The sequence below is a fragment of the Helicoverpa armigera genome, chromosome 23 (genome assembly GCF_030705265.1).
Source record: "Helicoverpa armigera isolate CAAS_96S chromosome 23, ASM3070526v1, whole genome shotgun sequence".
Classification (NCBI taxonomy): Eukaryota; Metazoa; Arthropoda; class Insecta; order Lepidoptera; family Noctuidae; genus Helicoverpa; species Helicoverpa armigera.
In genome coordinates, this window is record NC_087142.1 from 3,071,594 (window position 1) to 3,132,541 (window position 60,948).

At 34.4% G+C, this 60,948-nt stretch overlaps 2 protein-coding genes across 3 annotated transcripts; both read right to left on the reverse strand.

The window, feature by feature from the left end:
- Positions 1-30,429: 30,429 nt before the first annotated feature.
- LOC110371405 (apyrase) lies at positions 30,430-37,951 on the reverse strand. 2 transcript variants are annotated; one of them, XM_049837602.2, is made up of 11 exons: positions 37,754-37,951; positions 36,611-36,833; positions 36,336-36,533; positions 36,030-36,160; positions 35,786-35,933; positions 35,587-35,713; positions 35,303-35,457; positions 35,004-35,094; positions 33,961-34,107; positions 30,977-31,143; positions 30,430-30,666 (listed from the first exon to the last, which is right to left on the reverse strand). In XM_049837602.2, the coding sequence occupies exons 1-11, from the start codon at positions 37,855-37,857 to the stop codon at positions 30,526-30,528; spliced, it is 1,632 nt and encodes a 543-aa protein (XP_049693559.2). In that variant the 5' UTR covers positions 37,858-37,951; the 3' UTR covers positions 30,430-30,525. The 2 variants fall into 2 exon arrangements, with proteins under 2 accessions (XP_049693559.2, XP_049693558.2); XM_049837601.2 differs by lacking the exon at positions 30,977-31,143 and adding an exon at positions 32,245-32,411 and having other exon boundaries at positions 37,754-37,946.
- A 232-nt stretch (positions 37,952-38,183) lies between these two features.
- LOC110371335 (apyrase) lies at positions 38,184-43,289 on the reverse strand. The gene is made up of 11 exons (XM_064040860.1): positions 43,115-43,289; positions 41,717-41,939; positions 41,057-41,254; positions 40,793-40,923; positions 40,409-40,556; positions 40,130-40,256; positions 39,869-40,023; positions 39,530-39,620; positions 39,131-39,277; positions 38,751-38,917; positions 38,184-38,477 (listed from the first exon to the last, which is right to left on the reverse strand). The coding sequence occupies exons 1-11, from the start codon at positions 43,216-43,218 to the stop codon at positions 38,340-38,342; spliced, it is 1,629 nt and encodes a 542-aa protein (XP_063896930.1). The 5' UTR covers positions 43,219-43,289; the 3' UTR covers positions 38,184-38,339.
- Between the last annotated feature and the right edge of the window lie 17,659 nt (positions 43,290-60,948).

Genomic DNA, 60,948 nt, shown 5'->3' on the forward strand with positions numbered 1-60,948 from the left:
AGAAGAAGAACAAAAATTTACAAATTATACATTACATGGTATGTCCAAGCCTCCCTACCATAGGGACCATTGGACACTTTTGACTTAGTTTATAAAAAAAAAATCGGTAAAAAAACTTAAGTAAAACGGTTTTATCTTATGTGCACTGAAAACTAGAAAATAAAAAATAGTTACTTACCTGTCAACCTAGGTAGGTGGTCCCGGTCATATTAGACTAAAATAAAAACGTGGGGCCCATAAACTATTGCTGTAGTACCTCTTCTAGAGGTATAATAGGTGTGGATTGCATCGACTTACTATAATCGTAACTGGAGATTTTGACAATCAATCATTAATAATAGAAAATACACATACCTTTCATTAGTTTTCTTTATAACGATCCGAAACCGCAACAAAATATTTAAGTACTTTTACGAGTGTTTGTTCTTGACAACTCACAGAAATGACAGATAGTCTATGGATGAACACCGTTACCAGTCGGTAACGTAAACTACCCAATAAAAACTATGATCAAATCAGAATAAAAGGACCCCCCTTTTATTCTGATTTGATCATGTCTCCCAACTGCCCATCTCTCCCCTACCTCCCCTATAGATAGACAGATTTTGGCAGATCTGTCAAAATCTCGACTTTAATTTAGTTCAACTTGTCAACACGCTCGATAGTGTAGCGCTAGTGTAGTTTGACAATGTCAATCACGAAACTTTAAGGTAGAATTCCGTGGGTCGCGATTGTCGCAGCCGCGCGCGACAAAAGTCAACCTATGAAAATGTATGGCACCGCTGCCGAGGGCCGCGACAGTCGCGCGCGGACGACGAATTTCGTGAGCCGCTCGCGGCCGTACGCTTCTCAACATGGTCTAGCGCTTAATAACATCTATAGAATTTTAGTAAAACCAGAATTAAATTGTTGACAATGCCGCGAGCAGCTTACGAAATTCGTCGGCCGCGCGCGACTGTCACGGGCCTCGGCAACGGTGCCATACATTTTCATAGGTTGACTATTGTCGCGTCCATGGAATTCTACCTTTAGATCGAAGTCGAAGTGAGAGTGATGTCGAAGTGAGTTGTGATATTTTATAGAATCGACATGCTGAAAATCCCTTCATTATTAAACTAACTAAATATAATATTCACTAAAACGGGCATCCAAATAAACTACGAAAATTGCCAACACTTTGACTACATTTAAAATAATATGATATTCCAGTAAACCATTTTTACAGCACTTGCCTCAAAATCCTTTAATCTTTTTTAGCTCACATTATTTCATCTAGCGGTAAGCCGTGGCCGGGCTAAGCTCAGGATCTAAAAAATGTACGCTGACTGAATCGGATTTGTAACTGTTCATACTGCAACGAGGATATGTTTATTTTACAGCCTTTTAAATTGATGTGTTGCACTGGTGTGGGAAGTTGAGAAGATCTTCAGACACATTATAGTTATCGGCACGAATCTTGAGCTCTGACCTTCAGCTGCGCAGAAGTCATTTATTGGATCCCTTTTGTGGTATGAAGTGAGGCGCGAGGGCGGGCTAAAGCGGTGATTGGCCCGCAGTGGATCGCGTCATAGTCGTCACTCGGGTTTGGTTCTTTGCTAATAAATCACTTCTGCGCAGATGTAGGTCAGAGCTCAAGATTCGTGCCGATAACTATAAAGTAACATAATGCCTAAGGAGCAATTTAACTATCTGCGCTATTTAATTTGACTTAAATTGACTATCTTGTTATGCCAAGTTCCTTTGCAGTTTGGATAGTATGTAAAATTAGTGGGTTCTAGTTGTTATTAGTACATATATTTGGCAGTCAGAAGCCAGAAATTCTATGTAACTCGGTTGAGAAAGTGAGATGATGAGTTACTTGATAATGATTCTGGGCTGTTGTTGCTTTGCTTCATAAGAAATAAGATTTCTGATTCTCATTACCTTTTCCTAATACAACTAGATAGAGTAAATTGAGAACTTCTACAAAGACCACTTAAAGTTGGTCTTCATGTTTCAAATATCAAGTATTACGTCTATAAATTTATTGCAGCATAAATGTACCATTAGAAATGTAAGTCCAAGTACAAGCCACAGTAGGAAGCCATAAAAATAAGATGTCCGACTCACATTTTAAATGAAAAATAATGGTCCCACAGGTGAGAGTCAGAGGTGAATTAAACCCCAAGCGTTGGGAGTATGCACTTTGTCTACCTACGTTATTTAGACGAGATGCTTCTTCGAAACTGTTCCTTGTATCACTCACTTTCTTTTTTTCCAACCTGTGTAATGGGCTAGTACTGACTGTGAAAAAATGCGCTGTGCCAGGATATCGAAACATAGGAAATTGAAGGGTGTTCACTAGGGTCTCGACCAAATAATGTTGGTTATGTACATTTTTTTTATTGCTTATTTACTTTTTCTATGATATGAAATTACGCCAGGGACCGTGACTGACTGAAATATATTTATAATTTTCTGAAATAAATCTTTCTTTAATTTTTATTAGAGCATAAATCATCCGTCAGTCACTTTTTAATATTGTCGCCAGTTTAGATTGTGAACCTAAAGCAATTTAATTACAATCTTGCAATATAATGAAATTAAAAATGCAAGCATCATAGCAAAAAAATTAAAAGCATTCCAAAGCTTAAACCGTTCAACTAGGCAATAAACAATGATAGTACTTTTTAGCAATCCAAAATCGGTCGACAGTTGGTCCGATGACAGAAATTTTTTTTTTTTAAGAAAATCCTGAATTCATTCAAAGTTTTTAATCGGTCCGATACCGGCTAAATACCTGATCTTTGGCCGACTAAAAGTACAGGCTCGGTATGAGTGTGCGAGCACTCTTAATGTGCAAAAAACAGCTTAACCGACAATTTTGGGGCGACTTTTATTCGAGGCCGTTTAGACTATTATTCCAGTTAAACAAGTCGGAAATATTTTAACTCTCAGGCTTTGTTAGCGTGAAATGTTGTCGTCTTGGGTGTTTCGAATCTAAAGCTAATGTACGCTTCCTATTCCTTCAGCTTATCTGCCACCTTCGTTTCGGCTCCAAATTCGAGAAAATTTATAAGACAGCTTGTGTAATCAGTTTTGTTTTATGTGTGTAAATCTTGATTGTATTGGAGTATGCTGAAAGTTCTGAGAGAATTTATGATTTTGTTTTCGAATATGGTCCATAGAGAGAACCTGTAATTTAGGTGAGATTTTCATCGATATGCTCATGTTTTGCGCGGCACACGGGTATAATTTATTCATAATTTAGCATGTCTTCAATAAAGTCTTAAAAGTCCATACTTTACATCTTCACATCGATTTAGAAACCAATCAGACTATAACCGAAGCCGACTAAAAGTCTAAAGTCTGCGGTAATCTTAGAACACAGACACAAAGGACGTTTGCGGTAAAAGGGGACAATAAACTATAAAGCCAAGAATAGACTAAGATCATAGCTATCCAAAATAATCCCTTAAACCGAAATCGTTAAATACGTTGCCACATCACCTTTAACTATTCCTAGGAGATTAACAGCAATGGTTGGTAATTTAGTAGCGACCGCAATACGTCCCACACTCGTAAATTTTATACGTCAAATTGATAGATAGTATAAAACCATGTTACGACGACAATCGAGCCTTAACGGCCGTCTCGGGATCACTAGTCGAACGGAATGGGGACAAAAATCATTTTGAAATCCATTGCTGGTTTACTGCAGAGTAATTAGGGGGAAAGGCAGAAAAAATGAGGATAACAAGCAATGTTATGGCACACATTTGGCTGTGTTTAGTTTTCGTAGAGCGAAGATTTAGAAACAGCTTTGGACTCGGTAGATGTGGAAGTATGTTTTGAAAAGTTGATAATATTTTCTACATACATCATTACCTAATTTGTATAAAACATGTACAGAAACTGATTGAAATAAGACTTCTTTAAACACCATTTTTTTTTCTGGAGATTCTTTAGCTTAGTTTGAAATTGTAATTCAGAAACTGACGACAGCAATTTTAAAATAAAGTCACTACACCAGTCAAATCCAGTCCAATCTGTCTGCACACAATCGTTAGTTCTTCCACTAACGCAAACGCCACATTACGAACAATCATAGTTAATTGCTCCAAAAACAAACCTAGGAACACCTTAATTTTATCGTCGGGAACATTGTTTAGACAACAGCGAAGTCTAGCTCAGCTCATACACATTAAACTAGAAGGGAAATGAGGTCGTGAGTTTGAACCCGTTGGGTAATATTACTAGACTGAACTTTGTACAGGGGGAAACTTGTTTGACTCCTAAAATATCTCGTAAAGTAAGAAACTGCGGAAGCAACTTGCGAAGGATCTAATTTCAGTAAAAGGAAAATATAGTTTGTTAAGAGCAATAAAACGGGGGATATGTTCGAGGGATGTATTGAAATATCTGGTCTGGGTGAACTTGCCAGTGCAGCTGTGTTTCGTCCCACACAAGTTGTAAAAGTCGACGGGAAATTATCTGAGGATAGCTTGCAGCCGACAGGCCAGAGCGTAGGTAGACTTTCATATCCACTTCTGATTATAATTGGCAGCATATAAATTAAATTAAATTTTGTGTTTTATCGCATTTTAAGGAAGGTGATCCATAACAATGTTCTCAAATATTTCATGTCATTTAAGTAAGTAGAAAAGTACATGTAATACATGCCGGTTGGTCTGCAGTGAAGCCGACATTTCATCAGTTGTAAACAATGCATATGTAGGTACATACAAATTGCATGCCACGTCCCTAGACATTGTCCAGATACACTGAGTATTGAACACATGGAGGAACAATGTAACAACAATGTTGAGGTTACATTTTCTGAACAAGAAACTTGACCAAATGTATTAAATCTAGACACACGGCAGTGTGTCCGCCAAGTTCGAGCAAAAAAAGCGACACACCGGCCGTGGGTTATATTACACGAACCATTTCGGGCCAAATTCGACCCCCCTGTAACTCAAAATCTATTTTATTCACGCATATCAAATTTCTAGTATCTGTTGAGACCCCCTCACTTATCTAAAATACAAAATTTCACTAATATACCTATTGTAGGTCTTGAGATATTGACGTCAGAAAATCTCTATTTTTACTATACACTCACTGATTGACTGACTGACTGACTGACTGACTGACTCACTCATCAAAAACCTAGACCACTTCCAATGGTCGTATTGACTTGAAATTTGGCATGGAGGTAGGTCTTTATGTCAAGGTAAAGGGAAAAATCTGAAAATGGCCAAGTGTGAGTCGGTTTCAAAATAATGAAGGTGTTTTATACCCGGTGTAAATTTATACCACTAAGGAACTAAAACGAACTAAATTTATCTATATTTATATAATATATCTTCGAATGGTACAAAGGTTTGTATTTAGTCAAAGTAAAGTAAAAATCTGAAAACGGCCAAGTGTGAATCTCTTTCGAAAATAACGAATGTGTAACTTTGATCCACGAACATAATATGTGATAACATGTCATGTCAGTCAGTTGGTAAATCTAGTCCATTTAGTTAATCTACTTCATTTCTTTGTAAGAAACATAGTGCATATAAAAAAATCTAAAAGATAGTATAAATGAGACATTTCTTTAACTAACTTCATCATAAAAAAAAAAACAACCTTACAAAATAAATGAAATCCCACCCAAAACAAAATGTGAAAGACTGCCAAGTTCGATAATATGGGAATGCTTCGCCTATAAAAGAAGTGAGATCTGAATAAGTACCAAGTTCCATACACATACCTCAGTTAAAAATAGTTAATTTTTAATGATGTTACTTGGCAAGTTTTAATAGAAAATTAAATATATTGCGTTTAGTAGGTTTATAACAAGATGTATGAAAACTTGCCATGTAACATCATTAAAAAGTAACTATTTTTAAATGAGGTATGTGTATGGAACTTGGTACTTATTCAGATCTCACTTCTTTTATAGGCGAAGCATTCCCATATTATCGAACTTGGCAGTCTTTCACATTTTTGTTTTGGGTGGGATTTTTACAATTTTTCTTCGATATGCTGGTGATATTTAGACAAAATTGAAAAAAAGGTTTATGTAGTAACTGGTATTTTTTTTTTGTTATTCAGCTGTTTAGTAAATACATATGAAAATCGGATCACGTGCTGTGAAATATCAAAATACAAAATGTAAAGATGAGCTTATGATTGCTATGAAATCTATGAAAAAGAACAACTAAATATTAACAACGAATACTCCATTTGTTTTTCATTCCGTGACCACTTAACTATACAACTTTGTGCCGTCATAATTTAGTCACCAAGATTTTTATTCAATTACTTAGACACTCTGCATTCTGTTGACTGCAGAGTTAATATTTCATAGTTTGTGACACTTTGTGTTGGGAACAGAATTTATTTTACGTTTTAGAGATCCTTTGCCAGAAGACAAAAAGGAACCTCATATTTTTATCACGTTCTTAATGTTAATTTTTGCATTCAGATTTAAAAAAGCTTATAATCGTCTCCAATGTAGTAGTAGTTCGTTACCTTTGAAAGCGCGGCAAACAAACAACTACTTCATTCATAGATGTATTTAAGTATAGTTTGTAACTCAGACTATTTTAAATGACATTAAGGAAAATACAATTATGTTTTTGGAAAATAGCTAAGAAGAGTAAAAACAAACTACGGAACCCGAAACACAGATCCAAATAGCACTTGACCGGTGACATTTTCCCAGAGTGGTCACAGTAGCATTCCAATTTTTATGAATTTCAAAACGAAGTTTATCAAATATTTCGTTAGTTCCTGTACTTTTGTATTTATTTTTTCAGAATATAGAACTGGATTCTTGTCTTGCATAATAGTAGAACACTATGAGGCATGAAATCGAGCGCAGATAAAACCGCGGTAACAGTATATAGTGTCACAATTTACTGTAAATCCTTGGACTTCATATTATCTAAATAATAACGCGTACATTACGAGTGCTCACGGCTTTTACACTAAGTACTCCAGGTACTTAAACAGTACTGTACGACTAAAAGTATCCATAATTTTGCAAACAAAATGAACGCCTGTAAAAGCCTTCTAAAAACTAAAACAACTCTAGTATGGAGTTTGTCGAAATATTTTAAAACCATGGCTTTAAAGCTGTACTACTTTTGATAGAAGTATTCATATACCTACATAGACTTTACGAAATCATCTCTGCGACCTGGAAGTTATTTTTTCTACAGAAAAGGCATGCAAATTAATAAATATCGTTCGGCGTTTATCATAGGTATCCAAAATATTTTAACCGCACTTTAAAATTCACATGAAGTAGCTTTTAACTAAACCAAATTCAACTATTGGAAAAACGTGTTCTGCTATTTTTGATAGCTACAAAATTTTATTTAAACTAAAAATTGGACGTTAAAAAACCATTGTAATAATATAATGGACACAGAATAAAACACCGAAGTGTTTTCCATATTTCCAGCATCTGGCTACTTGCAATTTAAATGGCTTGTACTGAAAATACTTTGTACAACTAATCCAATACAGAACAGGGAAAGTTTTTGAATAAATCGCACACCTGTCCACTAGGGTTCAGCTGCACTTGCAAAACAATTATTTGTTGACCAAGTATAATTTGTTCTGTTTTCCTTTAAGAAAATAAGGAGTTACGGATGTAGTTTTTATGTATATCTTTTTTTCCAAACGTCTTAGAATATTATTTTGCATTTTTGACAGTTACGAGCTAAGGCTCGAACTGATAAAAATCTTAGTTGCTTTTATGCTCTAAAATACTTACGAGAGATGTTTACTACAGACAGAAGTTATTGGTATAATAAATTTTCCAATATCTATTAAAATAAATAATTATGTAAGATTGTAGGTAAATGTAAGCAATCTGCAATCAGTTTCCCTCGTGATATTACTGTTGTACGTATGTTACTTATTATTTTTAAAAATGCAAGATCTTTATGACCTACCTATTACCAACTATATATTTTTATGCCTATTTATCTTTCCGGTACTTAGTTTAAGTACACAACGAGCCACAAAACTTTTTATATTCAGCCTCATTGCTAGAAGTCATTGCAATTCCTTTTATTGGCCATTTTTCGCTCATTTAACAAATTAAAAAGTATTTCTCACCGACCAGCCCGACATACTGTGACAGCACTTAAGAAAAATTATAGCGGCAATTCCGACTCCGGTGGAGCCTGAATACACGGGAAATGTACCACTTATGTAAGAATAATAAAATGTCTATTATTATTGCCTTCTTTTACTGTTTAAGAATGTAATATGGGCTAAATCTAAAATGGTTATGGCTAAAAAAATCTCTCGTAGAACAAGGGTGAAAACAAAACACTTCTACTTCTTATTTGCAAACGAATGCTATTTTCAAAACTCACGCAGCCTATTTTTACATTACAATCACAAAACACGCAAACATTTCATACGAGACAACCCTATCCCAAAAACAAATGATGTACACAATATTTGCAAAAAGCCTAGTAAATGTCGACCGTAAATCTAAGGCTTAGAGTGCATTTGGCAAAAGAAGTAACAATTAATCTAGCCTGTACTATGTGTCCTTCTGGACTCGAGCCAACGTAAGCGGCCAGCTTCCACGAGAAGTTGCCACAACATGCATTATATTGGGGAAATTTGAATAAGTATCTGTCTGCCGCACAATTTTTGGAATAAAGTATCATCGATTTTGGAGACAGGCAATTTTCATGAAGTTAAATTATTGCTGGCACAGGTTGATAGTGAAAATATTTTTGGGGCTCTAAGTATTTTTGAAAGTTTGGTTACTGGCCAAATTATTATTTTACTTGAGGCATTAAACACATATTTTTATATTTAACTAGCTTTTGCCCGCGGCCTCTCTCCCGTCAACTGACTTCTCTACTTTACCCTATTTTTAAACGGTTTTATTTAGCTCACCCCGTTTGTTTTATTATTTATTCATTCTTGGGTCAAATTTAGAAATTGAAATTTCAGTACCTTCCTGTTGTCAGATTGATCTGAAATTTGGTACACACCTTTATTTCCGATGACAATACAATATAGTAATATCAATAACATTGCAAATCCAAGATGGCCGCCGGTACAAAATGGCGGATAACGTAGGTTTTATCAATCCCGTCAATGTGGGTATCAAATGAAAGTGCTCAACCAGTAGAATACAATGTATTATATAAAATTAAAATCCAAGATGGCGGCCTCTACAAAATGGCGGATAACTTAGGTTTTATCAATCCCATCAACATGGGTATCAAATGAAAGGTCTCAACAAGTAGAATACAATTTACTATGCAAAATTGAAATCTAAGATGGCCGCCGCTACCAAATGGCTGATAACAATTTTTAAACGGTTTTATTTAGCTCATCCCGTTTGTTTTATTCTTGGGTCAAATTTAGTAATTCAAATTTCACCCTCTTCCTGTCAACCGATTAATCTGAATTTTTGTATACACCTTTTATTCCGATGACAATACAATATAGAAATATCAATAACATTGTAAATCTAATATGGCCGCCGGCACAAAATGGCGGATTACATATTTTTCCACAACCCCCTCAATATGGGTATCAAATGAAAGGGCTACACAAGTAGAATACTGTCAACAACCCCAGCGGGGCCCAATAGGGCCAAGGCCTGCCTGGGCTGCGGGATTGTTTGAAAGAGTTACCGTGGCCCTGGTACATAAAAGGCCTACGACGAAACATAACTATTTTTAGTCAGTAAGAGTCTGGCACTCCCTTACCGCTGCTGACCCAGGGAGGGGTCACTTGATGATTTTTGGCGTCGTTAAAAAAAATTACTTAAAAAAAAATTAGATTGTAATAAATTATCAGATGAGAGACCGTGTAATAATGATGCACTAAATGAATTAGATAGAATGAGGAATATTCGGTAGGCATTTTCATTAAATACTAAAAACTAGAAAATAAAAAATCGGTAAAAAATCTTTTAAGTCAAACGGTTTTATCTTATGTGCACTGAAAACTAGAAAATAAAAAATATTTACTTACCTGTCAACCTACGTAGGTGGTCTTGAAGAAAGTACTACAGCAACAGTTAATGGGCCCCACGTTTTTATTTTAGTCTAATATGACCAAGACCACCTACGTAGGTTGACAGGTAAGTAACTATTTTTTATTTTCTAGTTTTCAGTGCACATAAGATAAAACCGTTTGACTTAAAAGATTTTTTACCGATTTTTTATTTTTCATAAGAACCTTCTCCTGACAATAACAAACACAGCAAAAAAAGAATTAGCCAAATTGGTCCAGGCGTTGTTGAGTTATGCGCTTACCAACACATTTTGCGATTCATTTTTATATTATAGATAAACAATTAGTACATATATTATTTAATCGGTGCTATCATTACCTGTGTCTCATAATGATATTATATCGATTCATAGAGTACCACATGGGCAACAACATGATAGAAAACCTAAAAATATTATTATAAAATTTAGAACACGTATAATACGTGATAACCTTCTTAGTGCCTATCGTCAGAAGAAGGGCCTAATGTCTGATCAGCTAGGAATATCCGGTGCCTCGGTACGCGTTTACTGTAATGAACATTTGACCTTACATAATAAGGCGTTATTTCGAGAAGCCAAGCGGATTGCTAAAGAAGTCGGCTTTAAATACGTTTGGGTCAGAAACGGGACTGTACTTGTACGTGAGCGGGACGGACTTTCATCAATTGCTATTCGATCTGGGGATGATCTTAAAAGGATTGCTATTAGTGGGAAGAACTGCACTGAAAAATCAGATTGATAGCTACACTTATGATCACTCAGCTTGTTCACGTATCTTTAATAAGCTTTCTGTTTATTGTTTTTATATATGTTTATTTGAAAGGTTTATATGTATAATTTATGAGTACATCAATTTTAAATGTTATATTTATCTATTACCCACTTGCTTGTGCCATTGCTTGTCATTGCTTAAACTCCAAATATTCTTACATTTTCTATTTCACGTGATACTGGATATTTATAGGTCGATTAAACATTTGTGTATAATATTAGAAACTATATTAAAGTACAAACATTGTAGTAAACTTAAACTAATTTGTAATTCTAGCTTATCTGCAACTTATTATATAATTACGATAGTTATCGGGTTCAAATATTATCTTCTGGGCAGAACTAGATATGCTATACTGATCTGTAATATTACGGTTATTTATGGCTACTAACAACATTACGTTTTACTATCAGAACTGTAGAGGTACCCGTACAAAGTTGCAAATGCTCTATATGAATATATTGAGTAACTCCTATGACGTTATTGTCCTGACTGAAACTTGGCTTATTCCTGACATTAGTGATAATGAATTTATTGATGATCGATATGTTGTCTTTAGATGTGATCGGGACCGTGTCGTGACGAACAAAAAGGACGGTGGCGGTGTTTTGATTGCTGTGCTTCGTGAATTGCGTGCAACAATTTTGACAGCTCAATTACTTAACTCTGAAATCGAACATGTATTGGTACAGATTCCTGCCGCCCAGCGAAATACACGCCATATTATTGGTGTCGTGTATATACCCCCAGCGTCTAGTATAGAAATATATGAACAGTACTTAGACATGCTGCAAGGCCTAGCTAATAATCCTAATTGTAATTCATATCATTTCTTTGGTGACTATAACTTGCCTAATATTGACTGGGTGCAGCTGGGCAATCATGCCACTGCCCGACACACAGACTCTACGGGACGTGTATTACTTAATTTTATAAATATAATAAATGGTCTACAGTTCAACTACACAAAAAATAGTTTGGGTCGTGTGCTAGACTTGATTATCTCTAATGCAGACCCTCAAACGGTGCCTTGTAGTTTCCTGGTAAATCCCGATAGTCACCACCCTCCATTCTGTATATTAACTCAACTAAATGTGCAGTTCAAGCCGATGAAATGTAATCAGGTTCGCAGGTATAATTTTTACAAAGCAAACTATGATTGCATCATTCGGGACTTAGGGAACGTGGATTGGGACGAGTTACTCTCTCATCATTCATCTGAGTTGGCTGTTGATTGTTTTTATGAAACTATATACGGAGTTATTAGATCACATATTCCATTAACTTATTCTAAAAAATCTAAATTTCCGATTTGGTTTTCACCCTCTTTAATAAAAATATTTAAAACTAAGGAACATGCTTGGATTAAGTGGAAGAATTATGGTAATTACTCTGATTATGTGCGTTATTCAAACTATCGTAAACTGTGTCACAATGAGACCACAAAATGTTATAAGCGATATATGACATCGGTCGAGGATAGCATTCCCAAATCTATAAAGTACTTTTGGTCGTATGTCTCTTCCCAGAAAGGCAAAGCTAAGTATCCTGATAATATGCATTACAAAAACATTTCTTCTGATAACCCCAAGGAAATATGCAATCTGTTTTTAACTTTCTTTTCATCTGTGTACGAACCCTCTACTTTCGACCCAGACCAATGGCAACCGTCTAATTGCTATGAAGACAATTCGCCGTGCATCTCTGACATTTACTTGTCAAAGGAATCTATTTGTAAAGCATTAAAGTCGCTGGATTCTTCTAAAGGGGCTGGACCTGACGGCATACCACCATCTTTCTTCATAAAAACATCCGACCAGTTATCCTCCGCGTTACATATAATTTTTAATAAATGTTTGAAGGAAGGGGTCTTCCCTACTGTTTGGAAACAAGCCTCTATCACCCCTGTATACAAGAGTGGCGATAAAAATAATGTAGAAAATTACCGACCCATTTCCATTCTTTCCACTTTGTCAAAGGTCTTTGAACGACTTGTACACAGTGCGCTATATCCTCATATCCGTCATCTTATTATACCTGAACAACATGGTTTCGTCAAACGTCGCTCTACTACCACTAATCTCATGAGTTTTGTGAACTATCTTTTTGAAAAAATGGATGGTCGGGTACAGGTTGACGCTGTTTACACAGATTTTCAGAAGGCCTTTGACAAGGTGGATCATGCTCTACTTATGGAAAAAATTGCATTTAATGGTATACGTGGCAATTTGCTTAGATGGTTTGCTTCATATATTTTCAATAGGACTCAAAAAATCGTTATTAATGGGCATGAATCAGACTCTATAGTAGTAAAATCCGGGGTTCCGCAGGGATCAGTATTAGGGCCTTTTCTCTTTGTATTGTTTATTAATGACATTAAACATTGCTTTGTTAACTCACATTTTTTGATGTATGCAGACGATATGAAAATATATAACACTTGCAAAAATATTCGTGACTGCTATGATTTGCAACAGGACCTTGATAGATTTTATGAATACTGCCTCAAAAATAAACTATTCCTTAGCCTTCCTAAATGTTTCAAAATTACATTTACAAAAAAAATTAATAAAATCAATTTTAATTATTCAATAAATAACATAAGTCTAAATGAAGTCCAATCCGTCCGCGACTTAGGTGTTACTCTTGACTGTCGTCTACATTTTGATACTCATATTGATAATATAGTGAAAAAAGCCTTTCGGATGTATGGACTGGTGATGAGATTTTCTTGTAACTTTGTACGACCCTCTACATTCTTATTATTATATAAAACCCTGGTTCGCTCGCAATTGGAATACGCCGTTCAAATCTGGAATCCTTTATATGATAAGTACAAGGATAGGCTAGAAATTGTCCAAAAAAAGTATTTACGTACTATGAATTTTAAATGTTATCGTCCTAGAGCCTCCTATGAACAATTACTGACACGTTATAAAGTTCTTAGTTTGGAATCTAGACGGCTTCTTCTAGGTGTAATGATGCTATATGGCATATGCAACAATAGATTCGACTGTATTGATTTATCAAATAGTTTAAATTATACAGTACCTAGGTCCGTCATGCTTCGTGGGGTACGTGTGCCTCGACTATTCCACACAAATTCGTGCAGAACTAACGCTGGTGTACGCATGCCTCTCCGTCGCCTCGTTGACGCGTACAATACTCATTTTATGGAGCTTGACATTTTTACTCTTTCCAAGAATAGTTTTAAGGCAAAAGCAGTAGAGTTATTAACTACATAAGATATTTTAGTTTTTTTTTTACCTTTCTGTATCTAATCTTCATAACAGTCTTCAATTTTTTATTTTGCGATGCACACTGTATGTTTGTTTTTTTCTACTGAATTTCTTTATTAATTCGTGGACAATAGTGTGGGTTACATGTATAATAACACTGTTTTGCATGCAATTATGTGTATTTTTGTAGAATAATATGTAAACATAAGGATCTGTTTGTATTAAGCTAAGCATGTAACTGTTTTTTGTCCCAAATAAATAAAATAAAATAAAATTTGCATTTTTAAATGTTGTTCAGAAGAATTTGTTTTTACTATTTTCACTTTAGGCTATATCGGCAAATTCTGTCTCAAAAATTACTTAATTTCAGTATTTGAAACTTTATCAAGCTTATCTTACCGGCAAGGCTAGGCAGAGACACACTTACCTATAATAAATCTACATTTTCAAATTAAATCAACATTTCGTTGAGCCTAAGCTAAATCTTAGTGGCTAAAATAATTTGTAATCAATCTTAAAAACAAATTACGTTTATTTAAACTCAATTTAGTTACATTTTATGGCCCACTAATCTGTATAATCTGGAATATCTAGAATATTTTAGACCCAAAACTTTAAGCTATGCTAATAGGCTTAAATCTAATTTCAAAATAGTTTCGAACATAGTTTAGGAAGTAAAATTTGATTATCTTACGTGTTTTGAGTGCAAGATAGCCTTAATTTGTTTAAGTACTAAATATTGAACTTAGAAAAATGAATTTATGTCTAGATTCTTATAAAGTATACAAGCCAATTAAATACACGTTGGAGAAATATCGAAGATTTATATAGGTATGTTATCTGAATGTTCGTGATGTCTAAGGCACTCAATTGCAAGTCTTAAGAAATTACATCAACTTAACATCTATACCAAATAATACAGGAGCCCGTCAGTATTTTTAAGTAGGTATAAAAAAACCTTACAATAGTTTTTTTTGTTCGACCACAATCTACCGTATCTTCCAAAACACGCCACTTATCAGAATTTTACTGTCAAAACAACGTCCTTGAATAAAGCGACATCTACAACATAAGCCCACAAACACACATTCAAGAAGTCTAGACTCTAGAATATTCCAATAAAAGTGAGCATTTACTAGAAAGCTTCGTATATCACATTCTGTCGGGTTACCATGCGGTACGCGGCAAAACGCGTGTGCGCCAGATTTATAGCAGCGACCAATGCACGTGGCTTTTAGTCACAGCCGGCGATTTTGTATGTAATTCTGCTTTATAACTGCGTAACACATAATTTGTGAGTGTTGAAAAAGTTACCGTATGTATTTTGATGCGTTTGTGTGTTGATTAAGTTAAATGAAGATTCGTCTCTAGCTTCTTTTAGCGGACATTTGTTTTCCCTGCTTGTCAAGTTTATACTTCTTGAAGTTAGTAAAAAGGCTCAGTCATTCTAATCCATACTAATTTTCACATATTTGAAAGCATTTTTCTTGCTGGACTAAAAGTCTGTTATGAATTAACTTACGTATTCTATTATGTAGGTACCTGATTCATCATAAAATTGATACGTATACATATATTGGTAATCGACGAAATTCCAGAGTCTTGATAAAGGACTAATCCCAAATAATCGAAATCCTTATTCTATAATGTTCGAAGTAAGGTCTGTCATTAATATTACTTTTCTATAATAAAGCCTTCATTTTTATCTGAGTAGACATAAACAGTAAGAGATATTACGTCGAAATGAATAGAAAACTCCATTTTGAAGATATTAAACATTCGTTGCGAAATTAAGATGGAAATCTGAAGAGTCGTATTGTTCTTATGAAGGCAAAAACTGGATAAGAATTATATTAATATCGGTCTCAATCCTTCAAACCATTGAAAGACATTTTGTGTACATTCATTACATATAAATTGAAAAGCATTTTGAATCGATGGTTAAGGTATATGATTGTTCATTTTTGGGTTTTGAGATTAGTTGGTTATTTTTATTTGGGACTCAATTCTGCGTTCATTATACACTAAAAAACTCATTCAAATATGATGACCTGTGTCTGGCAAAGCCGTAAAATACTATGATATTACTATATTTACGAAAAAAAAACTGGATTATTATTTAAAACACGTTTATAAGTACAAACTATTCGGTTATAATTATAATAGGCAACTTATCATATTCTAGTGCTGATATCACTTGTATTAATTTTATTCAAACTAACCACGTTAGTTTGAAACGTAAAATAAAAAAATCCCATTACAATATTGCACGTGACGGGATTTGCAACAAACGACTTTTTAGTCTCCATTTAATCTGGCTCTAAATGACATGCATGCATAGCATTCGATATTCATTGTTTTACAAGCAGGTGCTCCATAAAACCCGTTACAAATCATAAAATCCGCCGAAACTAGAAATAAATCTCCATTCAATGACAAATTGTTCCCAGTTTTTTGACAAAATAATTGATGTATGTAGAACATGTTGATTAACTAATCTTTCAATTTGGTGTGAATGACAAAATTCATTGATGAATTTATATAGCTAGCACAGTTCACCACGGTTTTAGCCACATACCAAGGGAAAGCTCTTGCATTCTAATAAAAGATGCTTATTATCATCTTCTGATAACTGTTTAACGGTTGACAGTACAGACCAATTTACATGTTTTAATTCCTCACAGCACCTATATCCAAAATCCTGCAAAAAACCTGAATGTCATTTTGGTGTAAGCAATATAATTGTTTCAACAAAATATGTTAAGTATTTTTTGCGTGAAAGACCAACAAGCATCCATAGCTATCCATAATAAGCTATCCACCCAACTTTAAAATATGAAGTGATAATAGTGAGATAAATAATACTTAATTGCCAATTGCTACAAGCCTGCCATACGATAGTTCTCGCAAGGTTAAACATTCTCCAGGCTACGTGTGGATTGCATAGTCTGATAGATTAAGAGCTTCCAATCGCCACCAATTATTTGTTTCAATCAATGCAAGCGTGACTCAGAGCCGATTCCAGCTGTGGACATTATATGGATAAGTATATTAATTATTCAGTTTTATAGGTTTAAAGGGATTAAGTTTAAAATTATAGAAATATGTGATTTATCGTATGTTAAACGTAAAATAGGTCTGCTTTTGGTTACGTTAAAAAATAAATTGCCTAGATAGTTTTACATTAGGTTTAAAATAATAAATAAAAAATACAAACAAATTGACTACTCATTTTACTACATACCTTTACCATTTCACTAAACAAAACAAAGCCTGTCAAAATCCATGACATGTTATCATAGTTAAAAAAAAAACAATATTATTCGACATCACTATTTAAAGTACAGAACAAACAAAACAAATTGTTCGTACACAATTTACGTAGATTTTTAACAAAAACATTATTTTTCAGCAATAAATTTACATCAATGACCCATTTCCAAATTTTATAACCGTCAAAAAAATGCAATTTACGTCCAAAAATGTCCATATAAAACCAGAAGAAAAATATGAGAACATTACCAAAAGTATAGTACGCTATTAAAATGACCAACCCATTCGCCATCAAAATGCAATGAAGCATGATTACATTCAGTTAGTGTTCCCAGAACTAGACTAGATGCATAATTCATAGTCCAACTGGCGTTCAATAATTCAGGCCGAGAGCCGAAAGCCGAATGCCGAAAGCCGGCCACTCGATGGGTTCAGATGTTTTATTTTAGTTATCACTTATTCAGTTGTTCGCGACTTGAATGATGATAAACCTTATTTGTATGAAGTTATGAAGGGTAAGAGTAAGCAAACTGCAAACTTTTAGTCGGCCGATTATTTGTTTGGGCTCATAAATCAGTGTGCAGATGAATGGTAGTACGAATATATCCAAAATCAGGTATCACAATAACAAAAAAATAATGTCGGCCGACTAAAAGTTTGCAGTGTGTGCCTACTCTAAGGGTTTATTATTATGATTTATGGATGTGGTTTTGTGCGGAATAACTATATAATGCTGTTCAGAATGGTTGATTTTTGATTGACAGGACATTAAAAATTACTTATTTATCATCTCAGATGATAATTATGCAGACCTAATCTTTGGACTCCCATAAGGTTAAAAAAAGTATAATATTTTTAAACTCTTCATAACACTTTTTAAATTAAGTGGCCATGCAGACAAGCTTAGCTCCAGAGCATACTTAAATTTCAATTTTACATTCGATTCTCTTTAAAGAAAGATCTCATATTTTTTTAAACTTCTGACAACTATTCTAAAACCAGATAACCAAGTAATAGTCTAAAAAAATATTCCTTTTTATGATATCATTACAATTACGATGTATTTTTTACACAAAACGTCTCGTAAAGGCGACAATCGCTTTTTGTTTAACAACCCTTATTTACGATTGCATTGTAAAATATATATTTTGGTTGTAAACTTGAGCTCTAAAGTGGGTGTAAATGGATATTTTAACCCCTTATGTGCATCGTAAAATTGCAGGCACACTCGCGAGGTAACTTCCTTTGCGAAGCAATTCGGGATATGCGGGTATGAAACTGATAAAACAAATTCTTTAGGAATGATGTGGAAACCGAACAAAAATATAGTTTTAATAACCAAAATAATAAAACTGTATAATAATACCTTAAACCTTCTCCTTAGTCTGACAAATATTAGGTATAGGTACTGAAAGCCGCATAAAAATGTGTTGAGCAAAACGTGAAATAAACACTTGCAAATAAATATATTTCTCTAAAGATACATACGGGTCAAATACTCGGTCATAAAATGGCACATAACACACTCCATTTCCATTGAACTAATATGTACTATTGGCTACCAAGTTAAAATCTTAAACTACATGTCGAATTCATTTTGAAAATTCCATCTACTACCTACATCCATACACGTATATCCATACTACCTAAGTGGTATTAAAGACCAGCGCAAGAACATATGACATTCTCACACAATGTACATACTGTAATAATGACGAGGACACACTTAATGAATACTCCTTGGACCATCAAAGAGTCTTTAGTGAAGTCCGAGTATTAAGTATAGTATGCACTAAGCTTTAATGAAGTCCGTGAGCATCTTATCTAAGATGGCTTTATTATAGTTCTGGAACTCAGTGGCGGATTTACAAACTTGCCGCTAGTAGGCCATTAAATTTTTGCCGCCTCTAGTGATTGTGAACTTAATGATATTTTTGTCAGTTACTAGATTATTTTTGCAAGCCTCTATGTACCGAAGAGTTTAATGTTTAAACGGCTCAATCGATTTTCATCAAACACTAAAAAAAACTAAATTGAAATTGGTTCATTCGTTCGGGTGCTATGACGCAGTGGCGACGTAGCATCGGGTGGCTCCCGGGGCGGACTACCTATTGTGCAGCCCCCCCAAAAAAAAACGACAAATGTAAAAAGTTTTCTGTTCCAAAACTTAATAATTTTGTACCAAAACGAGTAAAAAAACCGGCGTAAAGTGAAAAAGTCGCGAGCGAAGCGAGCGCGAATTTTTTTATAGTTTTGGTACACAAAAATATCTATCAAACAAGAGTGGAAAAAGGCACTGCTAAGAGAAGAAGCCGCGAGCGTAGCGAGCGAAATTTTGATGTTTGGGACGCAATAATACCTAAAGAAATCAGAAAATAGCCACTGTCAAGTGAAAGGCGCGAGCGCAGCGAGCGCGAAATTTTTTGAGTCTTGGAACACAAAAATACTCAAAGAAGTTTGAAAAAAACCAGTGTAAAGTGAAAAAGCTGAGAGCGCAGCGAGCGCGAAATTTTTCGAGTTTTGGGACACAAAAGTCCTCCACTCTCACAAACAGCTTAGAAATCGTCAGTTTAGAGCGTCAGTTGTTTTTGCTACTTCGGTGCTTTAACTTTTTGTTAGATTGAGGACTCGAAAGAGCGCAGAACAAACCAGGAATTACGAAAGAAGCCGCGAAACCGCGAGCGAAGCGAGCGGATTTTTTATTTTATTTTTATTGAAACGCTATTAGAATATTTTAAAATTCATGATCACGTAAGTAGGTACCTAAGTATATATTACAGTTTATTAATTTTGCGTTTATTAATCGTCTATTTATATATGGATTGTGTACTCATATACTCAATTATAAAAAAAAACCTGTAAAAAAAATTGCTAAATTTGCCGCCCCTCTAAATCTGCCGCTCTAGGCACTGGCCTACTTGGCCTATTGGTAAATCCGCCACTGCTGGAACTGTGGAATGTGTTTCAGTAAACAACATTGTTATTAAACTGGTTTTAATAAAGTTTCATTTAGGTTTTAAATAGATTGGAGAAGGTATTTATGATGCAAGGCTGATTTTATACTGCGACAATTTAGGTTTTAAATACTCGTCTATTCTACAACAATACTCTTTGTCGTGTTTATGCCTTTTGGGTACGGTCTGCGTTGACAGCAATGAAGACAAAAATTTTGGTGATGTTTATCTGTTTCATTCATGTGTTTTTTTTATATTTAAAAAATAAATCATTATGTTTATTGTAGTTTCTTAATATACGCAGGCATTTCTTTGTACAAACATATGTACCCACGATGATGGTGTAATGAAAATAATGTGACCTTTGCTTGGTAGATACGCCCCCAAGACAAATGGTCATGATGCGATAACAAAAGTCTTAGTGGCTTTTCTATTCAGCAAATAGCCTTTAGGGTCAATTCCCACTGGAAGAGCAGCGGCCGGCAGCGGCCGTAAGAGCACGGACAAATGAGAGCGCGGCGCGGCGCGGCCCAGCGCGGCGCCGCGCGCCCCGCCGCGCTCGCGCTCAATCCCTTGCATTTACGGCCGCTGCCGGCCGCTGCTCTTTCAGTGGGAATTGACCCTTATCAGCAAGAAAATCACAGCACAAAATAATCTTTAATATTCCAATATTACCACTAACGAACCACTATTACGAATAACTACATATTATGTGAATCATAATACTATTACCTACCTCAGTATCAATCATGATATTGTTCGACCTTCTTTCCTAATAGCTAGCTTATATGCTAGCTTGGTGGCTTTTAGGAGAACCATATTATTACTAGGTGATTGAAAGTTTAGCATAGATTGAATAATTAATCCTGATTTTTATGGGTAATGAAAATTATCGTAATGGTTTTCAGATAATAAATAAGGAGACAAATAATATTTGTTCTTCTCTTGAACTGCTGCACCGACTGCTGCAAAAACACATAGTCTTTTGTAAAGACGTTCAAAAAGTGCTGATTTTCCGCCTACTTTGAATAAATGACTTTTGATTTAGATTTGACCTAGGCATCTCACACGATTAATCGATGATAAAGTTCTAAGTTGTTGAAAGCAACAACATGTTACGTACGTAGGTAACTATATTTTTATTCTAGAAAAATCTCAAAATTCATTATTTGATACGACCATAACTTTGAATACTAATTGCCTTCGAGCTCTCCATGTTTCCCCGGTTTACAAACAAAATTAATATTTTATTTGTCCACACTTTATCTGAAACGTAAAAGTCGAAGCTTCAAAGTTTTCTGTCGCAAATTTCCCTTGAGAACAAATGGTTAATATCTGAGACCAAACTAATCTATGAAACATAATTATATTTTGTGTTCATTAAGTTTAGATAGTAGCAAAATATTTTTATAATGGCAAAATACCGTCGTATCTTGCTAATAATGCCGGGATAAATCAAAAATATTGCCAACTAATGGCTTCGTTCTTTTTTATTATTTCTCAAGGGTAACAACTATACTTACAATACATTCAAATAAGTACGTAAATTCGAGGAATAATTTAGCGACACCAAAGTATGTTGAGAAAGCTTGAGGGTTGTATTCTTCTTCTTGGTGAGTCGATGGCATTGATTGTGATATTTTAATGGCCCACCAGTATTTCGCCACGCACATACTCAGTGTAGAATTGGCATGTCAAAATTTGAAGATTCAACAGCGCTTTGAAGACCTTTAAAGTGGCTACCGAAACGTGAGTCCACTGTGAGGTAAAATCGAGAGCTAGGGAACACTTAATAAATTTTACTCTTTTGCCGTAATTTCACAAACCTCGTATTGCAAAAGCTTTATCAGTGTCAAGTAAAATGTCGTTGCAATTCAATATCTTCAGACTCACGGCTTTTACTATAAAATTTCAAAGGGATCCTCTTTTGAGTCTTTTCAGTTCTTTACAATCAATTTGCGAACTAAGTACTGTATAAGAAAAACCTCACTATTTCTTTTAGGAGTTATATTTGAGCACTTAAATGCCGATTATTGTTTTTTCAATAATGTTATTTTAGATTTATTTCAATACTTATTCAGTGGCTGGTATTATTGCCTAAAATAATATAAAGCTAAGCACATACGCTACGATTCTGCATTTTATTACGTTTCATAGCTTTTATTACATTTTTTGTTTGCATTGCCAATAAAATTACTAGACCTGAATAATAATTTCATGACTTACTACAGCTTAATTTTTGTTATATTTTCGACTTTTGAAGAACATTTTAATCCTGTTTCTCTGTGTTCTTATTTACAAAAAAAAACTATTGTTAAGAAGCTCAAAGACTATATTTTATTTGGGTATTCGCTGTAGTTTTAATTTGACGTGGGTTGAACAGCTATTTTAAAACAAACCCTTCTTGGAAGTTCGGTAATAACATCAGTATATTATATATTATAACCATCAAATGTGAATAGAAATAACAACAATTTCACTAATAAAACTTTGTGGGAAGCAATCAAACAACCGCAAAATACCCAAACTGTACTTTATATTGTGTTGGCCAAACCTGTGGTATGTGTCCGAGTATTTCGGAATCTTTCCTACAGGTAAATTAGAAAACAAATGTATTTATTTGCGTATACTTACGATTTTGTTCATAAACTAGGTGTTTAATAAATGTAACCAAAACAATTTTTTTTGATACATTCATAATTAATTTATTGAGCTAGAGGGCACTATTTTTGATCAGTTGGCTCATACATCATCATCTTCCGAGCCTTTTCCAAACTATGTTGGGCTTCCAGTCTAACCAGATGCAGCCAAGTACCAGTGTTTTACAAGGAGCGACTGAATATCTGACCTCCGCAGCCAGTGACCCGGGCAACTAAATACCCTTCGGTTAGACTGGTGTCAGACTTACTGGCTAATATAATATTCGCTATTACACAATATAATATAAGCTATCAATTCGTCCAGAATTTCTCTTATATACCTACTCATTTCTAATTGTACTACATTCTCATAACGAACTCATGTAACGAACAGAATAATCTTATTATTATATTTTGTTGTACGAAGCATTTTCTAACATAAACAAGAGAAACAGCCTCTAAGTATGTAACAGGCGCTATATGTATACTTATTACAAGTAGGTACTACATAAACTGATTTAATTAGTACATAATATTAAATTATTATGAAACATGTAACAGAAAACAGTCGAGTGTATATCATATTGTATCGAACTATATGCTTTAGAAATTACAAATAATTGATGCTGGATTACCCAGCTGTCATTTTCCTCATTATATTCTAATTTGTAAATTCATAATCTTAAGTATATTTTACACAATTCCGTACGCACTTCATGTTTCTACAATTCTTGTGCCTAAAAAGATCAAACAGTTGTGTAGGACATTGTAATACTAATACTTAAAATATTAGCTACGGTAGTAATTACATCCAGGTCCTTTGTCGAACCGTATCTTTTATACATATATCGGCTCATGTATGGACGTAAAATTTCTTGGGTAAAACTTTCAATCCCAGTAAAATTATATAAGTAAAGTGAATGAGTCACATAAAATAAATTGTGAAGTTGTAGCCTGTTATTTGTTTCAAGAGCCTGTTTGGCATATTTCAGATTTACTGAGTTTTTGTAAGGTCTGCTGCAAGCTATAAAATATAACTTAAATCTTAACTAAGACCTTAGAATTCTTATCTTTCAAGGACGATAATGATCGTGTATGAAGTAAAGGCCGAGATTTTATCGCTTCTAATAAAGGGGGTGTTAAGATATCTCGTTATCAACGCTATGAAGGCCCAGTCGTATTTGTCAGACGAGTTTACGACCCCATCCTGTATAAGGCTCAGTTCTATTTGGGCTCTACGTTCTTATAGTAAGTTGTATTTCCAATTTCTGAAATATTGTTTTGTTTTTCTGTTTGCTAGATTCTTCTTTCGCCTCTGAAGATTAAAAGTTCATATGGCACTAGGTGTGACATTAAAGTACTTTTATTTATTCACAAATTACCTGTGAGAGTTTTATGCTGTCAGAACTGTTGGTCAAACCAAACATCAGCTATCCATTACATATTATCATGGCTATAAATAGGGGTAGATAGATAGTAGTAAAACTATTAAAAAAAATACGGGTAGATTTTAAGATTATATGGTAAACTGGTCACTTACCATTATATAAGGTAAAACACATCTTATCCAAATGAAATAATTATAGTGCGTAGGGCGTCAAACTTTAGATATGCCAACTTTAACTGGCAAACACAGCAGAGCAAATTAATGCTAAAATTCTCACATAACATACAAAATATTACACGGCAACAACTGAAGTTCTAAAAGACCTAAAACCTTTAACTCTATTAAATTCAAATCAAACCAATACCTAATATTTCAAGGGTCCAAGAAGTCCAACATAAACGACGGTCACTTATCTACCCAACAGACAGTTTCAATCCAACTTTTTCACCTCCCCACGTTTGATTTCGCAATGAAAACATTGACATAGGTTTCCTCGCTGTTAAACTTTCTAGTAAAGTACGCGAAACAGATAACAGGGAAATTTTAACCGCGGTTGAATATGCTAAGAGTACTTCCACGAGGAATGTGGATACAACTTTCCGACGGATAACCAACTATCAGTGATGGATTGTAGCTAGATACGGCACAAGTTTTGACGGTGAGGCAGGAAGTTTTTGTGAAAAGTTTAGTGTAGAAGTGTTGGTAATATGGTCATTGTTGGGTGGGAAAGTTGAGGTAAGTTTGGTTGTATAAAAAGCTATTTTTAAACGGTTTTATTTAGCTTACCCTGTTTGTTTTATTATTTATTCTTTCTTGGGTCAAATTTAGTAATTCAAATTTAAGTACCTTGCTGTTGTCAGATTGATCTGAAATTTGGTACACACCTTTAATTCCGATGACAATACAATATACTAATATCAATAACATTGTAAATTCAAGATGGCCGCCGGTACAAAATGGCGGATTACATATTTTTTCCACAACCCCCTCAATATGGGTATCAAATGAAAGGGGAACTCAAGTAGAATACTGTCAGCAACCCCAGCGGGGCCCAACAGGGCCAAGGCCTGCCTGGGCTGCGGGATTGTCCTGGTACATAAAAGGCCTACGACGAAACACAACGGTTTTTAGTCAGTAAGAGTCTGGCACTCCCTCACCGCTGCTGACCCAAATATAGAATGAGGAATATTCGGTAGGCATTTTCATTAAATACTAAAAACTAGAAAATAAAAAATCAGTAAAAAAACTTTTAAGTTAAACGGTTTTATCTTATGTGCACTGAAAACTAGAAAATAAAAAAATCTGTTACTTACCTATAAACCTACATAGGTGGTCCCGGTCATATTAGACTAAAATAAAAACGTGGGGGCCCTCTGAAATCCTACCTATGGCAAAGCATATCTTTATATTTTGGTAGATCGTGAGTTTGGCGTTCGCTGGTGAAGCCGCTACGGCTGATTATATTATTGATTGTCAAAATCTCCAGTTACGATTATAGTACCTAAGTAGAAATCCACACCTATTATACCTCTAGAAGAAAGTATTACAGCAATAGTTAGGTGATGGGCCCCACGTTTTTATTTTAGTCTAATATGACCGGGACCACCTATGTAGGTTTATAGGTAAGTAACAGATTTTTTTATTTTCTAGTTTTGTTATAGACATAACTGGGCAGTTAATGTCTAACATCCACGAGTAAGTAGCAGGCCTGCCTAGGCCATGTATAAAACCTAGTTGACGTTACCTACATTCACTTTTCTGTACGCCAACCTTGTCACCAAAACAAGGCATATTTTATCGGAATTAGAGTTAACATTAAGCTATACTTGCTACGGATTGTTCGAAAGAGATACCGCGGCCCTGGCATATAAAAAGGCCTACGACGGAACACGACGGTTTTTATTCAGTAAGAGTCTGACACTCCCTCACCGCTGCTAACCCACAGCGGGAGACGTCATTTGAAGATTTTTGAGGTCGTTAAAAAAAAGAAGCTGTACTTTCCAGACGACATTTAAATCTGTGAACGATTAAGTAAATAATTTCACATTTAAGTGCTATGTAGTAGATAACGTATCCAGTTTCCGACGAGTATCAGCAATACATCTTTGTATAGCCGTTAAAGCATAATGTTGCTACTGAATTGAAAACATACCGCTCTGTGCGATCCCTCGTTGATCGCTTCGGAAAGAACCGATTTTCTACTCAAACCAAATGTATGCTGAATTTTGTAGTAACACGTAGGTAAATCTAAGTTACTTACAGAGGAATAAAATATGTTGTTTCACCTTAACATTGAGTATAAGTCGATACGATTGCAGCGGTAATTTTTTGTGCAAAGTGCGTCTACCTGTAATTACATTAAATTAAATACGCTTATATATTCTGGCTAATATATGTCGATTAACACAAGGAAAAAAATAAAAATACGCTAAAATAAAACAATGAATTTTTAGAACAAAGTAAATATAATAAAAATGTGTGAGAATTAGAACAAACAATAAGTACATTGCATAATTCACTGGTATGTATTGTAGGAGCGGCAACGTCGCATCGCAACAATATGTCGGCGAATCAAACGCGGCAAACTTAGCATCTCAATAGTCTTACAATCACGTCACATCACTTTTATTTTGATTATTCATTATGATTCACTTAATCAATATTCACTTTTAAATCTACTTTTACGGATTTTATCGCGGTTATATCAATAATAAATGTGATTAGGTATGACACACCCTATATAACTGAATGAATAAGTTTTAGATACTTCGCCATAGTACCAATACAATTTTTAGCTAACTTTTGATGCACTGTATTTTTCAATGTAAAAAAATAAACATTCGAATAATAAATAACAAGGTTTTTATTCTCGTAAGTATTGCTCGAACTGCTGGCTTCATTGACACAATTTTAATAACGCTTTCTGAAATTGACAGCTGATTTTAAACCCATTAAAGTATCTGATAAAAATCTCAGATACACTACAGTTTAAACAAAAATAAACGGTAGGTACCTTTATTTACCATACAGACGAAAAACAACGTATAAGGCTGAGTACACACACAGAGTTTTCAAAGTGCAGCTTGTTGCAATTTCACGGGCCATTGCTTCCGGTAACTAGTGCAAAGCCTTTTTACTTGCTACAGTTTAATGGTTAGCTACTTTAGTTTACATGTCTATGAAGATTTCAATGAGATTGTTCACTAAATACTTGTGAATTCCGACGTTCAAATTTTTCTGCACTGCATTGTATTTTCCACCTAATATTGATTGTTCTATATATGATAGGTTTGAGGTTAGCCAATAAACATCTTCAAGGATCACAATCATCATCATCGCATCAGCCTATTGCACTGATGAATGTCGGTAAATCCGAAAGGTTCAATAGGTACATTCGTAGGTACATTCATATTCAGCAATAATAAAAATTATATAAAATCTGAGGGCACGGCAGTGCCCCAGCCAAGACTCGAGCAAAGCGGGCACGGCCGTACCATCTTTTCTCGAAGCGTTTCGCGGCTATTTCAGCCCTCTGTATCTTCCATATGAACAAAGCTAGGAGTTTAAGTTTTCGACGACCAAGAGTAAGTATTAGAACAAGCTCAGTCTCAAAATTACAAGACATTTGAATAAATAGTTTACGAGTTATGAGCGATCAAAGTTACACCATTTTGTCACTGACTCACTCACTGACCGATCATCAAAAGTCTAAGGTACTTCTAGCAAACTTAGAATCTTCAAATTTGGCACCAAGATAGGTTATTAGCTACATATAAAGGGAAAATTATAAAAACCTTAAAACTTAATAAAAAAATAGGTAACAAATTTATATTTGCGGTTTTTCAAGAACATTGTGTATGAATTTTGACTGCATTGATAACTTTGTTATTTATTTATGTACAAAATGTTACTATTTGTTTTATTGTTACGTAGTGTGGTGTATTGTTATTATGTACTAGCCGTTTTCACGCGGTTTCACCCGCATCCCGTGGTAACTACTGCCCGTACCGGGATAAAATATAGCCTATGTTACTCGTGGATAATGTAGCTTTCGAATGGTGAAAGAATTTTAAAAAACGGTCCAGTAGTTTTTGAGCCTATTCATTACAACCAAACAAACAAACAAAGTTTTCCTCCTTATAATATTAGTTTAGATTAAATATACATACGTGTGAATAAAAAAGCTAGGTTAAAATGAAATGAATAATGATAAAATCATATTAGTGTGCGATAAATACTGCATGCTCGCTCGATAGATGACGTTGTCCTGGTCTAAATCGCGCTATGGTTTCGTGACATAGCTTAGTATAAGTAGGACTTAAAAAAATAAAAAATAATTTCATGTGATAGCGCCATCTACCTCTGAAATAAATCTCTTTCGAGATATTCGATTAAAAAATTCGACAATTTCGAAATTGTTTAGTTTATTTTAAAATAATGTTGTTTACGTGCTACATTAGGTCTACATATTTAGTTTGTTATATACTTAGAGAAGAAAGAGACCTACAAAAAATAAATTAGATCCCACCAAAAACATTAAATGTAAAAAAAGCCAAGCCTCTACGCAATTCCTACACCGTAAAAAGTTTTGAGATCGCATAGAAGCCAAGTCCTGTTCAACTTTATTTGTAATAATAAATCAATATTTTGTGACTATATCAATAGTTTTGTTCACATTAAAATAATATTGTCTTGGCCATGAGCACAAGTTAAAAGTCGCTCCTTGAAATAATGTGTAAATACCATTGAATTGATAAATTCTATATGGACATAATTTTACGATTGGACTGATTATGGACTGATTGGAATTTGAGATCACCATAGACTAAACATGCGCCATAGTACATGCAGTTCATTGATGTTGGATGATACTGACTGTCGGTCATTTAGTAACAATTGAATAAATTAAAAGTATTTAATTCTGCGATATTAAACTTCATGTTTGACTTTCACCTCTCCAAGATATGCTGTATTATATTTGTAGTTTATTGTGCTCATGGCCAAGTCAATATTATTGTAAAGTGAACAAAACTATTGATATAGTCACAAAATATTGATTTATTATTACAAATAAAGTTGAACAGGACTTGGCTTCTATGCGATCTCAAAACTTTTTACGGTGTAGGAATTGCGTAGAGGCTTGGCTTTTTTTACATTTAATGTTTTTGGTGGGATTTACTTTACCTCGCTTCAGAAAAAGAAGCAAAAGCAAGAAGTTTAAAACAAAGTTTCTCTGCCATTAATAAAAGTACAATATTTACTCCGACAGAGGTCGCTTTTACTTATAAATTCCAGTTTAATTCGAAGAAACTGGCCAAAGAAAAATACTTCCCGGCACCAGTGTTGAAAAGAAAACTGTTTTTAATTGTCTTTCAGTCCGCGAAACTTGCCTTCTCAAATATTTTTCATTAAAACTGCGACGACTTTTAAAATGAATGCAAAAGCTGCATCCTAACTTGATAAGTTTTCTGTTTACGTTTGACAATTTGATAGATGTACCTATTTATATATATTTGTATTTGATTTTACTGTTAGAATAGGTACTCGTCAATTTTGACAATGAAGCATGAGTGCCTAAAACTGATTTCAAAAACTATAAATAGTAATATAGTAACTCAAAGATAAGCAAAAGTCGACGTGTCATTTTTCGAGAAGCACATAAAAGGAACCTATAATCTCCAATATCATGTAAAAATCTTTTCTACATTAGGTACTGAAAAGCTTCCTCAATAAATCCATTCATTTTACAGATAGATACCCGAGAATATAAGAATCATTCATACTCCATTAAAATAAGTTTTTCAATAAGATGAATAACGATTCTGGGTCCGTGACTAACTAGATTTTTTCAGGACCAATTCGTGCTCGTGATCATTTCTCTGAATAATTTATTATGGCAATTAATTTGTGAAACTTTTTATATTCTCGACAATTCGCTTTTGCAGTATATAAATCTTGTGAAAGCGAATATTTTTAATGCTTGCAACATTTCTTTGATTCTTTTTTAGATTGAGATAAAAGTTATATCTTTCGAACTTAATCTACTTGAATTTATTATGATAAGTTTGTTTTCTCATTTGAATAATATTTCAAGTACGTATAAGGTATTCTTAAAATATTTTCAGTAAATGAAATCAGTAAACTTTTCTTTCTAATATCATGTTTAATAATATCACTTCGTATGCCGTTGTACAAAAACGTACACATCGTGTCACAAAAAATGACCACCTATTTTTCAGTTAGTTCTCAGTACAAGGATTGCTAATCGTCATTCGGCCATCAGTTTCGGCGAAAACGGGCGATTGATGACGTATGTAGTTCATTAGCACCTCGTAGTCGACTCCCAGAACTGTTACATTATCACGATTTTCACTTATCATCTGCGAAACAAAAATATAGAAGTATTATTTACTGTATCATGAAATCAATAGCTTTTAAATAAACTGTGCGCTTAAAAAAGGCAGATATGTTTAAAAAATCACATCACATCAAACGCATTACAAGTTAGATTAATCTTTGCAGTCATCAAAAAGAACTTTAAAACATATTATATCTTTATTCAAATATATTCTGTATGTGACACATCAAAATTGTATCATTGTAATTGTTAAAATTGTCACGTAGGCAATTTTAAAACGCAAAAATTATATTGAGATTAAAATATATTTTTGGTCATTTTTTTGGACTCACATTGTAATTGCCCCCGCCATTGCCTATGAAGTCAGTTGACACAACTTTGTAATATTTTTCGAGTGACAAAGGCTCGTATTTTGGTACATCACATTCTATGCATCGAATGGTTACATTTAGCACTCGATTCCCTACTGGTCGAGCTCCATCGAAAACTGCCCTCATTCCTGTAAGATAGTTTGACTGTTTGTATGCCGCTAACTATAAAACGATAGAAAATCAATTTTGTCTGCTCTCAATATAATGAATACAAAGGGTTATCAATAGAGAACAAAATTACTGTCTTTCCATTCTCCGTGGCTAAAAATAGTGAGAGGCATTATTTAATTTTCGAACAGACCACAACGTCTTCTAAAGTTTTTTTTTTTTTTATCTTCAAACAAAGAGTCGATGGGTTAGCAACCTTCTAAGTCGGTTTTATGTATCACGCATCATGTCGATGAAAAATAATATGTTTTTGTTATATCATATTTTAGTAAAAAATACTTTTGCTTTTTATTACAAAAATAGATACTGAATTTGGCAATTTTATTTTATCCAAAGATAGTTTTCTTTAAATGAATGTTGTTCTTGAATTATGAAGGTATAAAGAAAAAACTTGGCCGACCCGTTTAAAGTGCCTACCACATTTTCTTCATAAAACAAGCTCTTATGAAAATATTCCAATTTCCCGGCAGATTAAACTTCGATATACATTATGTAGGCAATATTATGCTAATGCTAACTTGTAGGTGAGAGTTGTAGCCTATTGATATTAGACTGAAAATCTTGTATAGTGAAGATACTATATTTGATAACTTTTTTTAAATTGGTAGGTTAAACAATGGGGTATCTCTTTGACGAGTTACGATAGCCTAATACTCGATTAAGATCAGTTTATTTACAAACTCGCGATCATAATATGAAGTCTTTTTTGAATAAATGTTGCAATACATTTTCTTACAAATTATGGCTGTACTTTTGTTTTAGTTTAATTATCAGCTTATATAAACATATCTGCCTTTTTTAATTCTAGAATATATCGCTATATTTTGGATGGGCTATAGGAGATTAAAAACATTTTTTTTTGTAATAATTATTGCCTTTACTGACCCTTTGCTGGGCAAAGACCTGCTCTAGTTAATTATACAGGGTGAACATTAAATATTTCTTTCCCTTAAGAGTCTAGTCAATAACTCCAAGCATAACAACATCCCACATTATTAAAACTTTAAGAACCTTCCTTCCCAATTAAAAGCCTATTTTACTTAATTAATCTGAGCACTCACGCTGAAGCCATCGCCGCCGTTCCCAATGAAAGACTGCGAGACGACCTTGTAGTATTTGTCGAGCTGTAGCGGTTCATATCTGGGCACATCGCACTCTATACACCTGACGGTAGCGTTGAGCACCCTCGAGTTTACTGGCCGCAAGCCGTCAAACGTTGCTTGCAAACCTGTGGTTATTTCAATAATTACTACATTATTTATTTATTTATAGGTACTTCATGTCCAAAACTGGTATTACCAGACTTAATGCCACCCACAAGGCATTCTCTGCCAGTCAACCAAAGTTTTTAAGAAACTTATTAATGTTAAAAATAGAGAAGAAATAAGAAAACCTTTTTTGAAGTCTGTTTAATATTTTTTTTTGTATTTAATCACTTTTTCCATTTTTAATTGCACCTAATATTGTTAAAATGCCATTGATTTCTTTGCAAGTCCGTTCATGAACAAATACCTTTAAAATCACAGCTCATACATTCAAATCAAACTTTTTGCTTGCTCAATAAATCAAATATCTGATTGTTAAGATAAAATGGTCCTAAAAGCCTAATATAAATTCAATATTGGGCACAGTCTTGAATTAATTACAGCGAATCCTCTCAATACTGATTGGGCAATTTGAGGTCAATTTATCTCAATAATTTACTGAACATATATATTTTCTATGACTCAGCATTCTTGAAAACATATTAAAATTTGGAATACGTTTCAGCAAAATAATTAATATTTACTTGAATTCATAAATGATTAATATGAACAAATATTGGCCCAGTTTTCAAAGTTTATTTGCGTACGAATTACACAGAACGTTTCAGACCTATTTAAATTGTTTCGTACAACAGTAATTGTTTACAATCCTTAAAAGCGTAAATTAAACTTTCAGTTCGATAAAGTTTTTCGTTTTCGGAATAATATTGGTCCACGATTTAAAACGGCTGATTAATAACTGTCCAAATATTTGAAAACTTTATAGAAGCAGTTATTGTACTAACGTTTATATCTTTTTTTTTATTAAAGTACTGACGCTTATAAATATATTTTTCTATTTTAATTAAAGTGATAAATCTTGAAAATTTCAGATATTTCAAAACGTTTACTTATCGAAAGATGATTGCTAACCCATCTCTTCTGCGTAATTTTTTTTTTTCAAGTATTAAAAAAACTGTTTTGAGTAGGTTCATTTGTTTGAAACTTGCAGTAACAACAGAATTACCTTCGCCACAAAAGAAAATGAGAACATTCTAAAGATGCATTACAGTGGCAGAACTTTCATTCCAATTTAATGTAAAAACGCCCAAAGTTTCAAACTAGTTTTCTGTTCTTTCTATTTTAAATAAAGCGTCATTTCACTTAATAGACTGCGAAGGAGCTATAAATTTCAGAAATGTTCTAATAATGATAATATTACTAGCTCCTTCCCACGGTTTCACCCGCGCTCTGCTAAGCTACCTTGAATGTTATTCTGATGCATATAACTATTACTATACTATTTATACGGTCAAGTTTAATAAAAAAATATGCAAAATGACTGCTCCAATCCTTTACGCTGCATGATTACCTAGGCATGTAAAACTGATCCTATATCATCATGATTATCATCTCAGCCATAGGACGTCCACTGCTGAACATAGGCCTCCCCCTTAGATCTTCACAGATACCTGTTGGAGGCGACCCGCATACTTTTACTTATATAAAATATTTATATTTAAAATGAATTACCTGACACTTGTAACATCCTCGCGCCCAAATAAGGGTCATTGGCCACTGAGAACTCCAACATTTCCATAATATGTTCGCCTTTTAAATCGAAAACTTCAACGTTGTTCTCAAAGGGAGTGGACTGTATCACCGACTCGTAAGTAACCACTGAAATATGAATTTTAAAATACTTTATTCTAGAAAACTTTGGAAACGAATCAACGTCTGGAACGAATTTATTATTTTAATGATGCAAAGGATACTTTTAATGGTATTTTTTTTGTAAAAACAGTTCTGAAAGGAGTTATTTTTACTCTATTCATGAACCAAACGCTTTGTCTGTCGCTAGTTTTATTTGAAAGAATACCTCTTATTTTTCTATAACATATCAAAACTTATTTTAACAACGTAATTTATACTAGACCTATTATATTAGTCAGCTATTGGCGTGCAGGCAGCATATCAAAACAAATGAATACCAAACATTTTTGCATACAATAACAATACAATGTTTAGATCAAAATTAAAATTACGACACGAAACAACATACAAAACGGTACTAATCCAATTATTGTATACAAATTGGATCGGACACCGCCATCAAATAACTACTGTGCCACCAATTTATCGGATCGGTGATCAAAATTGAAATAAACATCGCCGCCGAACAATTACACAGGCAGTTACACTAATGGCAGCGACATCACGAGTGCCGTCAATAATAATTACACTAAACTGTGGCTATGAAGCTATTAGAAGTGCAGAATATGGATAAAATTGAAGCGTGCATTTTTATGGCCCTTCCCGTGCTTTTGTATGCATTATCTTTCTGAAAATGGTTCGAAACAGGACTAGAAATAAACGTATCATCAAGTTGTACCTAATCTTACATCGTTCGTTTAAGAGATTCTCTTGTGATAATTACGACCAAATGACAGTGACATTGTCTAAGGATTTCGATGATTACAACAGCTGTAGGCCACTTGGTAAAGCTCCTATGATTAATCTACAACGTCTGTAACTTCTTAAGAATTTGAGCGAATCTTTTCTCGATTTAACCTTACCTCCTCTATCTATATCCGTTCTAATTCCACCCTGATTGATGACACAAAAGTGTGCGTAGTTCCACCTGTCACTTCCAGCTCTTTGTAGCGCCTGAAACGGTAAAAATGATTTATTATTTCTCTACAAACGTTTTGCCTTCGTATTTTTAACCTTTGAACCAAAAGTAGGCAAAAATCTGTTTGATCATAAAAGTAATCTAAATAATACGGCTTGACATAAAAACATCGATGAAAATGATCTAAAACTTCATGCTGGAACCGGTTTTTTCTAGATAGATGATAACCATAAGAAAACTTACGGCATGCATAAAAGCATCACAGATTAAGCTGCCGAGATTGCATTCTGAGCAAGCGCAGTTGGCTGATAGTTGCACCATGGATTCACCAATCTCTTGAGAAGCCAGCTCTTCAACCAGAGGTAAGTATTGATTAACTTTTTCCAAAACATCTGGTGCTGAAAGTAGAACAAGATGAATAAGTTATGAGCTTTCGTTATATTTGACTCTAAGCATCGTATTCGTAAAAATCTTCTATTCTTTTCTTTTGAGGTTTCATTCACTATAAACTAGTTTTGTTTTCTTACCTTGTTCGATTTCGTTTCCAATATAATGAGGATTACCAGCCCAACTCAAGAGGTGGCCACTATCATCGAATGTCAACTTTATTTCACCCAAATATTGTGTATGCGCTGCTGCTTGTACTATTAAAACCTGCAAAAGATTATCATTATCATCTTTTCTAAAACCGTTATCTAATTTTAAATTATTTTTATAATCTCTTACTTTTCTAGTTGCTTGTTCCACTACTACCGGGTAAGGACCCAATGGGATAAAACCACTGTTTTCAGGAACATCTCCATTAAATAGCAAAGTATGACTATGGCCTCCAACAATTATGTCAATATGGGGACCAGCGTGAAGTGCAATTTCTCTGTTAACAAGATAAATGAAGATTTTAATATCATTAAGATTTAAGTCATTTGATATAGAGTTTTTATGTTCATTATGTTAGTAGTTATTGGTTTACCTGTCAATGTCAAGACCACAGTGAGACAAAACTACAATGATGTCAACGCCTTGTTCATTCAGTTTCTCAGCTTCTGCTTTTACAGTCTCAACTTCATCTGTGAATTTGAGATTACCCGTTGAAGCTAAGATCTGAAAATTTTGTTTTCATTATTCTTTTTATTATCTGGTTTATTTGAGTATTAATATTCAATATTTGATTAGCATTTCAATGTCTCCGAGTAAAGAGAAGAAACCATTACCTTTTTTGAGAATATTTTTTTATAAAGATAATGAAGTGTTTTGAAAAAAATAACTTTACACTTACATCAGTAGTAGCAATAATAACACCAATGATACCAATTCTTCTGCCATTTTTTACCACAATGGTACTTTTTTCATATTTCCCTTGCATAGTCGGTTCTAAGTCATCAATTATGTTAGCTGTGACTACTGTTGAGTCTAAATATTCTAAGTATGGGACCACGCCTTCAATCCCGTTATCAAACTCATGATTGCCCAATACCTGGAGAGTACAATATGAAGAGGATTATTTAAAATTAGTGTTACCAATTTCAGAATCATAAAAAATTAATAACTAACATGAGCATCATGAGGCAGCAAATTCATAAAATCTTGGGTGACGTTCCATCTCAGAATATTGTACCAAATAGTTCCTTGGAAGCTGTCACCTGCATTAAGGAGCAAGGACTCAGGTTCTTCTCTCAAGCGCTCGCGGACCAGAGTCGCGAGGCGAGCGAAGCCGCCAATGCATGGAGCGACTGTTGGGTTACAGACTGTTCCTATTGGGCTAGTCTCTACGAATCTGAAAAACATCGTTAGTTACATCAATAGTAGGTGTTTTAAGAGTAACCCCCAATTTTATTCCACCTTCAAATATATTTTTTATGTGTAACATTTTATTGTAACTGTTAAATACCATGTTCGTCTACTTACGTATATTTTTTATCAATTGTAACAATTTTTTTTATTCATTACCATTTACCTCGTTTCATGACATTAAAATTACTTTAGTTATTTTTACTTTATTATTTTAGGTATTTGTACAATGCTGTTTGTTGATAAAAATTGTCACAAACGAAAACGTGTACGCTAGGTGATATCCGTTTTATCACTACATAATCTAACACAATATTTAAGAATTAGGAAACCACTAATAAACAATATCAGTTATTGCCTAAGATACGCATTCATTAGATATCGCAATCCTACGTAAAGAAGATAAAATTATTCATCAAAGAGATAATTATTTCAATGATGGGGGCCCGTCTTAACGTGCCTTGCTATAATGCAAAGCTTGGATTTAAATTCAATTTATTGCAAAGGAATTCAATGTTAGAGGTACCGTGTCGCTAGACTATAGTTATGTTCCGTCATACAGACCCTATTTACAGAAATTGGATCTGTCAGATCAGAAGTTCCACATGCTCTTGTAGAGAAAATAGTTTTTATCAATGTGACTGAACCAAAATGCTTATGCTCAGTTATAGGTTACACTAATCTCAATGTAGATCTAAGGTGTCAATAAGAGGATACCGTTGAGTGCAGACAAATATTGTCATATTTCAATAACGAATATCTAGTGGTTGTTTAAAAAAATGTTCTTTAGTTTGTCTTTGGTGGAGTTTTATCTAGCTTAAAAAACGCATACAGATAATATATTTCTGAAATTGAATGCGGCTGCTTTTCGAAAATGCACGAAAGCAAAAGTGTCAAAGTACTCACCTTGCATGGAAGTCATTATAATGCAGAATATTCAGCTCATATCCTGATGCACTTAGAACACTTAAAGCTAGAGCATATGAAAATAACGATAATAATCTATGCATTTTAGCTAAAACATCAGTAGGCACTTGTACACATTAGGCAAAATGATATAAAATATTGGAACTAATCGGACGGATCTACATGTACGTATAGTTTGAAACGATAAGATAAAGGTTGATAAGCTAGCTAAAGTACATTTTAATATGCATAAGGAATTAAGATAGCGGAATGTTCTAATTGAAAATGGTGTCAATAAGGATGTAATAGAAGACTTATCTATGTTAGAATCAAAATCGGTCGGACTAAAGTTAGTCATCGCAAAAAAAACTAAAGATAAAAGTATGAAAGTAAAAATCGAGTTGAGGAAATATAAATAAAAATATAGTAATTACAAGATAATAATTTAATGTTGTAAGTTCAGTCATTTCGTGATATTTTTTAGTAGCGCAATACTTTAAAAAATGTATAATGTATGTTTTGGCAGTGATAGCATGAAGTTAAAGATTCTTGACTGACGTTTGAAGATTTCCTGGTCCTCTTCATCTTATGGCAAACAAGGATTATGCACCGTCATACGCCCATCATTTTCAGCAAACACCGGAGAGTGCAGGCGTATGTAGTCCAGTAGAATGTCATAATCGACTCCGAGTACTTCTATGTTCTTACGGTTTTCAGCGATCATCTGAAACGTTTACAAATGTTGAATGAAAAGAACCGGGCAACATGATACTACTTGACAAAAGTCAAAATGATGTAGGCCCACGACGATATTTCAATTTTTCATTAATTTTCGGGCACCCAAAAATTCAGACAGCATTTCAGATTTTTCAATGATCATCTACTAAGAATCGTTAAAGCTAACTCCAACCAAGATTACTGAAACCAAACCGGAGAAGATATTCAGATCCTGATTCTGAGAAGTGAAAATTTTAAAGGTAAATAATATTTCACTTACAGTAAATCCATCACCGCCTTCTCCGAGGAAGTTCTGCGACACGACCTTGTAGTATTTATCGAGCTCCAGCGGTTCGTACCTAGGCACGTCACATTCAATACATCTGACTGTGACGTTCAGTACTCTTGAGTTTACTGGTAGAGAGCCGTCAAATACTGCACGCAAACCTGTGAATAATCGATTTGTCTAATTATTTTATGAATCTAAGGACTGTGCAAAAAATAATTTATTAAACATTCGATATGATGGGCAAATAAATTGATCCAATTTCGAAATTAAATCCCAAATACTTTAGGATTTCTCATCCTCAATTCCAATTTACAACGAATTAATCTGGTCATCTTATTTCATAGAGTAAACTTCAGAAGATTTTTTATTACCTGCTACTTGTAACATATGCCTGCCAGGTGTAGGTTGGCCGTTCACAGAATACTCCAACATTTCCATAATATGTTCTCCTTTGAGGTCAAAAACTTCAACGTTGTTCTCAAAGGGTGTAGACAGTATCACTGATCCAAACGTAATTACTGAAAAAAAAAAACTTTTCTTATTAATTCCTAAAATTGCTTTTGGACGTTGTTTAAACGCTTAAAGGTCTTTTGCTTCATCTTTATATCACTTAACCTCTTCAGAGCCAATCATTTTGATGTCATTCTAGTTCGTTAATAATAATCATTATCTTAGAAATTCACATATACTTGCGTTTATTGGTTTGAACCAATACAGATAGAATATAGATGGTAAAAGGTATATCGAATGGTTCTGGTCTTCCTTCTTACCTCCTTTATCAATAGGTGCTCTGATAACTCCTCGGTTGTTGAAGCAGAAGTGAGCATAGTTCCAGTTGTTGCCTTGAGCTCTTGATAAAGCCTGCAAAAAATAGAAGCAATAGTTAACTCAGTTCCATCAACGATATACATAATTATGTATAAAGCCTAATAATTGGATCAAATCTCTTACAGCTGACAAGGCATCATCATCCATATCCACTCATTCACTGCTCTGTACCGAGTACCTACTGTCAGGACTTTAGCTTTCTTCCTAAAGGTCCTTACCCAGATGAGTTCCTACAATGGCTTAGCTAAACTCCAATCAAATTAAAAAAATATATCACTTACAGCATGCATAAAAGCGTCACAAATAAAATTGCCAAGATTGCATTCGGAGCACGAGCAATCTGCTGACAGATCCACCATTGATGTTCCAATCTCTTCAGATTCCCTCTCTTCAATCAGTGGTAGATAGTAGTTTATCTTTTCCAAGACATCGGGCGCTAAAAATACAAACTATTATTAGATTAAAGTCAGACCCTGCCGAAGCAACAAACGATAAACTCTCAGCTATATAATTTTCATTATTTTGTACCTCATTGCTCTTACCTTGTACAATATCGTTTCCAATATAATGAGGGTTACCAGCCCAACTGACAAGATGGCCGTTGTCATCAAAAGTGAGCTTGATCTCACCCAAATATTGCGTATGCGCCGCTGCTTGCACTATTAAAACCTAGAAAAAATATTATTGTTTATGAAAACGGCAGGAAGATGGTGATGATGATGACAATAAATTCGAAGTGTTCTTTCGATAATTTTCAAAATGTAAGAAAGATGCTAATTTAGTTAAACTTTGAAGTTCTATTGTTAAACACTCTCGCCTACCTTTTTGGTTTCTTGTTCCACTACTACTGGGTAAGGTCCCAACGGTGTAAACCCACTCGCTTCAGGAGCATCCCCATTATACAACAACGTATGACTGTGTCCTCCAACGATGATATCGACGTGGGGTCCAGCATGGCGTGCAATTTCTCTGGAAAAATATATTTGGTACAATAAAACGTGCTCTTGGAGAGGCCTATGTCCAGCAGTGGACTGCGATAGGCTGATGATGATGATGATAATGAAAACGTGCCAATGTGTATAAAGATTTTCATAGTTAGGTTCAGCATCCCAAAATAAATAGGAGTAGTAAACTTCCACCCAACAGTTAGGTTTGATTAATAATCAACAAATATATATGCTATAAAGGTTAAAAAAAGTATTTACTCATCGACGTCTACACCGCAGTGTGACAGCACTACTATTATGTCCACGCCTTGTTCATTCAGTTTTTCAGCTTCTTGTCTTACGGCTTCTATTTCATCTGTAAATCTTAGATTACCCGTTGAGGCTAAGATCTGAAAATTTAAAATTATGAAATTCAATACTCGATGATCAGTATATATCAAAAGTCAGATGTGTATTATTTGTTATTGCTCATTTGAAGTCAATTTCATCATTTAGAAGTAGATTAATCTGTGTGGTACTCACATTAGTAGTAGCAATCAGTACACCAATTATTCCAATTTTCCTGCCTTTCCTTTCTATAACAATGCTCTTCTCGTATAAACCTTGTATAGTCGGTTCATCATCATCAACAATGTTCGCAGTAACTACTGGTGATTCTAATTTTTGCAAGTATGGCACGACTCCTTCAATTCCATTGTCAAATTCATGGTTCCCTAATACCTGTAATGTTAAACATGAACTTAATAATGAACGAACTAATTTTAATGTCGAACTTTTTAACGGATTTGGATAAACGTTAGATAACCGAGGCTTTTTCCATCAAACTACATTGACCGATACAACAATATTCAGTGGTGGTCAGGGACACATTAAAGTTATCTTATCGTCCTAGACTCTGTGGTCTTAACACTTGCAAGAGATAAGATCATAATCAAAGCAAGCTGATTACTAAAGGATCGACTTGGCGATCGAGTGGTTGTGAATTTGATTCCCACCTATTTGATCATTGGATACGTACCATCTCCATATACAAGCATATTTAGTGTAATTGGCAGGGTCTATTAATCTACCCTCTACTCGTAATATGCTACCTACATAGCTGTCTTTTCAACCGAATTCACTAAATGCAGTCTCAGCTATTTGGTAGTTAAAAAAACATGAAACAAATTATTTAGTCCTTACATGAGCATCATGAGGAAGCATGTTCATAAAATCTTTGGTGACTTCCCATCGGAATATGTTGTACCAGATGGTCCCTTGGAAGCTATCACCTGCATTGAGGAGCAGGGAATCAGGTTCTTCTCTCAAGCGCTCACGAACCATCGTCGCGAGACGAGCGAAGCCACCGATACATGGACTGTTTGCAGGATTGCAGGTAGTACCTGATGGACTGGTCTCGACGAATCTGAAAAACATCGTAAATAGCATCAACTGAAGGTGTTTTCGAAGTCGACCAGCGAATTTTCCACACGCTTTTCCCGTACAACTAATACGTACAAATAAGATTGTGAATGGTGTACAAATAGGATTTAACTGTTCACTTGTAATTTTTTGCGGCTTGTTATGTTATATTGTTTTTCTAAGTGAGTTCGTATCTGTTTTTCTCGACGATATGGCCGTAATGCTGATTATTTTTCATATAAGTTCCTTTAAAAACTCATGTCACTTTCCTTTGTTTGTAATTACTTCTACATCCGTCTAGTGTTCGTCACACATTCCATAGTGACAAACAATCAATGTCATACATTTTAATAATATATTTTCTATCTCTTAATGATTTATTCCGTTAATCGTTTAAGCCAAGTTTTATTATGTTTCTATTTAAAATATTTAAAGGGTTGTTCCAAAACATTGATTGCCTATTTACTTTATTTCCATCATTTACGTCACCACTATAACCATTCAAGAAACTGTCACGACGGATGTGTCTTGTCAAAGAATCGAAGTCGTATTCAAAGTTGGAAATTCGCAATTAATCCAAGTTCCTAACTACTCAGCTGTCGAACGCACCGTCGGATTTGTCGGATTCTGCTGTCAAATCTTTGGTTCCAACGTTTGTCGTTGAAGTACTGAAAACCCTTCAGTTAATAATAACACGAAAACTGTTATTTACCAATTTAGTCCTGAAAAGCTTTGAATGTATTGAATACAAAAAAAAATCGTCTTCTTGATGATTAAACAACATTGGTATAAAATGGAGTACCTATAATCACTTTTGTGAATAAGCATTTTAAAGATATCCTTGGAATTAGTGTAAGAAATATTTTCATTATCGTAATTAAGTACGTCATTAGTATTTTCGATTAATTGTTTCGTCTATATGTTTTGTTCTAGACATTGCACTATTACATAGTACTTAGGTAATAATGTTATAAATATGAAGGTAACTACGACTGTCGAGGTTTTACACCTAACCTACTGAACCGTTTAATGCCGGAGAAAAGACTGAGAAAGGGAATAAGCTACTTTTTATCCAGATGCGGTACGTAGGTCTCATGATGACCAGGTAGCAACAATTAGCTTTTTTATTAATTACACAAAACATATGACCACAAAATGTAAATACATACATTTACATACCTCGCATGAAAATCATTATAATGCAAAATGTTCAAATCATATCCTGAAGTAATTTTGGCACTTAAAACTATTAAGGAAAATGATAAAACTAATAATCTAAACATTTTTGCTAATAGGACATAGGTCTGACGCACTTTCAACACACATTTGAAATGTTCAAAAAGTCATTTGCGTTTAATCAACAGACTTGATCAGATAAAAACGATAGGTATTATTTTAGGAAATGATTTGCATTGAGATGCGATAATTATTATCTTAGATAAAAAATTGTAATCTAAAGTGACGATGGTCATGCAAATAAATATAGGTAATTAAGTGGCTTCCGCCAGCGATTTCACTTGGAACTAATCTGTGTATCCGGATATTTGCATTTCTCTATGAATCTTATCTATCTACCTATCACCCATATATTTTATAGCTATATACCGAACTATCTATATATAGGCTATCTACAACCAATTTCCTTCTAGATTCCTCTGTGTACCAGGGCCACGGAATAATTCCACAGCCCTGGCTTAATCTCAAGTCTAACAGTCTACACCCTAAACTAAAAAAAAAACATTAAATCGACGAGAAGCGTCTATCGAGTCAACTAAAAATAAAGTTCAGTTTTAAGCCGTGACAGTACTCGGCCAGACGCATTCATACTCTATCAGTGTGTTGGTAGTGCATACATGAGCTATTAGTAGCTTCCATGTGTGTGTGCTCACATCAGCAAGCGTCCCACGGCCTCATATTTTTCGTAACGAAGCTCATAAAGTAAGTATTCAACTCACACCTTAATTCATTTCCTAGCTCCCAAGTACATAAATATAGTGCTATGCGGCTTTAATTAAGGCTCTGTTTAACCGCAAATTTTGTGACCGAAAAGCCGGCGTTTGCAATGTACTACTATTGACACGTACTAGCTATTCACGTGGTTTAACGAGCGAGCCAAAATGTTTGACGGTGAGTGCGCTGCGCAAGCGATTTTCAACCTTATTTGCTTTGTGACTGAGGGTGCATTGAAGTAAGTAGTTTGAATGAGCTCGTGCTTTGAGCTTGTTTAGTGTGATAACGTCATTGTCCAGCATAAAGCTTATGGGTCCTCGTGTTTGTAGATCAGTCATCAATCCTCTTACAAAATGGAGCAGTAATTCCTGTTGTTTGTGCCTGTACAGGTGAAAATATTTTCTTTGTTTCTGTTGGTCATTCTGATTGTAGGTACTTGTCAAACTATTTAGTAAACAAACACTCACTTATTCTTATTGTATAGGACACAAACTCTAGTTTGTTGTTGAATTAAAAATTATAATTACAAATCTTTACCTAGAAAATATAATACCAAAAACGAGTAGTTTTCCAATGAATGATCCAAATATAATCCACGTACAGTTACAAAAACTCCAGATTACAAAGAAAACAGAACCCAAAACCTCGCATCTAACGGTCCATTAATTTAACAAAATTGACCTACCAGTGCAAGCTTCATATCTTTCGATGCAGAGCCTCAAAAGTCGGAACCTGGCTGCCAGCCAAGTGGTTCGCGTTAAGATACGAACTAGTTCGAGTGGCTAATCCCGGCTTATTGCTGATATAGACCAAGTCATGCGTTATTTTAGGATAAAACCGCCAGCTAATTACGGAGAGCGGTTTTAAATGTTTCCTTTGCTGAATTTTGCTTTTTTGAAGTTTGCTGTTTTGCAAGATGTGGGAGGAATTCAGTTAAGTAGCATCGTTTATGTAAGGAACCAGCTGTTTCCCGTAGTTTTATCGGTGGCCTACTAAAAGTAACTTTGTGCACCTGGATAAAAAGTTGCCACTCCGTCTTATACCGTCTAACTCCGTGGATTTTTTTTATCAATTATTTCAGCTATTTTTCAGCGACAGCGGACTTGGAAACTTACTTCCTCCTCATCATATTTTCTATAATAGGAAGGATTCCAGCTAACGAGTTCAGTTGCTCATGCTCATGCAAAGCTAATGAAACTAATATAGAATTCTTAACCATGTACCTATGAATACGGTGTGTCTGCAAAAAAATGCTGTTTGGGATTATTGGATATCCGTACTTTTATGGCTCAGAACGTATGTGATCACTATGTGCGGATCTTAGGTCCCGTTTTTATTGCGACTGTCCGCATTCGGAAAATGTGCTTAGTTTATTGCAATAGACCTTGCTCCGTATTTCTTGATCTTAAAAAACTGAGACGAACGAACGTAAATATGGGTACCATAAGGATACATACTTGAATTAATAGGTAATAGGAACAATTATTGTGGCAATTACTAAACTAAATAACTGATCGAACCTGCCAGCCGCAAGCTTAAGAATAGAATAATGTAACTATCCCTAAGTTTTGTGTCTCATACAAAACTGTCAGCCGATAGTTAATTCACATACTTATTATTTTTAAAGTAATCTGGATACTGTAATGTGGCTTCTACTCCATACTGATTTATTAATTCGATCCAACTGTAGGCCGACTAGAAGTCAAGTGCAATGCAGGGTTAGGTACTCATATGATGCAGATGTTTTAACAACACCAAAATAAGGTTAAGCATCATAAAACTGAAGCATATTTAATAAAGCTTATCGTTCAATTAATTAACAGATTGTTATTATTACAGTAAACAAAGTCTGGTTTATTTTCTACTGAATAAGAAACGACGTCCTAAACACACATGATTAAAATTTAAATGTTTGTACGGAACCCTCGGATTATGGGGGACATCAAGTAATATTGGGTAATTTACTTCATTTTCATTAACACAGCCTAATTTGATGGTTTAATACTAACATTAAGATTTTAATTGTCAATTAAAGTTAGCTTTAAACGCCCCTCAAAGTTTTTTTTTTCTGAAAGGTTAGATAAGAAATAGCTTTTCATCATACCAAACAAAACATAAAACGTTGAGTTAAGTGCCTATGGTTTAAATTCAACATTTATAATTAACTAATAATGCGATCTCTTAACATATTCAACATATTCTAAGTACCTAAGTACTCTAATATTCTATATTATCTAATATGTGGAGATCTTGGGGGGAGGCCTATGTTCAGCAGTGGACGTCCTATATCTGAGATGATGATGATGATGATGACTCTAATATATATTTTTTACACTCAAATCTCTTGGCATTTTTCTTATAGAATGAAACTGTAAAAAATATATTTTCGTCACATCTATTAGACTTTAAAGAGAGTAAGTAATCTCTCAGACAATATTGTAAACAACAAACACCTATTCAAACGTATTTTATTTTATTTATATAGCTACAGCTTATTCCTGGCAGCTTACCGACCCACGCAACTCGCGAACTATTTCTGAAATAAGCCTTTTGCTTTTATATTCTGAAATGTACAGAAAGAAGGGCGAATAAAATATTTTTGTAAACAATCGTGAACTGTATTGAGGTGAAACAAACAAATTATTATGTCTCGACTATACGTAAATATGTATTTAAAATTATTTAGAGAAAAGAGAGGATGCTGTTCGTTTAAGTTTACATTAACACTCCATAACTCACATTAACATATATGAAAAGTAATTTTACTCGTTTGACTGAAATACATATACCATATTCAAATAATCTGAAAATATGCAGGTAAATCTAGAGTAAAGTATAATTACGACGTACTATTCTTAGGTTTAAGCCTAATCTTTTTTCACAACTTAGGCATAGACAAAATTATGATTTAAAAGACCATCGTTATGTTACAGTCATATTTATTTTTCTTAACCTGTCTAGCTTTTCGTTTTCTGTATAAAACAGGCCTTACATACCCAACAGTAAATGCAAACACAAAGCTTAACAACTAGCGTAGGTGGACTACAGCCCAGACAGATTTAATATCACACAGTACTCTCTCAAAAACAATATTTGTATAGTACTTTAAGCAAAAGGTCGCGGTTTAGTGCGTCCTTATATCAGGCAGATGAAAATATGTGATGAAATATTTTAGTGGTAACTCTATATAAATGATTATTTTTTCATCATGGATTGCAAAAAAATATAATTAGAAAGAAAGAAAATGTATTCAATTGTGCCCGTGGTCGAAAACTAAGACTAAAAAAACTGTTTCAATTATTACTACTTCTTTATTCTTAATCTGTTTCATCATGCATCAATCATCATTTTCCTAGCTTTTTCTCAACTAAGTTAGTGTTGGCTTCTAGTCTTATCGGATGATACCCGTTGGTAGGACAGGTTCTCAGACCACGTAGATGTATAAATATGCATTTTCCAATATAAATTATTCTTTAAAAGAATTCAACTCAATTCCATAAATACTTTAAATGAGCTTTTGAAAACTTGTAAAAATATTTCTAGTTACTTATCATTTTTCTCGTCACGAATGCCGCCGCCGAAACTTAATTATAAGCACGATTGGCTTGCAACTTAATTTTATGCCTCTTGCATTTTAAAATGAAAAGGTCTACCAAGTTCAAAAATATATTGTGAGCACCGAACTTCTAAATACAATACCTTGTAATGAACTCAATCACAGCTCATTCACGCGATATCATATTCTGAAGTTATACGAAATAGAATTCGTCTATCGTACCTACTACTACGTTACGTTCATTTAAAAGAGACTATGACCCATAAGTTTGTTTCGGCGTTTCTTCTCAGGGATCAGTCACTTAGGAAATGCCGACCAGCGTTCTTAAAATGACGTGTGAAAGTGATGTAATATCCAACTTCCTAAATTTAAACGCTTTAACCAATATATAAAAAAGATAGAGATATTAATACACAATATAAGTGGATGCTGCTGCGTAGCAGTGTTTTACATTTAGCCACTCCTGGTAAGACCGGTGGTCAGACTTTCGAGGTTCCGACTCCCACTATATCTACACAGAAAAATCCTTGTGTGCAGTATCATGAACCTCCAAAATAATTTTCTACTCCATAATTATCAACGTAATCCTAAGCTCGGTGTTAGTGTGAACCAATTAAGGTTTAAAACTAACATGTTTACGGTCCCATTCGACAGGTAACTAACTTAATCCCGCTCAGAATGAATCGGGTACGAGATGGAATTGAAAGGGGCTGGGCAATAATTCATGTTTGAACCCTATGAAGATGGGCAAGATTTAAATGACAAGGATCGTCTATATGTATATTCTGGATTTTATAAGTTGTCATCTATCGGTAGATTTCTGTGTCTTTGGATCCATTTATTTGCTAGATAGTGATGAATTTTGACCTTAGCCTCATATACTTTATTCTTTCAATCTCTTATTGCAAAACAAAGGATCCATACGTAATAAACTTCCGCAGTAAGTTAATTGACATTATCTGTTATATATATATTTATTTATATATGTTCTAAGGATGTTGTTTTATGAGAATTTATTTTAAGAATAAACAAAGTGTAACTCTAGCGTAGTTTCCAAGTCAGACGGTCTTGCAAGGCTGTTTCCAAATAAAAGGATAGTTCGAATCGGTGACAGCAACTTTTCCAATCGAATGTTTTAGTTGTCCTAGCGCCACCGACTTCCAAGATATTTTCGTTTAACTTGCATATTTTATGTATCAATTTTATTATGTAAACTGTCCAGCTTTAGAAAATACACACCTATTATATCCTAGCTTTTTTCTAACTATTTATGTTGGAGTCGGCTCCCAGTATAGTTGGCTACAGCTGAGAGTACAGGGTAGAGTGACTGCCTGTCGGACTTCTACAACTAAGTAATAGCCTTGAACAGATACATAATATAATGACTCATAAAAAAATACATAATTTATTTTGATGAGCCTTGGCAGAAATCAGTACAGCTTTTATGTATAAAGGTTCCACAATTCCTCCTCAGTTCAATTTTCAAGTTAATATCTCCACACGTTCCTAAGAAAAAAAAGTCTTGACAGAGAAACAGACAAACAATGAAGAAATTTTTTAAGAATCCGACTACCTAAAATCAATATAATATCATTGTCAAAATTTTGCTCGTACGGCTTTAGTTAGTACCATTTCAGTATTAATGAACTCCTTGAAATCGAGTTGTTAACACTTCAACATCGAGTAAGTTTTACACAGAAGTTTATTCCGAGATGTTTGCTGTCGTGCCTGAAAATAGTTATTTCAGTGCTGAAACTAGGTTCAATCGAGCGGCAAATCGATGCGCTAAGCTTACGCCGTATCTAGCTCGTTTGTAGCGTGATATACGGATCTCTCGGATGGTTACTTACAGAAACAAACAAAAAAATTGGGACGTATTTTGTTTTTAGCAATTAAGTAAAGATGTGTATTCACAGACTAAGAGTGAGTTCACTGTTTATCTTTACCAATTTACATACCTTTTTAGAAAGATGTATCTTTACATAGAGGATATTTTTGAGACATATACGTTGTTATTTTTTACGTTACGTTTCTAAAACTTAAGGATCGTATATATATTATTTACCTTAAGTAGTAATTTAAATTGTCACCCATTTTGTGACAGTGACATAAAAACACAAAAGGTTAATTCACAAAAATCAAAACTAAATTCTAAATTTCCAATATAATACTACACTATTCGTCAGGTTTTTTTTTCACTTTTATGCTATAAAATCAGCAACAGCTTAACCATGTGTCGCATTTAGTCAAAGGTTAGCAAATTAACGTGCGCTCGGCAATTTAAATGGTGGTTTTAGATTAAAGGCGCATTCAAAGAAGTGCTTGATTAAGGCAATTCTTTCAAGGTAGGTTATTGGAAAGATTGTGAACGCTGAAATATTGGACGTTGGCTGATAACCGTAGATGCGGGCTAAGATGTTTATTGGATTTTTTGGCGTTATCTATTCTGTAGAATTAAGCTTCAAATAGCATTTATTCGAAGAGTATAAAATAATATTTGATTCATCTGAAACTGGGGCACATGTATACTGTCACATACATTCTTAATTGAAATATTTTAAACCGATTTTAATATCTCTTTACACCCAATGTAAAAAGCTTAAAAATTACCAAAAACACAAAAACCACCATAATCCGACCACCATTCACAATTAAGGCTCGAGCAGACCGGATGCGTATGCGTAACCACGCGCGTAGTCACGCGCGTAGTTACGGCGTAACCATGAGTTGTAATGTATGGAAATGTATGAGACAGGCCACACCGCTTGCGTAACGTAGACACGCGCGTCGTTACGCAAGCGGTGTGGTACATTTCCATACATTACAACTCATGGTTACGCCGTAACTACGCGCGTGACTACGCGCGTGGTTACGCATACGCATCCGGTCTGCTCGAGCCTTTACCAGCCAAAAAAAATCCGTCAAAAAAACAACAGAACAACATCAACCAGAAATAAAGGAGTAAAAATACAAAAAGTTTTTAAGCATAATGCCGTCCGGCTCACGTACGACATACACACGTGCCGGCCCGGTCGTTACGGCCGATGTGCGGCGCGCATGCCGTTGCGATACCGCATAACCTCACCGGACGAGCGGACGTGCTTTTGAAAATCGTCCGTAATTTTTTGGTTCGTGTTTGAGGGATCTTTTGTTTGAAGGTGTCAATGACTGTTGTTTAACCCTTTGTATGCCGGAGCGCTGATATAGGGGACACAATTGATTTTCTATTGTTTTACAATCAGTGGCATTCACGCAGTTAAACGTTATGGGTTATTTAACTTTGGTTGGTTGGTGCGCAGGGCGCGTACCTATTTTAAATCTAAGGGTTCGTAGAAAACTAATGTCGTTGGATTTCAGTAAATAGATAGCTTCTTTACGACACAGATCTTCAGAGTGCAGCGTTTCAACATTTATATTGCATTCTTTGAAAATATGTAAGTATTTAATTTATTAACATACATACATGAATAATATCGTCCCGTCATTCGCACACACACATCTTACCTCGGTTACTACCTACGCTGCCCAAAGGCTTTACTGTTCGTAGCATGAAGTTGATCTTTTAAAAATAAATATTGTTACTTGGTACAGTAATGAGATTATAATATGCAATTGGAAACACATGATTGGTGATCAAACAGGGTCCCTTCTCAGGGACATTTACCAACTTTTTGATGATAGAATGCTAGTGTTTTTTTTTTGCTTTGTGTTGAATTTTAAGAACGCCGTATGCCAAAAATAGACTTCTAAAGTCTAACGTGCTGAAAAGACACTTAAAACTTTCTCGTAATGACAAAAACCTTAACACTTACAAACCGAGATCTTCCGATGGTCACAAAGCTATCAGGTGTTAATACTGTATAGGAACAAGGTCCAGCTCGTGAAGTTAAGCCCATTAGATAGCTAGTCGAGTACCTGAGAGCAGAGAGCATTTTCTGCCTTTCATACAATGTGGTGTTTACTACTGGTTTGCGATAGTGAGTTCGAAAAATGACTTCTTTTTTTGTTTTTGTATTCACAGGAAATAACTGTTTTTCCTCACGCATTTTAAGTATTTAAATGCTTCGACAGTTAATCAGAAAAAAATTAGGAAACCTTTTTAAATGTTTAGCAAAATTACTCGTATCTATACATTAAAGTTTTACACTGAGTTTTAAAAGTTACCAACAGATAGGTAAATATCTTGGTCTAGATCCGAATTTAAACAAATAGATAGTGGGAACATAAATAAGTATGACCATTTTTTTTTCCAATTACGCTCCTTATTTCTACCAGCTCCTTTCAAACCTTAAAAAAAAAACTTCTTTAACTTACATAGTCTATAGACAAGCCTAGTCTAAATGTTTGCTCAGTGTACCTGACCCCGCAACTAATCAACCACAGCCATTCAAAGGAGGTTTGAGCGACCACGTACCTACGTCCGGCTGGAATAGACACTGTTAATTGGTCCACGGAACCTAGCTCCGAACAGTTACCGCTTCTATTATCAAATTATTCCGACTTCCAATTATTCTGGTCGGGTAAGTGTAAATCTCGGTTCTAGTATAAATTATATCTGTGTTCGAAATCCGATTGATGGATTTTGAAAATGGAATTTGTTTAACAATTACTTGTATTTCTTTTGTTTATTCTACAAAAATAATAGAAGATTGCATCTTGTTTTTTTTATATTTGATTGTTCATACAAAACTTTTGATAACAAATGCAATTAACACAATAAGTTGCTATTAAAGTTTCGCTCTTTATTTCGTTAACGCAATGAGTGAAAATGAAAATGTGAAAACTTATAATGCGTGTTTTATTTTTGAAGTTTTAGTTGAAGAACAATTGTAATAGTCGAATTTATTTGTTTCTGTGAAAATAATTCTTGTTTCGAAGTAACGATTAAGGTGATTATCACATGGCACCGCACCGTCGCTAAGGGCGGGGGTAAAGCTGGCTTTGACGGATTTAACGGGTTTAGGCGTATGTTAGGCATTATCGGATTTAGTTGAAGCGAATGCGGCATGAGATCCGTTTCACCGCCAACCGGAGCGGTGCGCGGTGACGATTTAATCACTAAAGGGACCGATGAGAAAACAGTTACTAATATAATAAAGAAGAATCATTTTTTGTAGGTTTGTTCGTTTGAGCCCTAAAGGCTCCAAAACTGCTGAACTGATTTAAAAATTTTACTATAGGGAAGGTAGACTATCCTCGACTAACATGGACTATATTTTGCAAGGATACGAGAAGAAGTTCTCCGGATCGTGGGGAAAAACAGTAAAAAAGTTAATATTAAAAATGAAAACATGACGAGTTTTCGTAGTTTACTCGTCATGTGTATTCACTACAAAGGACAAAGTTAGGAGCATCGACAAACTTATCTAGTTTGTTTGGGAAGTTGACCTCAATGTCCTATGTAGGTGTTATACGTTAAACACCTTAAATAAATACCTATTTGAGTTGTATCTACTTAACCAAAAATATTAAATACCGTCATAGAGATTTTTAGAGAGTTGCTGGGGAGTTTGTTGCGCCACTTCTTCTTCCCAGCAAAAACACATAGAAAGTGGTAAAGGGTGGGCGTTTTGGGGACTGTCTTTTGTAAATTTCTGACGTTCGAAAAGTGCTGTTTTGCCTCCTAACTTAAATAAATGACTTTTGATTTTGATTTTTAATATCACAAAACTGATAGTGCGTACTCTTACGGATCGATAATAAAAAATACGACCTCAGAATATTCTTTCTTTATCTACTACGTGGATATTGGGATAGAGTTAGTGTCTAACCCACGTTACTCTTAGCTAAGTCCTGTCAAAAATAAAAAGTAACAGATCTTCCCTTTAGCACACTAATATAGAAACAATATAAAAATCCTAAAAATAAAAATTATTACTTCAACGAAAAATATAACACTAATTTTCCTGTAACCGTTCTACACGAAGCATCATGCTTTGTCTTGATACACATACATAAAGTATACAAACAAGTATATATATATACTATAATATACATAGTTATATACTACAATAGGTAGTCCGGTTTCCTTGTTAACCCTCGTTGATAAGACATGTTTATACACCAGTCTTAGTTGGGTATAAACTTGCGAGGAACTTAGCTCCGGTTTTTAATATAGGATAAGGGTAACTTGTTTTAGTTATCTTAGGGTTAATGTTCATTTAGTTTAGTTGATGGAGAATGCTTTAATTTTTTTTGAGGTTTAAATTTCGTAGTGTGAATAAAATTTTGTATACATGTGTTTGTTTGAGGCATTCTCAAATCTAAAAAAAATACATAAATTCTTCCAAGTAATTTCAAGATGACTAGTATGTTTTTTAGGGCACCTTAAACTCAAGAACTGGTCCACTGTCATAAATTCGTAAATTCAGTCTTACATAACCCATTTATCGAGAAAGGCTACAAACTACTTTTAATCTAGATACACAAAGGAGCCCACTTGACAAGGGTGACACCGCGGAAAACAGCTTATAATAATAAACCTTCAGACTTACAAAGCAGGTCTATCCAAGATTATCCACAGATAGAATACTAGAATTAAATTCATGAGAATACTAGCAACGTTTCGCGCTAAACCGTAAATGCTTCATCAATTATTCGGCAGGTACTTGACCTTAGCATACATAATGCATGAACATCGCACCTTGTAGCGACATAGTTTACTTGGCCAGGACACTGGGGAGTTCCAATTAGAGTGGGGATTTAATATTATAATGGAGGGTATTAAGGTGTTCGTGGCTATGTTACAACCGTAGTAGTCGATAGATTTAAACAACAATAGCACAAAGCAAGCAATGCTTATAGCGGTCGGTACGTGGATGGGAACGTCCTTGTCATTCTTCGTCTATGTCTATAGAGATATATATCCGTGTTTTGGAAGGTAAACCTTGACCGTTTTCTGAGGCATTTGACAGTCGCTGTCAATCCCTTGAATACAGACAGCTGTCAACTGCTCAAAACATTCGGTACCCCTTTGCTTTACATTGTGGAACCCGACTGTCAGTGGTACTAAGCGAGCTTTATAAAATTAATATTCCATGCCAGGGAAAAAAAATAAAAAAAATAGTAATATTGTAAAGACAGAATATAATCCAAAATGGGTTATCCTGTATAGTAAATTCTTGCGTTCAATACCAAAATAGGTCAATAAACCAAGCTACCTAACTATGTGGAGCATTTCACACATAATTGAAGAGAAGGAACCTTCTCTTGACCTTGGCATACATACCTAATGCCAAGACCACGTGTTTGTCATATAATTCAAGGAGGTTCCGCCTGCGGTTTCACCCGCGTCAAGAAGGAACTATTTCTCGCACCTGGATGAAAAAAAATGCCTATGTCACACATAGTATTTTAGAATAAAATAAAAAATTAAATATGTATTTTAGAAGAAATACATAATAGCAAAACATGTAGAGATTTTTTAGAACAACAATAACATGACTGAACGAATTTTATTTTCAGATGTTTTGTATTCAAAACTTTTTTTAGCCAGCGTTTGTTTTTGTTAGGTAATTGCTTTGAGAGAATAGAGATTTGTTTGTTTTAGATAATATGATATTTATATTTGAAAAACTGTGTAACATGAAAATATGGCTTCACGAAAATACTTTGCACTGTCCAATAAAAAGTCGCCTATAATATTTCGAGGGTTTCTTTTTAAATACGACTAGTCATATTTGCTTAGATTAGCGCGTAAATATAATAGGTAATTGTCTGATATCACCAACAAGACGTTTTCGTTTCATTATTTACCTGGAATTTTCTTGAATCTTGTGCCTTGTTCAACCATGTTAAACAATTGTAGGTCTTAATTTATTATAAACGTGTCATTGAGGAAAATAGTTCCATAATCAGATGTTGGTAAGTGAAAACGGGCCTAAATAGATTAAGGTGTACCTATGTAGATCCTTAACAAACAAAAACAGTTTGAGCACATAAGGCCTCAATTTCCCGGACATTTCGACTTACACGTGGAAAATCCCGGTTTAATCCCAAATTACATCGTAGACGGTACTTTTTAGGAGTCACAGGTGTCCGTTTGCTGGCCATAACCGTTTTGTTCTGAACTGTTCAGATAAAAAGGGCCCTTGCTTCTGAGAAGGCTAGGCAAGTTTTTAGAGACGAGTAGCTACTGTCTTTTTAGCTCGTTTTATGTTTTACTTAGATAGTCTAATACGAAAAGTGAAGTATTAAAATTGTTCTTGATACGTTTGAGGCCCAAAGATGTTGCCCGTTAAGGCTCTCAGATTGTGTCTCAAGTTAGTTATAATTATTTTGGACACTCACACAATGAATCATTGATTGGTCAAGCCAAGCCCTTGCAACTGAATACTGGTATTTTACACGAAGCGACTGTCTATCTGAATGTTCAACCTAGTTACTAGGTAAAACAATACTCCTTTTGACATTCAGGTATCTGACAACCTATAAGGATAGTCAAAGATCTTCAAATTACAAGTGCGCGAGCTTTTGCAGCCATAGCGACAGACGAGGGTAAAGAAGATACAAAATTTCGATGACTCGGGGTTTCTGCGCTAATAGTCTTTCCTAAAAATATATATTATTAAATAAATTGGTATTTTATGACACTAAACAATTTCATGTAACGAAACTTTATCTTTAAAGAGAGTATTTTATTACAAGGTCACAAACCCAAAAGAAGTATAATAACCATGTTAATTAAAGTAGGTACACGTTTTTTAGCTAAGCCAACTTTCTTGTTCCGCGAATCCTGCGTAATTCTCTCATTTCCACATTTTATAAAGATATTTTGTTAAGAAGGATTATTCGAGCCGAGCCGGGATGGAGAGAGAATTCATTTAATGTGAGTAATACTAGAAAAGAGGGATTGAAGACGTTTTATGGAATCTTCAGACGTACTCATTTAGAATAATTCAGGATTTTTTCTAATGTCATTTGTGCTTGAAGGTCGTTAAATGGAAAATCAACTTTAAGATGAGTACAATTTTATTCAATTTCCGTTTAAATAAACCTTTAAAGAATATTCAATTTCCTTTTGCCCATCTTACAGTATTGTTAGTGTATCCTCTATGCTAGCAATGTAACATATTCATGGCGACTAACGTCATTAATGCTGCACTAAACTGCATATTGACATGCAATAAGCCCTTTGAATATTCATACGACTGCTTTGTTACGAATGTAGTGTTGTATTAGTCACTTTAATTATGACTTTTGAGGTTCATTAGCGTTTCAATATGTAAGTGACTATTTCAATATAATTAGTTGGTAATCAATCTGTTAGTACCGATTGCGTTTTTCTTGCTGTTCATAATTATAAAGTTTTCAGTCCTCATCAACTTTCAGAGTCATAAAATTACTATCAAAACTGTGTTATATGCACATGTTTTGGTCCGCTTCTGTGCTTATGCTTACGAAGATAATGTATATGTTCAAACGACAGCACATCAACATACCTCAATCTATCTTTTTTGAATAGATTTTCAACCTTATTGCAATAGTGGAATGTTACTGTTTGATTGGTAAAATTTGACAGATTCGAATAAGCTGACCTGCAGCTGGCTCAATATATTTAACAAGCACAAGTATTCCTCACTTACTTTCATGAGATAAAACATCTAAACCAGCTGTGCGTACATTACACAATCTCAGTTCTAAAACCGTACAAGTTCAAAATTAGTTTGTGTCGAACACGTGATTGTCGGCTACTCGTTCGGGTCAGTTCGGTCCCGAGCTAATTAGCGGCGAACAAACATCATTAGCACTGCACTACAGCACTACAGTGCAAAATTCGCGCTAAACTGTATCCCCCAGTGTCCTGAACCACTGTTTGGGAATACCCAGTGTTTCGCTCCATTTAGTGTAAAATTGCACCGGTAGCAATTAAAACTGAGGTAATGTTTTGAAATGTTAATCGGTAGTTTAGATTCGTCTCACGTTTAATTGCTTTAGTTAAGGTGTTGTTGTAGTTAAGATGGTGGTTTGTTTTCATGGTTTTTACGTGAGTTTTATCTTGAGTTGTTAAATGTCTTACGCGATTTTGTCGAAGCTTGGGAAATCAATTTCTTAAAATTAACTAAGTTACTTTTTTGTTCTGCTGGATTTAAACTTTTCAGAGTTTAAGAGCACCGAGATGCTTCATGATGTCTTCCTTCGCTTTTAATTAAAAGCGTACTCAAAAGCTATACGTAATGATATCCCAATCTCCTCTATATCAATATGAAACTGAATTTTTTTCAACAAAGGAACGCAACAAAACATACCAAAGACTACAACATTAATGTACTTATAAAACCCCCGTTACAATCAGAATAACGTGAAATGCATACAAAAGTCTCTTAAAATAAAAATCCAGCGACTGTATGAAATCCAAAACCCACACACCTTCAAAGCTGACCATCAGTTTTATCTCAAGTGACATAAATACAGTAGCATTTATTGGTGCAGTAAAAGATGATATCTGGTTGTCCCGCACGTTGCGATGTAACTCAAGCGACGACGGGTGCCGGTGACTAGTGCAGCTTGTTGTCTGTCTGTCCTTTTGAAATTTATTGGTAAATACACTTTGTATGCTGTGGTACGTGAAGCGTTTTTGAAAATAGAGTTTGGAACACAAAATTGAGGTGTTAGGTTGAAGATTTGTTTGGATGTAACGATTAGATAGTGGATTAATTATTCACACTAGGATTATTTTAATTTTATCAGATAAATGGGCATGTGAATTAATGGTTTATTTATTTTGTTGTTTACCTAAAAATATCGCGTTATTGTATCGCGCCTATGAGCTATTTTTCAAATATATGTAATTATAAATCTTGATTTTCTAAATTGATAATATACTTAACCTTTATTTTGTGTTGCAAAGACCCAGAAACAAAGGCGTCTAATTATCTATCCACAGCACACATCCAAATTAGAACACAAAAAATAAATTTAAAACATTAAGAACACAGCCAAGAAACTCGCAGTGCTGGAACTGCTTGAAATTCAACCGGGGCACCATTATACCCGGCTCCAACCACGCTCGCCAAGAATTCTACGCCAAAACGACTATTGCACTGAACAGACGAAATCAAGGAAACGAACAAATCCCACTATAAAGTAAAAACGAGAATCGTGAAACATTTTTTCCTCCGACGGTAAAAAGGCTTAGTTCAGAAACTGTTTTACATAAAAGCCTGGAATATGCAATGCATTTTTATATGAAGAAGCAAACTTGCGGTTCGTATAATACAATGTTTGCAACGGTAGACGAGATTAAAAGTTAGATACCGTCTTTATTAACGTTTAGTCTTGAGTTTAATTTTGGCTTTGTTGGTTTAACAAGTTGAACATGCGATTGTGTTTTTCGAAGAATATTTTGTGGAAAGTTTTGCCCCCGGGAGTTTTTGTTTGTGCTCATGCATTTGTAACGCAGCGGTTACGGGTTAAGTCGCATGAGACTGCAGTCAAACGTTTTACTCAAACAACTTTTATGAGACTTCTATTTGTCTTTTGGATTTCTTTTGTTTCTTTTAATGATGTCATTAGATACGATGTTTAAACAATTGTAATGTTAACGAATATAAGTACGTTACTTATTTGAAAGTCCCTTTTAACTAAGTAAACTTTTCTGACTTACGATATATCAAACTTATTTTAGTCATCGAAAATCTCCTCTTAGGTATTTATTTTAACGTTTACCTATTTATAGAAGAAAATATTGATAGCCTCAAAAAAAAAAAGAAAGTATATCCAATAAACCCACAAAATTAACAACTTTTACGCTTAGAAGGACACTAACTACACCCATTATCATTTCACCTTCATATAATAAACGAAATTTCCAAAGCATTTCACTTAAAACTGGACCCACATAAAATTCGTGCAAACCGATAATGATTTCAACCACTAATCGAATCATCGAATAATCGAACACACATTGTACCCTATCCAATTAAAATCTCGTTTCATCTTCCATTAATGTTAACTTATCGAATGAATGGTGTTAATCGAGCGAGTGATTATGTTGATACTTTCCCAATTCCTGGATCGATTTAAAATAAAGGCTTTTCTGATTGGAGGATATCGGATTGCATGTTTGCTTTTATTTGTTTATTCCGCCTGTTAATAGCTGTTCATAGTGCCAGTTAATAGTAGCATATTTCAGTTACAGGCCGTAATGGTCAAACGGCTGATTTCAAAGCGGCAAAGTTATCAGTTGAGAGCTGTAGAACCGATACCGTTGGCAGAAGGTAGCTTAATCCGTCAACCTAAAGGAGCGCTGAAAGTGTAATAATCGAAATAAAATATACCATGAAGCTGTCATATGGTATTGAACTAACAGCTTATTACAGGAGAGACAGTAACCTCAGCAAGCAAATTGCAGGCACTCTGCAACTGAAAACTGAAATTAGGCTATAAGCTATCAATCATAAACAGCATGCTCTGATTAAAAAATGTTTTTGTCAAATTTTTAAATGGAATTCTGTTCCGTTTCAGTACCTACGAAACAATATAAATATTCCTTAGGAGTAAAACCTAGTCTGTGAAACGAAGAAAAAGTTGAAAATTCATTTTGGAATTACGCTTTCACTGTCTTATAAAGAAAACTTTGTGCCTAATTAATGAATGTTTAAAATTTTTCAGCGTAGAATTTCAGCCCTTTCAGAGAAAAGCTATCAGAGTATACTGGAACAAGTATTTCGGAATTTATTAATTTATTTTGTACTGCAAACACTGCAATGTTGTTTTCATTATGAACAAGGTTAGTGCTTTGCATAACTAAAATTGAGTATTTTGTTATGTTGCAAGTTTCGAGCATTATTTTGTAAGAGATGTGTACTATTTAACTGTATGCATACGCTTATATCATATTGTCTCATTCTCATAGATTGTATTTTATTTGTGTACCTAATGAAGATTGCTTCAACATATAGACAACAGAAGTTCGTTTTATTTTAATTAATATTAGCCTTACAAGCGAAACCTTGATCTTGGCTAGGCCATTTGCATTGGTTATTTCAGAGATGGTATTATATTTTAAAGATGCTAAAGTATAAATCATCATCATTAACCTCCTGTCCTTATCCCAATTTTATTAGGGGTTAGCACAGCATATTTACTCCTTCCACATTCTTCTATCTGCCGTCATTTTCACATCACACAGTTACCTACATAGCAACACGGAAAAATATGCACATAGAAATAAAAATAATAAGTACAACTGAAACATTTTTATAAACCAGACAGAAACCAACACGAAACGATACAAATGGGATCGTCAAATGTAAATGGCAAGGCAGCCTTTTGTTTCCAAATTAGTTGGCAGGCCTCAAACACCCAAGTTTATCCCATTGAGGCAAATAGCTATGCAAATTGATGGTTTCTCGATATTTCACGGCTAAACTCCGGCAATTGAGCCTACTTACTGACTACCACTAACAATAAAGTCTCGTTGAGAAAGAAAAATTGTTTTTCACTCCCCTAATGTACTAAATGGAGGAAGAAATGGTGTCTTACAGAGTTTAAGATAGTCAATTCG

Bases quoted from the DNA above. Each gene is read 5' to 3' on its own strand.
- LOC110371405 (XM_049837602.2), bottom strand. From the start codon at position 37,857: ATGCATAGATTATTATCGTTATTTTCATATGCTCTAGCTTTAAGTGTT. The intron at 36,534-36,610 runs GTTAGTTATTAA...TGTACTCTCCAG, and splicing joins TGCTGCCTCATGATGCTCAT to GTATTGGGCAATCATGAGTT. The intron at 35,458-35,586 runs GTAAGAAAACAA...TTCTACTTTCAG, and splicing joins TGGAAACGAAATCGAACAAG to CACCAGATGTTTTGGAAAAA.
- LOC110371335 (XM_064040860.1), bottom strand. From the start codon at position 43,218: ATGTTTAGATTATTAGTTTTATCATTTTCCTTAATAGTTTTAAGTGCC. The intron at 40,924-41,056 runs GTGAGTACCACA...TTAAATTTTCAG, and splicing joins TACTGATTGCTACTACTAAT to ATCTTAGCCTCAACGGGTAA. The intron at 40,257-40,408 runs GTAGGCGAGAGT...TATTTTTTCTAG, and splicing joins TGGAACAAGAAACCAAAAAG to GTTTTAATAGTGCAAGCAGC.